Source organism: Lolium perenne, chromosome 4 (genome assembly GCF_019359855.2).
Source record: "Lolium perenne isolate Kyuss_39 chromosome 4, Kyuss_2.0, whole genome shotgun sequence".
Classification (NCBI taxonomy): Eukaryota; Viridiplantae; Streptophyta; class Magnoliopsida; order Poales; family Poaceae; genus Lolium; species Lolium perenne.
The window spans coordinates 252,440,167-252,512,255 of record NC_067247.2 but is presented as its reverse complement, the minus strand read 5'-3'; the positions used below and the strand labels follow the sequence as shown (position 1 = coordinate 252,512,255).

Genomic DNA, 72,089 nt, shown 5'->3' with positions numbered 1-72,089 from the left:
CGATTTTTCAAGCTATACATCGTCAACCGAATCAGGAGAAGAAGAAACTTCATCGACACGCTACGTCAGCACCAGAGCAAGAGAGAAACTCGCCAAGATCTTCAGCGACATGTCGTTTGAGTCATCTGCGGACTCATATATAAGCGATGGCTCAAGCAATGTCGACAGTTACGACTTCATCGACAAATCTATCACAGTGGGCAAGGTCTTCATCAATCTCAACGATGATGTCACCAAACCCAACATAGATCTGAATACAAAATATCATCAGATTTATGCCATTGAAGATCAAGAGGAAACATCTGAGGCTTTCGACGATCTGGGAAATCCATACGTCGATCCCTCCAATCTGCGACAAGGCCTGGGCAATAAATACGTTGGGCCACAGCCGCGAGATAGAGTTCAACTTTCGCAAGCAGCGTGGGATAGAGCCGCGAGAGCTATGAACGGTTCAGAACCAATGGCCACCACAGCCACACCAGAGGAATTGCAAGCATATCAATATAGGCTCGCACGAGCTGCAAGAGAATTGGAAAAACAGACAGCTGAGTTAAACAGAAGAAAAGAGGCAGCTTCTGCATCTAGCAGGAGAAGGGCAGATCTAAGTCGACAATCTAGAACTTCAGGTGATAGCCACAGGGAGGCGCGGAACAGAGCAAGATCAAGGTTGCAACATATACCCGAAGCAGAAAGAGAGCACTTGGTCCAAAACCTCGACATGTCCTTTATGTCGATAGATACAAGAGGAAACATCATCCCTAAGACACCAGAGGCTGGGTATATGGCGACACATGCTTTTATCCTTGCATCTAAACCACCTCCCGGGTGATCCAAGGGAAACACTATACAATATGGCGGTAGCGAGGTTGGAGCTATGGGGACAGCGTTTGTATCAACGCCTCCCGAAGGAGCGGCAAGGCAAAATAGTCCACGACCTGCGGCAACAACGGCAGCTTTGAAGGACCAAGTGGAGCAAGAGACACGGCAGCACAAGCAAGGGTCGATAGAGCGCGGCAAAGCAGAAGGGAACATCGGCAATCCCCGGAGCTTAACGACGAAGACATGTGCGGTTTGCCATGTTTCACGAGGAGAGTCCGAAAAACTCGAGTCCCTTCAGGATTCAAGTTACCCGACAACTTCAAGAAATTTGACGGCCTTCAAGATCCAGAGGATTGGCTAGTTGATTATCTCGAGACAGTGAAGCTCACAGGAGGAACCAGGGCAACAGCTATGCAAAGCATCCAGGTGCATTTGAGTGGAGCCGCACGATCTTGGATAAAGAAACTTACTCCAGGATCTATCGACAGCTGGGAAAGCTTCGAGGACGTGTTCGTCAAGAACTTCAGATCCACATGCAAAAAACCTGCGTCGTTAGAGGAGTTGAGAGCATGTCGACAAAAGCCAGATGAGCCAATGAGAAAATATATCCAAAGGTGGAACATCATCAAAAACTCGGCAGAAAATATATCTGACGAGAGAGCAATAGATGCGTTTGTCGCAGGAATCAGGCGTGGAGATTTTGTCGAGGACTCAGGAAGGACCAATCCAAAGACAGTATCCGCGTTAATGGAAATAGCAAACAGATGGGCAGATGGAGAAGATGCTGTCCACAACAAACGACACAGGTCGCCAGAGGAGGACCGTGGTCGAAATTATCAACCGAGGCGACGATTTCCTCGGCAGTACCCGAACTACGACGCTCCAGGACAAATTTCGGCAGGTTTTCGGGCGAACACAGGAGGGAGCAACAGAGATGATTATCAGAGAAGCAATGAGCAGCGAAGCGATAACAGGGACGATTCTCATAACAACAGGCAAAATAGCGGACCTAGGTTCCCGAGGCCTTTCGTTTCCCCCGAAGAAATGATGAATGGGCCGTGTCAGATGCACTTTTTCCTCGACAGCAACGGAAAAAGACAGTCAGGGCACCTCTGAAAGAGCGCATGCAATTTCCAGGCAATGCTAAGGTATGCAGAGAACGCTAACGCTCGGGCAGCACAGAGAAATCCTCGAGAACCCAGGAGCGAGATTCACCTGCCACCACCTCCCGTGATTACAGAAGACAATCGACATCAGCTCAGAATAGCGGCAGCACCTCCACCACCACCTTATGTTGATCCCAACTCTAACGGAGCAGTGTCGATGATTCAGAAGGGAAGGCCATCCAACAGAGCTCAGAAAGTAATCTCACGACAGGTGTTTATGGCAGAAAAAATGCCTCCACCAACTGTCGAGTATCTTAATTGGGCAGGGTAAGATATTGGCTTCACCATAGCAGATCACCCGCAGCAAGTTCCTCGACCAGGGCAGTCAGCACTTATTTTACCAGCAGTTATTGCGGGATTCGATGTTTCTCGAGTATTCATAGATGGCGGCAGCAGCTTAAACCTTATGTATGCAGATACATTAAGGAAGATGAACATATCCCTAGCAAACTTGGAAGCTTCCAACAGACACAAGGTTCCATGGTATCACACCAGAGAAACCAAGTTATCCATTGGGAAAGATCAATCTCGACGTTCAGTTTGGAACCAGAGAGAATTATAGAATCGAGAGGCTGGAATTTGAAGTCGTGGATTTTTCGTCGCAATACCACGCTCTGTTGGGACGACCAGCATATGCTAGATTTATGGCGGTGCCACATTATACATACTTATTGTGGAGGTTACCTGGACCAAAAGGACCAATCACAGTCAAAGGAAGCTTCGCCTTAGCCGATAAGTGCGATAAGGATTTTCACCGGATATCAGAAACTTTCGGGATGCAAGCCGAGTACCTGGAGTCAAGGAGTATGACTGACTACGATGTGCTGCCAGACGTTGGAAGACCAAACAAAGAATCAACTTTCAACACCGAGAAAAATTCTAAGGAGGTGCAGATTCACCCGACAGACCCGAAAAAGACGACGTCCATCGCAAACGACATGGACCTCGCATAGGAAAGCGCGCTCGTCGAGTTCCTCCGTGAGAACTGGAAAATCTTCGCATGGTGTCCAGCTGACATGCCAGGAGTACCCAGGAAACTTGCCGAGCACCACCTAAACTTGGATCCATTAGCGAGACCAATCAAACAACCTCTACGGCGTTTTTCGGAACCAAACCGCAAAGCTATGCTATCAGAAGTAAATCGACTTAAGGAAGCTGGTTTTATCAAAGAGATATCTACAGAAGCCACATGGGTAGCTAACCCAGTGATGGTGCCGAAGAAACACACGACAGTCCTTCGCATGTGCGTCGACTTTACGTGTCTCAATAAACATTGTCCTAAGGATCACTTTCCCCTCCCAAGGATCGATCAAATCATCGACTCCACGGCAGGATATGAACGTCTTTCCTTCTTGGATGCATACTCTGGTTATAATCAGATCAGACTAAAAGAAGACGATGAGGCCAAAACAACGTTCATAACACCTTACGGCGTGTTCTGCTACAGAACAATGCCTTTCGGTTTAAAAAACGCGGGAGCAACATATCAGAGGATGATGCAGAAGTGTTTGGCGACACAGATTGGGAAAAACGTGCAAGTATACATCGACGATGTCGTCATAACGTCAAAAAAGGGGGCAACACTGATCGAGGATCTCAAGGAAACCTTCGACAACCTCAACAAATTCTGCCTCAAGCTGAACCCGACGAAGTGTTCCTTCGGCGTCCCAGCAGGAGAACTTCTGGGGTTTCTAGTCTCAGCAAGAGGGATTGAAGCAAATCCCGACAAAATACAAGCTATCATAACAATGAGGAAGCCAACAAAGTTGAAAGAAATACAGCAGTTAACTGGGCGAGTCGCAGCTTTGAGCAGATTCGTAGCCAGGCTGGGAGAAAAAGCGCTACCATTTTACGCTCTGATAAAGCAAGGAGATAAATTCCAGTGGAACGAAGAGGCCGACAGAGCTTTCGAGGATTTGAAACGCACAATTTCGACACCACCAATTCTGGTGGCGCCGAAGGAAAAGGAACCTCTCCTGCTGTATATTGCAGCCACGCCCCAAGTGGTGAGCACGGTGCTAGTTGTCGAAAGAGAAGAAGAAGGAAAACTCCATGGAGTGCAAAGGCCAATATACTTCATCAGCGAAGTTCTGTCACCTTCCAAACAGCGGTACCCACAGTACCAAAAACTAGCATATGGAGTAATTGCAACGGCAAGGAAGTTGCGCCACTATTTTTCGGCACACCCGATAATAGTAGTCAATGAAGCACCTCTATCAAATATACTGAACAATCCATAAGCTACAGGGCATGTCTCCCTTTGGGGAATAGAACTTTCCCCTCAGGACATCACGTATGAAAAAAGAAAGGCAATCAAGTCGCAAGTTCTGCCAGATTTCATTGCAGAGTGGATGGAGCTACAAAACACGGGACCTCCAGATTTGTCGAGAACTTGGACCATGAACTTCGATGGGTCCAAAAGGGTAGAAGGAGCTGGCGCAGGAGTAGTACTTATATCCCCTGAAGGCGACAAGTTGAAATACATCCTTCGGATGACGTTCCCTAACGCATCTAACAATGAAGCGGAATATGAAGCCCTCATACACGGGATGAAGATGGCGAAAGCTTGCGGTGCAACTCGACTAAAAATCTTTGGCGACTCACAATTGGTGGCTCAGCAAGTTATGAACCAATGTGACGCAGTCAATGATAGCATGATGGCATACGAGGAGGTGTACAATGAGCTCGAGAAGCTGTTTGATGGATGCGAAGTAAACCACATCAGGCGACTGAGCAATGATGAAGCCGACGTTCTCGCAAACATCGGGTCGCAGTGCCTCCCAATCCCGCCAGGAGTATTTTGGGAAGAAATAGCGGAGAGATCCACGAAGCCAAAAAAAGGTGCAGAAAAAAGCAAAAGAAGAGAAAATTTCGGCACCCCTCAAAGAAACCACGGAGGATGAAGAGGACCAAGAGCTTGTGATGATGGTACAAATTCCTTGGATGCAAGCATATATATCATACATCCTCAGGAAAGAAATACCCGATGATCCAGTTGAGGCAAGGCGAGTTATTCGACGATCTAAAGCTTTTACAGTGGTCAAAGGGGAATTATACAAGCGAAGTATATCAGGCGTCCTGCAAAGGTGTGTCACACCCGAAGAAGGAAGAATAATTCTGAAGGATGTACACGAAGGAATATGTGGCCACCATGCAAGTAGTCGAGCTATTGCAGCCAAGGTTTTTCGAGCAGGATTCTATTGGCTAACAGCAATCGAGGATGCCAAGGAAATAGTAAGAACTTGCGACGCGTGTCAAAGGTTCGCCGCAAAACCTCACTCTCCGGCGAACTAACACCAATACCATTGTCGTGGCCTTTTGCCCAATGGGGACTTGATATGGTGGGAAAATTGCATAAAGCTTCGCCAGGAGGATATGAGTACTTGCTGGTTGCTGTCGACAAATTCACCAAGTGGATAGAAGCAAAGCCGTTAAATTCACCAGATGCAGCATCAGCAATAAAATTCGTGAAGGACATCGTCTTTCGATTTGGAGTACCTCATAGCATCGTTACAGACAATGGCAGCAACTTTACGTCAAAGGAGTTCAAGGCGTACTATGCAGAGGTAGGCATCAAACTGCACTTCGCGTCAGTCGCACATCCTCAAACCAATGGTCAAGTCGAGAAAGCCAATGGCATCATCTGCAATGGCATAAAGAAACGCCTATTAGGACCACTTTGGAAAAAGCTCGACATACCTGGCCGGAAGAACTACCAAGTGTGTTATGGAGCATCCGAACAACACCAAATACGACGACACGGAGACCCCGTTTTCCTTGTCCATGGAGCGAGGCGGTACTACCAATAGAAATAGAGCACGACTCCCCTAGAGTCACGAGTATAATGAAGAAGCTGCCGGAAAGCATTGGAAGGCAGCGTCGACGCACTCGACGAGGCTAGAGACGAAGTATTATCAAGGGTAACCAAATATCTGCAGGACCTGAAAAATTACCACAGTCGACGTTTGAGACCAAGATCTTTTCAAGTCGGAGACTTAGTTTTGCGACTCAATCAAGAGCGCACTGAAAAACTCGAGTCACCATGGTTGGGACCTTACGTTGTCACAGAAGTCATCGACGGAGGCGCATACAGGATCAAGGACAAGAAGACGGGAGTTCCCGAGAAAAACCCCTGGAACGTAGCACAGCTCGGGCGGTTCTACGCCTAGAGTCGAAATATAGTCCTCTTCTGTAAAAATACAATGTACTGAAACGCCCGCGAGTTTTCAGACGCACTCTTTTCCTTTTCGGGGCACCGAGTGGGGCCGGAAAGGTTTTTAATGAGGCGGGCTCGCGGTGCTGCAATATAATAAAGATAGTGGAGATATATTTCTTATTCTTTGACACGCTCGGGGGCTCAATGCCTTCAAGTTTTCAAAATACATACAATATAGACATATTAGACTTACCAAAATATTTCGCCTTGGTACACTAAATACCTCGCCAAATATTGGAAGTTAATAAAATCATAAACATAGTGTATGCGCAAAAGAAACTTATTGCCTTGGTCTAAAAACCTCACAACAAAAATATAGAATTGTGATACCACGACACTCGGGGGCTTCTAACCCACCAATGAAAAACAGAGATATCTTATTATGAAAGGAGGGAAAACCTCCGAGATAGAAAAACAGTATAGACTCCAGCCAAAAGCTCGGGGATTCAGTGATCAAAAATACAGCTTGACAATATAGATTGTGTTTACAAATACACAAAAATATATCAATGATAGAAATACAGCAAAGAAGAGGAAAAAGTTTTCAAGGAAAACCTAGCACATGATCTATGGTTATCCGCTCAGTAGAAGGACGAGTACTATGTTCAGCATAGCTTCCCTTCACGAAGAATTCAGAATCCATCCGAAGAAGCTCATCCATCATATCTTGACAACGAAGTCACCAAATCATCAATCTTGCCCACATTTCTTTTCTTCTTTGCCATCTTCGCCAGACAAGTAGGAACAATTTGATCTATGGGAAATTTTGGATGACAAATTTTTATCATCATCATGGCAAATCTTGCGCCCGAAAGTTGAGCTCGCACAAAGCCATGGATTCGAGGAGCATCTCGAAATTTCTCCATTAAAGCTGGAAGGGTTTCTGGCATTTTGTTCCGAGGGAACATGGTCCCATAAACTAAAAATAAAGTCTTCGTACAAAAGTCAAGGAAATCGCGGACCTGAGCCGCGCGATCTTGAAATCTGACGATTTGGCGGGTGCGCTCAGGAGTAACCCAAAAATTAGACCCGTGTTGCGCAGCCAGTCTCAGCAAAACAGTAGTTCGAGCTTCAACACGTTGGTCTTCGGCAGCAACATCCAGAAACGAGCACGACACATCAAACAAAACATCAAGCAACGAAGGGTGGAGAATAATATCAACATGGTTACGGCGGGAAACATACTGTCATGTCCAAAGCGGCATCGATCATTAGCTGAAGCATATAATTTTCGCGAGAAGAAGCTTCATGGCTTCAGCAAATGGCATCCTTCGCAGCGATGGCTTCCTTTGCCTGCTGAAGAGCAATTTCCTCTCTCTCGGATGCTTGTCGAGATTTTTCCATCATCGCAAGAGTTTGTTTCTTCATGGATTGAAGTTGTTGTCGAAGTTCTTGCAAATCTTCCGACAAATGTTTGCTTGAAGAACCTTCGAGAGGGTTATCATTGATTAGCATTTTCTTCGAGAAGGAAGAAGCAGGTGAAGCATCGGCAGAGCAAGGATTGGTCGAATAGTTGTCAAATATTAACTGGAAAAGAAAGCGCCAGGATCAATGATAATGCCAGAGGGAATTTCATTAATTTCTAGACAAATTTACATAGGCATTACAAAGAAGTTTCTCCAAAAGGACTACCGGGATAATTGTCGCCACGACTAATTTGGCGACGAGGGCAAAAAGAGACAGAAAAAGCAAAAAACAAAGAGGCATGCAACTAGACCTCCGGCCTTGATGAGCTAGGAGTTGAAGCTGGCTTGATCCCGAGATAGGCCAAGATTTTCTTCGTGTTGGGCCTGGCTGCCTTAATCAACGACCTCCATCTCGACTGCTCTATCTGATCGGTGTCGCCAACCTTCATCCAATCAACAGTTTGTTGTTGTCGGCGACAGGAACAACGATACTCTCGATAGCAATCTTCATGTTTTCCTGGCGCATCTTTAGTCCAAGGTCCTCTGATGAATTGAAGCTCTGGGCAAGGGCAAGGAAAGTCTTGGGCTCCTCTTTCTTCGGGAAGAAGTAGGGGAACAGCGACGACAGTCCCGCATCAGCATTCGCCACGCCTTCACGAATTTCGGATCCATGAAGCTCCAGATAAGAAAGTGCGTCAAGGAGAGGATCATTGTCGGGATTCTCCAGCTCAAACTCTTGGTTTGTTTGGCCTGCCACAGGAAATAAACGTTGATCAAAAAACAAGAAACAGCAAGTCCACTAAAAAATAGAAGGGATCGATAATATTACCTTGAATGCGTCGACTTTGCGATTTCAGGCGCTTGAGAATCCCCTGCTCACGAGCAGCCTGTGCGGCTTTGTGCTCGTTTAAAGCAGTTTCAGCATCTTCAAATTTCTTCTGCAGTTCCTCGACACTAGCAGCTTTTGCTTTGGCTTCATCAGCCTCTGCTTTGGCTTTGCTAGCAACAAGTTCGACTTTCTTGCGGGCCGCTTCACTTTGCTCCAATTTTTGAGCAAGTGCGTCGGCACGTTTGTTGGCCTCTGCAAGTTTCTCTGTCGAAAAAAAAGAAAGGTCAAAAATTGCGACAAACAACAGGAGCTAGAAGTCAGAAAGAACGACAAGTATAAAAGTTGTTACCTTCAGTTCTGCTGGCATACTCACGGTACCCAATGAATTGGGATCCGATGCGGATAAGCTCTTTGATCATGGGCTGTCAAAGAAGAACAAAGAAAGAGAAACATCGGTATGAAAAAAGAGTGAAGGCGTCAAAAAGCAAAATAGAGGAAATATAGATATCGGCAAGAAAATTAAAAAAAAAAACTTACATCATCCAAGAGCAGAGTAGAAGAGCTACCCAATTGAGGGGCAGGCTCAGTGATCGTTTCAATCCTTGTCCTTTTTGGTGAAGGAGCAAGGGGGCTTGATGGCGGAGTAGTGGTGACGACGTTTCGTTGAGGAGGCGAGGATTCTTCTTCTTCAACTAACGTGTCCGAGGCAAGTAAAGTATGTGACGTGCTCGTCCGAGGAGCCACGTCAACAGTTGGTATTTCTTCCTCGTCATCGCTGTGATTAAAAATCGACAGCATAAAAAGCAAGACAAGATAAACATTTTGAGTACAGAAATAAGGAGAAGTAAAAATGACTTACGAGCTGACGAGGGATCCAAGATAAGGATCATAAGCTGCCTTCTGACGTGAAGGATCAAATTCTTCGGCTTTGGAAGTGCCGGAATCTTCGACATCATTCCTCTTCCTTTTGTTTTTTGGAGAAACAGCGGGAGGAGGAGATTGTGCCGACGCAGTGCCTTCGGAAGAACCCGCAGATTTTCGAGAATCTACGGGTTCATTCACAAAAGATGGGGCTTCTTGATTGTCATCAGTAACAATCGCCCTTTCTTCGACTTCTCCACCTTTAGGGAGAGGAGGAAGCGAGACAAGATCTGGATGATCCTGTGCACAAAAAAATATAGGGAGAGACGTCAGAAAAGGAGTTACAAAACAGTTAGTAAAGCAACAACAAGACAATAGGCAAAGAATACCTGGGGGAGTGGATTGGCGGCACTGAAAGGTTTTACACGACAAGAAGCAGGGACAGGATCTTTTTTATTGAGAGATGAGATTTTTCGGACAAGCTTTTCCAAGTCTTTGACCTCCAAATCCACCGACAGCCGATCTACATCTTTGCTGCCAGCATATCTCCATAGAGGATATTTGCGAGCCTGAAGCGGCTGCACTCTAGTCCTAAGAAAATATGCAGTAATTTGGATACCCGATAACTCCTTGCCGCGAGTATTTTGCAACTCGTGGATACGAGTCATCAGGGCTTCTGTCGACACCCGTTCTTCTTCGGTGGCCTCCGCGTCCCAGGAGCGGCGGCGGAAAATTTTCTCGGCACCATCAAAAGGCGGGATGTTGTCCTCTGCACATCCATGGTTCTCCTCCTGAATGTACAACCACTTCTTGCGCCATCCTTGAACTGAGTCAGGAAGCTTAACGTCGAAGTAGTTGACAGTGGGTCGAACAGAAATCACAACGCCGCCTATATTATAGGCGACATTGGGCGAGCCATTACGGCGGCAGAAGAAAATGCGCTTCCAAAGCGCCCAGTTAGGCTGGACGCCAAGGAAGGCCTCGCACAGAGTGATGAAAATGGAAATATGGAGGATTGAATTTGGCGTAAGGTGGTGGAGTTGCAAACCATAGACAAAAAGAAGTCCACGGAGAAAAGGATGAATGGGGGCGGAAAGACCGCGGATGAGGTGGTCGACAAAACTTACCCGGTACCCCATTGGAGGGGTTGGGTAGCTTTCCTCACTGGGGAAGCGCAATGCCTGGGATTTCTTGCTGATCCCCAGCTTCTTCAGCATGTTGACGTCCTGAGCGGAGATCTTCGATCTTTCCCACTCCGCCGTCCCAAGATCCACGGCGGCCATGGAGGACTCCGGCGTGCTGTGCCTGGTCAATCGGCGAGGTGGCATCAACAATGGCGCAGGATTTGCAGTTTGGAGGTGAGGAGCTCAGGAGGTTGTGGATTGCAAGGGGAAATCTGCAGATGAGAGAAGAAAGACGGCGCGGGCGGAAGTGTCCAAGGAGGAAGAAGATGAATTTATATAGGGGTGCGGTGAAACGACGAACCGTTGGATAAGGAAAATGTGTGACAGATGATAGCCACGTGGCATCAAGGGTAAATAAGTAATTCAACGTCGCGGAAGTTACGGTGTGCGTGCCAGAAAAAGCGGAGGACGTGTGTCCCCCACTTGCACGACGTGTCAAGATAGTGGATTAATTGGGCCCGCATGGCGGCGAGAAAAGGCTTGTCGCAAATTTTTGACAGGCAATCGTGGCTATCGTCAGCAACAACGTCATCTTGATAGAAGGAAAAATTCGACTCAACAGCTTCATAAAAGGCGACACGGGCAAATAATGATTGAGCCTTTGATCAAATACAAGTTTCTGATCAAATGCTCGGGGGCTACTTTGGAAAAAAGAAAAAGATCTAGAAAGACAAAATAGAAATGGCGTGAGCCTATGACCAAATACAAATATTTGTTCATAGCCTCGGGGGCTACTCCCATCGGGAGCGCTGTTCGCGCACCCGAGGAATTATAAAACTTCAGGAGATAAAAAAAAAGAATATAGCGGCATGAGGCTTGGAGCCTACAACCAAGAACAAATCCTTGGCTGTAGCCTCGGGGGCTACTCCCATCGGGAACGCTGTTCGCGTGCCCGATGAAATTATAAAAGAAAGAAAGAAAAAGAAAAAAGAAAGATAGAAGAGCAAAAGAGTATATTTCGAGTTATAATTAACTCTAAATATACTCCCATCGGGAGAACAATATAAGTCATTTTTTGACTCAATAAAATGTGCTATTCCAACAGCCGAAAGAGTACTCGACAATATATTCTCAGAACGCCAAAGTTGCGATCAATTTCTGAATGCCGCAAATTTGCGAAGGTAAGACCCCAGAATCCGTTCTGCTGGGCGTGGCATCGCCGAAGACTGCGCTCTGCTACTTTTATCCGTATCAACAGATACGAAGAAAAATCCTAACGGACGCGTTAGGTACTCGATAAATTTTACTGGGACTTGACAGAATGGTAAGACCTTAAGCGGCGCCTGTCGAAGTTTACACCAGTATCCCGAGGTCATGTCTAGGGACGTGATCTTGAAGTAGGTTTTTGCGGATTGCCACGAGAGCAGTTAACTAGTACCTGATCCGTCAGATGAACTAGCCCCAACTACCATTATCCCTGTACAATATAGAATTTTATGTGAAGAAATATAGAAAAGTTGAAATTGTCGAATAAAAATAAACAGTGGAGATTTTCCCTGACTCTACGATTCAAGCAAAATCTCGGGGGCTACTGACATAGGCATCCCAAATGGGCCTGCCGAAGATAGTACCCGGGGTTTATTGAAGGCCCACTACCCGAAGAATAAGAAGATTCGGAAGCCCAAGATATATTTAAGGAAAGCTAGAGTTGTATTAGGAAGTGTTATTTGTAATCTTGCGGGATGAGTTAGAAACCTTCCCGGACTATGTAACTTGTACTACACGAATCCCTCGGCTCCGCCTCCTATATAAGGGGGAGTCGAGGGACACAGAGATTATCGAATCATTATTGACAAACCCTAGTTTTCATAATCGTCGAGTACTTTTCGGCTGAAACCTTCGAGATCTACTTGCCCTCTACTTCCAACTAAACCCTAGCCTACAATCCATAGGCATTGACAAGTTAATACCTTGTCAGATGAGCTCAGGGAGTTGTGGGGCGCAAGAGGAGTTTTTGCAGAGGAGAGCAGGAGAACGGCGCGAGCGGAGGTGCTCGAGGAAGAAGAAGGAGATCTTATATAGAGGTGCGGCCAAGCGGCGCACCGTTGGATGAAAAAAGTGTGCGGCAGATGATGACCACGTGGAATGGGGGTAAAAAAGTAATTTAATCCTGGAGAAGTTACAGTGCGTGCGCCAGGAAAAGCGGAGGACGTGTGTCCCCCACTTGCACGACGTGTCAAGATAATGGGTAATTTGGGCCTGCAAGGCAGCAGGAGAGGACTTCTCGCAATTTCAGGACTTGCAATCGTGGCTATCGTCAGCAGTAACGTCACTTAGCAGGAGAAAAATTCGACTCAATAGCTTCATAAAAAAGGCGACAGGGAAAAATATTGGAGAGCCTTTGATCAAATACAAGTTTTTGATCAAATGCCCGGGGGCTACTTTGGAAAAATGAAGAAAATTGAGAAAGACAAAATAGAAATGGCGAGAGCCTATGATCAAATATAAGTATTTGCTCATAGCCTCGGGGGCTACTCCCATCGGGAGCGACTGTCGCAAGCTTGCGAGAGATTTTGACAAAATATGTGACAGGAGAAAATATAGCGACATAAGGCGTGGAGCCTACACCCAAGCACAAGTCCTTGGTTGTAGCCTCGGGGGCTACTCCCATCGGGAACGCTGTTCGCGTGCCCGATGAAATTATAAAAAAAAAAGAAAAGAAGAGAGAAGAAAGAGAGATGGAGAAAAAGAAGAAGAAAAAGTGAGCATATTTCGAGTTATATACATAACTCTACATATACTCCCATCGGGAAAGCAATATAAGTCATCCGTTGACTCAATAAAATGTGTCATTCCAACAGCCGAATAAGCACTCGACAATATATTCTCAGAACGCCAAAGTTGCGATCAATTTCTGAATGCCGCAAATTTGCGAAGGTAAGACCCCAGATCCGTTCTGTGTGGCGTGGCGCCGTCTCTGACGTCGGTTTGCTACTTTTATCCGTATCAACAGATACGAAGAAAAATCCTAACGGACGCGTTAGGTACCCGATAAATATGACTGGGACTCGACAGAATGGTAAGACCTTAAGCGGCACCTGTCGAAGTTTACACCAGTATCCCGAGATCATGTCCAGGGACGTGGTCTTAAAGTAGGTTTTTGCGGATTGCCACTAGAGCAGTTAACTAGTACCTGATCCGTCAGATGAACTAGCCCCAATTACCATTATCCCTGTACAATATAGAAATTCATAAGAAAAAATATAGAGAAGTTTTAAGTTGTCGAGTAAAAATAAACAGTGGAGATTTTCCCTGACTCTACGATTCAAGCAAAATCTCGGGGGCTACTGACATAGGCATCCCCAATGGGCCTGCCAAAGATAGTACCCTGGGTTTACTGAAGGCCCACGACCCGAAGAATATGAAGATTCGGAAGCCCAAGTTGATATTAAGGAAAGTTAGAATTGTAATAGAGATGATGTTTGTAATATTGCGGGATGAGTTGTAAACCTTCCCGGACTCTGTAACTTGTACAATACGAATCCCTCGGCTCCACCTCCTATATAAGGGGGAGTCGAGGGACAAAGAAAGCATCGAATCATTGTCTCTCAAACCCTAGTTTTCATAATCGTCGAGTACTTTTCGGCTGAAACCTTCGAGATCTACTTGCCCTCTACTTCCAACTAAACCCTAGTCTACAACCCGTAGGCATTGACAAGTTAATCCCTTGTCAGGAGGCGAAGACGAGGGTTTCATGATACAAATGTTACAGAGTTTGGGAGACAATCTGAGTCCGTCCCGTAATAGTTACAAGTCAATATTCCTAATACAATTCTATCTTTCCAAACTCTCTCCTAACTGGGCTTCCGAGCTTTATAATCTTTGGGTCGTGGGCCTTCAGTAAAACCTCGGGTATCATCTTCGGCAGGCCCATTGGAGATGCCTATGTCACCAGTCGATTGATAACGCTCAGGACTGGGAAAAAGTTGTGGACCCGCGTCTACGCCGGGAGGCCGGGATGCCGTTCTTCTCCGGCGCGCTTCGAAGTTCGTCGAGATCTTTGTCGACGTGGGCGCGTACAGGTACAGGGCAAGCTGTTCGAGAAGGCCAAAACCAAGGAATCGTACATCTACATCGTCTTCATCCATGAGAAAATTGAAGGATGTAGTACTATATGGGGGAAATTGGAATAATAGCTTCAGTATAGAGAAAGATTTTATCCCGAAACCAGCAGTCATTCATCGTTGTTGACAATTTGTACTGGGGCGAGCTAGAAGGAGAACGAGCTGAGAGGTTGGGGAAGTTTCTGCATCTGCGGCTTGTGTGTTAGCAAGCAAATCCCCTCATTGGTAATCGATCGCTCGAGCGATCAGTTTTGGTCGGCGCGGAGCGCTCGCACTGCAGCGCGAGTCAATTCCCTTTCCTTGCTCTTGCTATTTTTTCTTTTTCTGATTAATGGCATAGGTGCGGGCGCATGCAAGCTGTGCCACCTACTAATCACGCGCATGCAGCCCATGCCCAGCTAATCACGCGCATGCAGACTCACTTTCATAGTTGGCTCACGATCATCTGCCCTGGCCCACACGCATGCATGTGCGTAGTTGACCGAAGGGCATGCAAGTGTTGCACAACAGTTTCTGTTTAGTTTTATCAATTCCCTTTTCTCATTTCCCTTTTGACAATTCTCTTTTAGCAATTTACTTTTGGTTGTTATTTATTATGCGAATTCATGTTTTTTAGTAACTTTTATAATTCCCTTTTTCGGGCTAGTGGTTTATAGAGGGGAAATAATGGGTGGGAGATTCACTTGCAACTCAAATGAACTACCACTTGCTAGTCAAATTAAGTACCATTTTAAGTTGTAAACTAAAAAGAGTTGCTAAAATATTCTAAATGAACTTAAATTTTTAGAGTTTATAGTTATTTATATTTACCATTGATAAATAATAGGTTACCGGGTTGATAGCTTCTAAACTAAAAAAGAGTCGCTAAATATTCTAAATGAAATACTTTTTAGCGTTGGTAGTTATTTATTATTACCGTTGATAAATAACGGGGCGCCGGGTTGATAGCTTTTGTAAACTAAAAAAATGGTTGCTAAAATATTCTAAGTGAAATTAACATTTTTTGGGTTGATAGTTATTTATAAGTACCGTTGATAAATAATGGGGCACCGGGTTGATAGCTTGTAAACAAAAAAAAAGTGTCGCTAAAACATTCTAAATGAAATACTTTTTTGGGTTGGTAGTTATTTATTTTTACTGTTGATAAATAATATGGTACCGGGTTGATAGCTTGTAAACTAAAAAAAGTCTCTAAAGCTTTTTAGGGTTGATAGTTATTTATATTTACCGTTGATACTGGACACCGGGTTGATAGTTATTTATTTTTACTGTTGATAAATAACGGGGCACCAGCTTGATAACTTGTAAACAAAAAAGAGTCGCTAAAATATTCTAAATTAAATTAACTTTTTTAGGGTTGATAGTTATTTATATTTACCATCGATAAATTACAGGTCACCGGGTTGATAGCTTGTAGTATAAAAAAGATTCGCTAAAATATTGTAAATAAAATTAGAATATTTAACCATTGATAAATAAGTTTTTAAGGGTCGGTAGTTATTTATATTTACCGTTGATAAATAACGGGACACCGGGTTGATAGCTTGTAAACTAGAAAAGATTCGCTAAAATATTTCGAAATGAATTTAGCATTTTTGGGTTGGTAAGTTTTTAAATTTACGATTGATAAATGACGTATTTTAGGGTTGATAAGTTTTAGCCCGAAAAAAAGTTGTCGAAACATATTAACATGGGTGCTAGTTTTGAAGATCTCGTTGAGACGAGTTCATTAGTGAAAACGTATCTTAAATTGAAGTTGTCATTTGGAAGAAAAACATTTTAAATTTTAGAATTAAGAAAGATTCTCGCTGACATCATTCTTTTTTGTCTCGTAGGGAATGCATGCAACATTTTCCATAAATAACAAATTTCGTTAAACAATTTTTAGGAAAAAAATATCGGCTAATAATATGTGAGCTAAAAAATTCGTCAAAATATTTCAAATAAAATTAACTTTAGGGGTTGATAATTTTATGCATTTACCGTTGATCACTGAAATACAGAGGGGTTGATTATTCAAATAGAGAGGGTTGATAACTTTTAGCAAAAAAAAGTTGTCGAGAATGCTAGTTTTGAAAGATCTCGTCGAGACGGATTCGATTCTGAAAACAAATCTTAAATCAAAGTTGCTGTTTGAGAGATAAAACATTTTAAAATTTCGAATTTGAAAAGTTTTAATGCGGACGTGAGTCAGAGAAAGGGGAAGAAAGAGGTTTGCTAACGTACGGATCATCCAGTTTTTGTTGTTTTGCCAAAAAGAGAAAGCGAACTCGCGCATGGTTAAACCAAAAAAAGCTGTCGGAAAGTGACCGCTGGGCAACCTTTGAGCAAACGACCGTCAGCTAGGGTAGCCCGTTAGCAGGTGCTATTCGGTGTATACATAGGTACGGATCTATCTAAGAAATAGAGAAATAAGCTTTAGGCTAAGGTGGGAGATAACATGTGTGAGGTATCACGTTTTCTTTTAGTTGGGCCCATGCATGTCTTAGTTAGCAAAACAACAAATTAATACAGTACAACATAGGTATGCTCTCTGTAAACAGCCAGCGAGACACACCAAGAGAACAGACATAAGCACCAACAACCGTAGCTTCCGCCCCACAAAGGAATAAGTAGAGGAGTGTTTATTTGTTCTGAATTGTTCGATCTTAGAAGAAAATGAATATTTGGTTGGTCATATATTTTCTGTTTATTTGTGGTGAATTAGTATGATGAATAAACTATGAGTTAATTTTTGCGTTAAACTGGAAGGGAATTCAACCTGCCAATGTTCTTTGATGGTAAAATAAAATTCGACTATGGTCCGCTGACATCAGAGTTGTTCTACGAACTTTCTATCCGCGCTGATTGGCCTCACATTGGGGCACTTTTTCACCTCGCCATGCACGGCAGACTAATGGTACGTTGGGTGAGGATGGACAGTCGGAGCTTCACCGACCGTGGAATCTTCTTGGGGCTCCTAAGCAGCTTCACCCTGGAATCTCCCAGATTCCGTGGTGGGTTTAGACGACATGAGCGACGGGTGGGTCGAGGTCAGATGTATACGAGCTACCATTCCCCGGTGTGTTCAGATACAACCTCATTGACGAAAATGCCAAGTTCATGGAGCGTCTCCCTTTGGAATAGAATGCCAAAGTGGTAGGTTGGAAAGGCGATGAGATGAAAAGTACGAGACATGGAAACCCTAGCTTCCCAACGCTACCGAAAACCGACCCTAGATCTTCTTCGCCGGTTGCGAGTGTGCCTATCATTTCATGTGCACTATAAGCCGCTAGCACGACGTAGACTGTATTGCATGGATGTTTGAAAGCCCTAGCTTTATGAGAGCTCATTGATGCCTCACGTGAGCACCGGTTGCGTCAAAGGTTGTCGACCGCACGTGCTTCGTCTCCGATGTCTCACCTAAGCAACATAAGTGGGGCACCAAAGAAGCACCAGGCAGCGACGATGTAGGAGAAACAAGGCACTAGGAGACGTGCCGTAGCAACGCACGGGTTTTTTCCTAGTTTTTCAAAACGTCTGTTTCAGCCTCTCAGCTTTGGCCTGTACTTCTTATTTGGTTAAAATCTGGCACCTATTTTCTCTTTTAAAAAAAGCTCCGGCCTTTTACATAGACCGATGCATATTGAGGTCATGCAGATGCACGCAACCAATTTTATTGAAAGGTTGTCTTCCTACGGAAGATAGTTACTTAGAAATTCTCAAGATCCCCAGGCTCCTCGTTGTCGTCGAATAGCACCAGCTACTTGTCTTCTCCACCGACCATTTTTTAACCGCTCCATCATATCAGAGACCCCTCCTTTTAACCGGCTTATAGCACTCGTCTACTTCCAACCATACATACTTTTTATACAGAAGTAAAGGTTTCACATCAGAAAGATATAAGTACACCCAATCTTTTCAGCGATCCAATACCAATATCATTTGGAGGTATCCAAGGATGCACATAATCAAAATTTTAATACAAACTAAAATTTAAGGTGCGGAACAACCAATATCAAGATCAAACAATGCAGCGACAACACACAAGCTTGTTGACGAAAGACAACATGACATCCACCATCCGGAGAGAGGTTCAGGAGAACCATCAAGTAAAATACATGGCTCGTAACCAAACTCGCTAGCCTCCATCATCGTACTTAAGAATATGCATTCTATGGTAACTGAATACTACTGGATGTGGCATCGATGGTCACCACGTGTCGACACTCTACCGCGACTGATAGTGGGGCCAGATACGCACCAATACATAGAATATAAGGCGCGTAAACATGTGGTGACCGTCGATGTGACACTGTATTCAGGTATCGTAAAATGTGTATCCTTTAATATGATGATGGAGGCGGGCAAAGCTGCCGATACACGCCATGTATTTTATTACATTCATTCTAGTTTATAGGGCTTGTGCATATTTCTAGATCGTAAATTCCATAATATAAAGTACTCCCCATTTTCTCAAAGGAACTTTCTGTGTTTGTTGCCGTTTGCACACCTACACAAGGGAGACTCGTCGCCTCGTCGGTGCAATCTTAGCCGTCTGCCTCCATCTGGATAGTCCAAATTTACTCAACTCGTACAATACACCCCAATTTGTCTGTCCCCGTCTCCCACACTCACACTGCCAAATCCCAAAACCCTAGCCCAACCCCTGCCTCCTCCTCCGCCGCCGCCATGGCAGGAGAAGCAGCAGCAGCCCGCGGCCGCAAGGCCCGCAACTTCGCGACCTTCCGCCTCTTCCCCCGCGACGGTGCCGCCGGCCCCGACGACCGCGTCTTCGTCCGCGTCGACAACAACGCCTACACCATCCCCGGCTTCGGCGACGACCAGGACCCTTCCCTCTCCCCCACCGCTGCCGCCGACCAATTCCCTTCCTCCACCTCTGGCCCACTCCCCGACCACGTCCGCCAGCAGATCCTCGAGCTCGGCCTCCCCGACGACGGCTACAACTACCTTCTCCATCTCCGCGAGCTCCGCCCCGCCGCCGCCGCCGCCGCCTCCTCCTTCGTCCCCAGCCACACCACCCGCCCCGAGCCACTCCCCCTCGACGTGAAGGTCGGCTCTTTCTCTCTCCAAGTCCCACTCATGCCTCCCATTCGAGCGTCTAATCTTAGTTTTCTCCTGTGCAGGCGTATGATGCAAGCAAGGTGCGAGTTGCTTCCGGCAAGGCCCAGGAAGAGCTGGACGAGGGGAGGACCATGTGTAAGGTGGCCGCAAAGACTGCACCCGTGAGGCGTGTTGGGAAGGCCATCGACCCTGACGTTGCAAGGTTGCTCGATGAGAGCGATGATGAGGGTCTGGAGGAGGATTTTGTCATCATGGCCAACCAAGCCGAAGGGGATGAGGTGGACGATGAAGAGGAGGAAGAGGGTGGTGGTGTGTTCAGTGATGTGGAAGATGATGAGGGGTTCGACGATGAAGAGAGTGAGCCCAGGCAGAGGGTGCCAAGGCTGCTGGATGAACAGTTTGATTTGGTGAGTTTTTTCCACTAAATTTCTTTAGTTCGCTATATGCAATGCAGTGAAAATATTGTTGCCTTGTTATTACAAGTTTATGATTGATGGTTTGTTTTTTACAAGAAGACTGCTAAGTTTAAGTGATACTAAATTGTAATCACACATTGACAAATATGCAGCTTTAGTACCTCCCTGTTATACGGTCTACTCATGTCTTTCCGTCGTGTGAGCTTTTCTGTTGTATTTAACCATTCAGTAGATGTGAAGCTTTCTCTGTATAGAAGATACAGTGTCAAAAGTTAAACCCTAATTCAAGTGAACATATTACAGTGCAATGTCTTCTATTACTTGTCTCATCAGCCCCTGATTTTCTCAAATGTAGGTTAGAGATCTTGTCCTATGTTTCAACCTGCTACCTTTTCTGTGATGCAAAATCTGTACATCAAATTTTGACTCTTTGTAAATCAATTTACAGCTTGCTTTGGAAGAATATGGAGATAGTGATGATGATGATGGAGGTGTTAGAGATGGGGAGCATGAATTGCCAAACGAGGTTATAGATGAGTTGAAATTGTTCCACAATCAAAATGTATGCAACGATGAAGGATACAGAACGCCAGGAGATTTTGTTCGTAGAAAGCTTGACACAACCACCGCAGAGGAGGTGGATGAATCTGCTAATGTGATCCAGAAGTGTGCCGAGTATGCTGAAAAGTATTTAAATGACCCCGCACAAGATGAAGAGGTCGTGCTTGTTTCAGAAAGCAGTGATGAGTCTGAGGTTTGGGACTGTGAGTCCATTGTTTCCACCTACTCTAACTTGGACAATCACCCTGGAAAAATTCAAGCTCCAAGAAAACCTAGAAATCTGCTTCCCAAAGTTTTCCCTGGGGAAACAGCCACAACGAAAGATATCATCAAGCTTCATGGAAAAGAGAAACTTCCAGTTGATTACCTACCACAGAGGAAAAGAAAGAGTGAAAAGGAGAAGAAACCAAAACCTGCAGAAGCAGAACCAGAAGCTCCAGATACTGAATATTTCAAGAAGGTTGTTCAGAAGGAAACAAAGGATGAAAAGAAAGCAAGAAAGGTAAAACAAGCATTCTGGTTTTAGATTAATAGTTTGAATCTTACAATCATGTACTCCTACTTCATTTAATTAACTGACATGAGTGGCACAAGATGTTGGTATCGTTCACTTAATGTGTCACCAGGCTTCAAAATTTTGCCAACCATATTGCCAACGCAACACTAAAACCCTTGATGTTATGGCCATTTGTGGAGTTCTCTGTAAAGTTACACTTTCCATGTATAACATGTATAGACATTTGATAAATTGATGTTAGTTTTTATGAAAAAACAATGCCATTGTTGTACTTCAAAATGTGAGCTTTTACTTGTTACAGTCTCTAAAATTGAACTTTGAACAATATTTCTTCACATCATACTTTTTCTTGTTCATAGCTATACCAAATCATGGTCATAAAAAATACTTTCAAATAAGCATCCGATGTGATATGACATCACAAAACCTATGATGAATGGCATAATTGTTTGTCAAACTACCAAATCCCAATATTGAACCTAGTAGGGACTATCATTTTCTTGGTGGTTATTGCGAGCTTCATACTGGTCTATAATATGTCTCAATGGATGGTGATTCAATCATTGGTTGTTAAGGCCTAAGGGATCTGTACAATCATGTAGCAGCATATATAGATCATCTATCTCTGCAAACCTGATTCAGATTACATTTGTTTACTACTTTTAACATCCTTACCATATGGGCCTTATTTTGCTAGTCTGCTGTAAAAGAAGAGAAAAGAGAAGCCCGGAAAGCAAAGAAAGAGCTCAAAGAACTGTATAAGTTTGAGACACAAAAGGCTCAGAAAGTTGCTGCTGTTACAGGGCCATCTTCCATACGGCTAAAGTAAGTGGCCCTGCCGATTCTATGCTGTATTGTGTGAACTGAATAGGCTACGGGTACTGATGCAATGCATGATTGTCTAGAAAAACGAATTTTTGGTGTCATGTCTGTATGTATAGAGTTCAACCTCGTGTCTGTCCAATTAAATGTATGTACACACATATTTTATCCAATGAATTTACTAACGTATATATGGATACCAGATACCTTTACAGTGTCAATTGTTGAATTTTTCGGACAAAACGGATAATGAGTCTAAAATACTTGCCAGATATCTTCCCAATCAAAATTAGTTGACACCCTGTAGATCATTGTATCATCCCTTAAACTTTCAAGTTCAACTATAAAGCCTGAAGATAAACAAAATGCAGGGTGTCCTGACAATATTACCATCTTTTTTCATTATTATCTATTCTTCAAGAAATAGTCCTTTTTTTTTTCTCTTTGTAGCTCAACATAAGTTGAAATATAACTTCAAGATCTGCATGTGACTATTTGAACCAAGAACAACATTCACAATCTTCTACTCTGTCCGCCCCGCAAAGGATGACTTAGATTTGTCTAAATTCAGATATATCTGTACACTAAATAGTGTATAAATACATCCGAATTCAGACAAATTTGCGACATCCTTTACGTGACAGAGGGAGTAGTATATTTCTGTTACTTGGCCATGGTTTGCATGCTTTCCCCACCATTTTGTTGATCAAATGTTATGTGCATACTAAAATGACTTGTCCTTTTGCAGGTAATTGTGCTGTCGGATATGTAATATGTTTCCTACTATACTAGGATGTCTGGACTGTTGAAGTATTAAAGATATATTTCGGGGTAAGATGCCCGCCCCTTGATGATACCTGTCATGTTTGTGGTTTTTGTCAGTGATCAGAAACAGTGAATGGGTTTACTGCTAGATATCTTTAGTTTTGTGTTACCTTCATGAGAAATATTATGACAGGGGCATTGCAAGAACACCACACTAAGTTAGTCAAATGCAAGGATAGTTTTGTAATCTTATGCAGAACTTTCTATGATCCAAAGTTCCTTAAAGAAATCCCATTTTTCCGTCAGAGATTCCAAAGTTTTTTTTTCAAGAACCGGCAACAACTGTTACCCTTTTTTCCATTAAGATTGAGCAAAGGAGGCTTACAAATTTGTTACATGAGGCTCAGACGCCCACTCACACACATCAACTATTACTCCTCCCTCCTACCTGCCTCGCTATCTTCCAGTTTTCTAGCTCAGCTTTTGTGGCCTGTATCAGCTGTGTAATGCTAGAGCTCTTCCTATCAAATGTCCTTGCATTCCTCTCAAGCAACAGCTGCTCATGCCTGCAATTGCTATAATGGTCACCTCCTTGCTTCTGTTCTATGGCTGGTTTGAACCAATGGAGCACAACCAATCTCGTACAGTGCCTTGTTGGAACAATATCTGTAGCTCCACGTTCTCGACATAAGTTGAACCAGTATTACCTGTGAAAAGGCACTGGACAAGGAGATGAACCAGTATTGCCTTGCGAAAAGGCACTGGACAAGGAGATGATCAATGTCTTGCTCCTGATCGCAGAAGGTGCAGTAGGCCAGGGTTTCCATCCCTCTTCTCAGCAATCTATCTGCTGCCCAGGAGTGATTTGTCAGCGCCAACCAACAGAAAATTTCCTCCTTCAAAGGAGCCCAATTATTCCACAGCGCCCTGGCATAATCTGCCTCCTCATTACCCAGAAAGAAGGCTTTGTATGCAGATGCTGATGAATACTTGCCATTTTCTGTCAAACGCTAGGACAATTTATCTTGTTCATAGTTAAGAGTGGGCTGGTTCTGAATGATGATCCACGGGGTTATGAATTCAGCAATTGCCCGCAGATCCGAGGTTCCTCGAATGTCAGCAATCCAAGAATTGTTTTGTATTGCAGCTGCCACTGTCTTAAGTTTGGCTCCCCTTGCAGGAACAAACTTTAACAGAGCTGGAGCAATTTGACTAGGACTTCTTCCTTCTAACAACCTATCTGCCAAACCACTACCAACTTGACAGCTGAACATACTCTCTGCTTCCTCCGATATGTGCATCTCCACCCCGTGCCAAGACCGAGCAGGTCCTTCTCTCTGCAGCCACCTACAACAAATTCTGAGAGATTCCGAAGATGTATCCTGTAGAGATGAGCAAAAGATGAAGGGAAACGTTGAGTGTTGCCGCCCCTGGGGCAAGGGAGCCAACGGTGCGGAAGGTGGGGGAAGGAGAGCTTGCGTGGAGGTTTCAGGCGAGCGGTTGCTCTATCACGCGATGGCTTTTCTTTTGCCGCGCGCTGGAGCGACCACAAAATATTTCGCGTATAGGATAGTGCAATTTCTAGCGCGTGTGATTTTTTTTACATTGCATCCTATTTTACATCGGTTGTTGGAGCGCAAAAAAACGAGACAAAAGTGCTAAATCAGCCTTTTTTTAGAGGGCCGGTCTGTTTTACAGCGGCTGTTGAAGATGCTCTTAGCGTTTTCCAAAGCTGAATACCTTTCTGGTTGCTGCTATGGCTATTCCTATTTGTACATTTGATACCGTGGAGGTGAAATTTAGGAGAATTAATCGTTTCATTGTTCTCCACCTTCACTGTACCATTTCGTCCTGTTTTAACGCTTCATTTTGAAAGATGAGTTGGAGGCAGAAAGTTCTGGATTATGATATGGTGAAGAACCAAATGGGGATTGAAACTTCAAGTTGGAAGAAAAGCTTTACGAATTCAACTTTTGATTCCCTATATCCCTATATTTGTTTATTATTAGATATATAATAATAGAGGAGCAGATCCTCCAGTCTCACATCTGAAGATAAACATAGCCTAATTGAGCACGAAGGGTATGTTTGGCTTGTGAGTTCTGACATTGCGGACCTTTTTTTTTACTTTCCAAGCACTGTCTAGCCAACAAATTGGCTAGAAGTTGCTTGACCCTGGTAGGTTAAAATTTCGACGAGGATTGCAAAGAGAATGTGGGGGGGAGTGGAGAAGTTCTCATAGCTAACCAAAATACAGTTGACAATGGCGAAGGCAGCAGCTCCATTGGAAGGCTGTTCCTCACCCAAGATGACACAACAGTCCTCTCTGACAACAGCTACCTCACGGAGGCGTTGACGAAGCAGAATGTGTCTGAGTTTGGGGCGGTGCGCCTGCTCTTTTTTTTTTTTTTTTTTTTTTTTTTTTTTTTTGCGGGGGAAAAGGATTATATTACTCAACAGTAGTATTACAATCCCTCAGAATGAGGTCAATGATCTCATCCGGCCCAGAGGCAAACCAAACGCCTGAACTATCACTCACTCTACCATACTTAGCTAAAGCATCACTAGCTATATTTTGTGAACGCGAAACTTTTACAAAATCAACTCTACGCTCTAAACAAAGGTTCCTCACTTCAGCAACTAAGTGTCCCAGACTTGAGCCATCCCTCTCCTTACTCTGAGCCATCCGGATCAGCATGGTGTTGTCTGTTTCGACGATAACCAGGTCCTGGCTCCACTGAAGGGCAAGGCCAAGGCCTTGCATGCAAGCGCCTATCTCCGCCTCCAACGCCGAGCTGCAATGGTAAAGTGACCTGCACGCTGAGAAAATGATTCCCCCTTCCGCGTCACGCAAGATCATACCCGCTCCAGCAGAACCATCACGCTCCAGGAACGATCCATCAACGTTAAGCTTCACTACGCCAGGCCTTGGCTTCTCCCATGCAGGCTCCAGGGCACTCAGGTTAAGCCTAGCTCCCGTTGCGCCTCCTGCATGTGCTGCTGGCGGCCAAACTGGTTGCTTACCTTTGAGTATATCCTTTGTTGGAAGCGACCGAATGTTCTCCAGGGATACTAGGTAGCTGCACAGGAATCTTCTGGACCCTTCGATGGATGGCAAGGGTTTATCATGAGTTACCTCATTCCTTGCATACCAGACTCTCCAAGCAATCATCAGGACCCTTGCACAAACTGCCATCAGAGACATTAAGATCATCTCTTCTAACCAATTGCTGCACCCTGGCATCGCTTGACATTGGCCCTGGACTGGCTAAACACGCCCCATAGCCTCCCAAAGAGCATGAGCATGGGGGCATTGGAACAGCGCATGATTCACATCCTCCCTCTCATGATTACAGATCCTGCATCGCCCAGAGACTTTCATACCCCTGCGGATCTTATTATCCTCCGTAGCCAATCCATTGGACACTGCTTTCCAGGCAAATATCCGTACCTTCTCTGGCACCCCGCACTTCCACAACATCTTCCAGACAGGTTTATCCCCCTGTGGTGCGCCACTAGAAGTCCCACCCTCGTGGCCTTGCTGTTGGATTGCGAGCCCCAGACGGTAAGCACTCCGCACCGTAAACGCTCCATTTTGTTCAGGCTGCCACGCTAGGAAGTCCGCATCAAGCCTTGGTGAAGTCCGGATCATTAGAATCGCATCAGCATCAATGGAACAGAAATTCCTTCTAACCACTGCCTCCTTCCAACGTCCATACTCATCAAGGAGTTCCGCCACCTTCCTAATCCGTGAATTGCGTCTAGTACTAAAGGGTTTAAGGAAAATGTTCCTGGGGATCCAATTATCTCGCCACGCACGGATAGAGCGACCATTCCCCACTCTCCATATGATCCCTTTCTTTAGCAGTTCTACACCATATGAGATGGCTGTCCAGGTCGATGAGGGATTACCATTAAAGACCGTGTCAATCAGATTTCCCTGCGGATAATATTTCGCTCTCAGCACACGAGCGCAAAGGCTATCCGGTGACTGTAGAAGTCTCCAGGCTTGGCGGGCCAGTAAAGCCTGATTGAAAATCCGCATATCACGAAAGCCAATACCTCCCTGATCTTTGGACCTCGTCAGCTTACTCCAACTGATCCAATGTGTTTTCCGCACGCCCTTGGAGCTACCCCACCAGAAATCCCGCTCTAGCTTCGTGAGATCATCGCAGACAGATAGAGGCAGTTTAAACACCCCCATTATATATGTCGCCAAGGACTGAGCAACCGCCTTAATCATAATCTCCTTCCCACCCTGCGATAGATCATTCCACTGTATAATGCGCTTTGCCAATTGTTCCTGTAGCATCTGGAACTTCCCTCTCGTCATTCTGCCCTCCGGAGTAGGAAGACCCAGGTATTTATCCTCAAAACCATCCTTCTGTATACTCAAGATCTCAGACACCCTTTGTTGAATCTCCATGGGGCACCTCTTACTAAATTGGATAGAACATTTAGACTCGTTGATCAGCTGTCCCGTGCTCACAGCATAATTGTCAATAACTTTCTTCACCCGAGCCGCCTCAACAGCATCAGCTTTAAAAAATAGGAGTGTATCGTCTGCAAAAAGAAGGTGTGATATCCCCGGAGCACTCCTACAGACTTTCAGAGGAGTAATACCGACAGCTTCCACCTCTGCACGCAACAGCTCCGACAAACCATCAGCCACAAACAGGAATAGAAACGGAGACAAAAGGTCACCTTGTCTGAGTCCTCTAGTAGGAGTGAAAGCTTCCAATAGGGCTCCGTTCAGTTTCACAGAGTATCTCACAGTGGTTACACACAACATTATCCATCGAACCCACTGGTGAGCAAAGCCCATCTTATGCAACACATCCTCCAAAAAAACCCAGTCCACCCGGTCATAGGCCTTCGACAAGTCAAGCTTATAAGCACAGAAAGAATTGTTCAAGAATTGTTCGCCTTGGCTCCATGCTCCATGTAATGTAGACACTCAAACGCCAGCAATGCATTATCTGTAATCAACCTGCCCGGAATAAAGGCACTTTGGTTCTCCGAGATAATCTCACCTAACAGAGGGCGCAATCTATTCACCAAGCACTTGGAAATGATTTTATAAAGTACATTGCACAGACTAATGGGACGATAATCCTTCAAACTCCTAGGATCATCCACTTTCGGTATGAGAACAATGGCGGTGTCATTAACTCCTTCTGGCATATAGCCAGTCTCAAAAAATTTCAGCACCGCCTGCTCTATTGTTGCGTAGCAATAGAAGCCTGCTGATGCTGCCATCAACAATTGGTGGAGCCATCGGGTTCCAGCATAGAAAGCAGGGACCACACATGCTATGGCAGAGTCGCATTCCACCGGCCCAAGCCCGAAACGTGTACTACGCCATGCTCGTGAGGCATTGCATTCTGGATGCCCAAGCTTGAGCCACCGCCACCTCTAAGAGGCCTCCTCTTCCTCCGCTTCTCCAAGAAACAACTGCCGTCGCCGCCTCCGGAGAAGGTCAAGGAGTTGCCGGAGCTAAGGAAATATTATCAACGGGTGTAGGTAGCGCCTCGTGAACCCAATGATCCGGCCGAGTTCCCTGGCCTAAACCTGGCGCTCCACGAGCCATTCGATATCCTTCTAGTTGCGATGAGGGGCTATGGTGAGACCTGGTCGATGTCACCACGTGTGAGAACGGCCGCGTCGTCGACCTCCTCGGCAATGACAACGACTACTTCGACTTCGGTAACTTGTCCGATTAGATTAGGATTTAATTTTAGATTTTCAGTTTTCATTCAAATTTGTAAGATAGACCTAAACTTTGAATGAAATCACTAGTCTTCATTTGAACTTTTACTGGTCTTTGTTTGAACCTTTTTTACTTTGACTCAAAACCACTAAAAGTTTATTGGGCACGTCGGTGTGGACAGTCCCTTCCAATGCGATGGCATTGTGTGCCGCCGTCCATAATAGCACCCTATAGATGCGACGCGCACGAATGGAACCTGGGTGCGCGCGCACCTAGTTTCCCAAAAACTGAAAAAAAATCGCTATTTAAATGTTTCAAAAAAATGTGAAGTAAAATTTTGCATGTACATATTATGTTGATACTTAGTCGTGTGCGTTTTCACAAAAAAAATACCATTATATGTGGTCTATACGAAAATGATAAAATGTCCAAATGAGACTAGTGAATAGGAATTTGTACTATTCACATAAATAGGAATTTGCATTTTTTCATTTTTTGTGTAGATCACATACAATGGTATTTTTGTGAAAGCGCACACGAGTAAGTATCAACATAATATGTACATGCAAAATTTTACTTCCAAGTTTTTTGAAACTTTTAAATAGCATTTTTTTTTGAATTTTTCATAACTCACCCAGGTTCCGTTCGGTATTTTCGCCTATAGATGTTGCTGACATCCATGAAAACGAGGCGCGTCATGTGGAGATAATAACTATAAAATAACTGAACAAACAAAACGTATTTTCGTCAGAAGTCAGCCTTTGATGTCGGCGGACGGCGGAAGATACAGTTCTACTTACTATTTTAATGTGTAGCGTATGTGCCCTTTCAAAACGATGGGAGAAAGAGCCCTTGACGTGCCGCCAAAGCTCACCTCTTGCTGCAGAATGCTTTCCCTGTACATGAGCGTACGAGCCGACCGGGAAACGTTCACCATGTGCCACTTCTTGCATCCGAGGTTGTACGCGTCGATCCGGCTGCTCCCGTGCCCGACGATTCGGTGGTTGTGGTGGAGGAAGATCTCCTCGGCCTCCCGAACGCCCTCTACCACCTCCACATCGGTGTCCATGCAGAACTGCCGTGACAAGTCGGAGCTATCCGGCAGGACCAGGCTGATCCGTTCCTTGAGCCGCCAGCTGCTGAGCCTGAGCGGCCCGGCTTCGTAGTCGTCTTGCACCCACAACTCCATGCTGCTCGTCGACGGCTCGACGATGAAGGTGCAGAGCTTGCCGCAGGACAGCACACCCAGCCGAGCCCTTGTTAAGACGTCGTCCGCTTGCCCCTCTCGGCGTCCGGGCGGCGCCTCCATTAGCCGGAACTTCTCCCGTGTGGTGTCGAACGTGAGCAGCCGCAGCTCTGATTCAGAGCGCCGCAGCACCAGCCAGTGCAAGTTGCCGTGTAACCTGACGCTGCGGGCGTGGTGTCTGGGCATGGACATCTTCGTCTCTTCCTTGAGGAGGGGAATCTCGCGCCACACAGCGTCTCCGACCCTTAAGATCCGGAAGGTCGTCGCCAGGTGATGACCTACAATTTCGCCTGAGGCGTGGACGAGGTGGAATCGCCTCGTTGAGTGGTGCGAGTAGGCGCCGATGATCTCGCCGGCGTCGGATGGCGGAGAGACGGTGGCGCAGGCCAATGTGACCGGGTTCCAGAGCACATACTGGTCGGCCCGGAGAAACGTGTACCTCGCCGCGTCGTTGAAACGGACCTCTATGCACACCACCCCGTCCCAGGAACCGCGGACCGAAGACAAGTTGGACCTGAGGACGAGAGACCGGCTCGACGGCGGGTTTATATCCCGGCGGTGCCAGCGGCCACGGAACAACTCCAAGACGACGGTGGTCCTTGTGAAAACCGTTGGTCCCAGGGACCCATACCCCCTGTCGAAGTAGTAATCGTAGCACTGATCCATTGTCACCTTGACGACGGCAGCCCGGCGTTCACCGTGGGCGATGTCGAAGCTCCGGTGGGAGATAGCGGAGCGCCAGGCTCTGCACACTTCGCGGCAGCGCGCGATGGAGCGGGCCGGCAGACGGATGAGGATCGCCACCAGCACGTCGTCGGGAAGATAGGCGAGGGCGTCCATGGTACCATGGGCGAGAGATTCCTAGGCGAGGGCGTCCATGGTACCATGGGCGAGAGATCACGCGCTGCTTGATTGAATTTTCGTTATGTACGTCTCGGCATCGAGTCGAGTCCTAATCGGCGTGATCTCTATTCTCTGATGACTTGTTCTGCATTTTTTTTTTTGCAAATTGACTTGTTCTGCATTGATACGGCGTCAATGTAAAGGGTTACTAAAATACCACACATCAAAATTCGTTACGTCACCGCATCTTGCACCACTGATATCCTTTACGCGGCTGAAATAACCCGTCATATGACAATTACCTAGCCTTCCATACGTGAAGGTAGGTATGCGATGGATCTCTCCAATACGTACACGGTTAAAGTTCACCTATACGATGGGCCTCCAGTACACACTGTTAGCAATATCGTTGCGAATGAGATAGAATAATAGCGCTTCCCCAATATCTTTTCCGATCCCGAACGGATACATTTTAGTTGTAGATAGCATCAAGTAATATGAATCTGAGGGAATACTTCATCACAAACGACGATTTCCTAATTCGTGTGTGCGTAGGTGGGTGACATCACAAACGCTAATATTTCTTTAATTGTGGGTGTATGTTCAAATCAGCCCAAACACTTAATTTAGCTCAATCGTGTGGGAAAGCCATATCAGCATTCAAATCAAATACCCTGGATTTAAATCCCTGCAGCATTATAATAAGCAAACACACATCTACTTACTCAAAACATCATAACATAGTATGCATTCCTCCACAAGTTGATCAGTTTTCGCATGAATAACATCACAAGTAGATAGTATGTAGAGTTCAGCAGACAACCAAATATTTGGAGCAGATAACATATATGAAGCCATCAAACAAGACTTATATTTAATTTATGTAGCCCTTGCACGCGGACTTCTTACCTCCAGGGAAGACATATTTATTGAAGGAAAAAGCAAGTCTGCCCCTTATTTTCGCTAAGTTATTCGGGGGAATAGGTTGAGGCTCCATGTTTATCATTGCTTTTCCACGACACTATTGGGTTCGACTTCTTCTAGAATCCCATAAGCCCAAACATGTGTGTTAGTGTGTACAAATACAATAGCCATAGGATACTTCATCTGAGCGTTGAGGGTACTGAAATAAAGCTACAACATTTAGTTGTTTAGCACATGCAATCAGGTTTATATGTAGTCGAGCACATTGAATCTGTCTATTATGATCATATACAATATTTGGCTGTTAACTATAGAATATAAAATATTTAAAATACTTTAAATTGGTACTGGGTATTTTATCTATATACTATAATTGTTTGCAAGTGACCCCCCTTGACTCCTTGTTCAACGTATTCATTAAATGCACTAAGCAAAATGAGATGAACATGTCTAATAAATTCTCAAACAGAAAATGATCAGGAATTTTACAACTGATTTTTCATTACCTTTTCAATATTGCTTGAATAAGATTAAGAATGCATGAATTTACTCTTCCTCTTCCTCTTCCTCTTCCTCTTCCTCCTCTTCTTCTTCCTCCTCCTCCTCCTCCTCCTCCTCCTCCTCCTCCTCCTCTTCTTTTTGTTGGTACTCTTGCTCGTACTATCCTCCTTTTTATAGGGAGAATGAAGGTAGAAAGCTTTGCTCAATTTCTGCAAGATGACACTCATATAAGAACCGATGAACAATCAAAGCTTTGCTCAATTACTGCAAGATGACACTCATATAAGAACCGATGAACAATGTGTATTTGAAGAAAATGTATAGGTAGACGTATATAGTTAACTTACATGATGTCGTACGCAAGAAGAAACAATTCCGCGCAAGGTTGCTCTTTCATCGCCCTTATAACACTAGATCGATGAAACACACTAGCCAACTTCTACTCTTGGCAGTAGTTAACAAGTACCTATGAAAAAAGTAGTGAAGTAATCGGTTATATATAGAGAAGTTTGAGTGAGTTTGTGTACTTACAATATCTAGCATCTCATTACATTGGTATCCAACACTTTAGTTGAGGAGAAACTAAATGCCCTCCATGTCTATGAGGTTATCACGTTGACCATAAAAAATGCTCGTAAAGGTAGGACACGAGAAGCGTCGCATTTTTTTTCATAATCTCCATGCACCTCGAGACTTTTAGATTCCTTCCGGAGCTCGTCATCTAGAAGCAACGGTGTTCCACGTGCATACTAGCATGCTAATAGCTTTTCTTTGGAAAATAATTGTGCAAATTGCGCGCGAGTTGTACTAGCTTTGTGTCGTTTCCTATTCGACGGTACCCCGGAGGAGGGATCCTCACGCAGAGGGGAAGAAGTAGGGGCCATAGGGCGGGGAGCAATTGGGACAGTGGTACGCGGTTTACCCAGCTTCAGAACACGTTGCTCGGAGGCGGGGCCTACTACTGCTTGTCTGGAATTATCTGGGCGCTTTCACGCTGTTACAATGAGTTGTGGTTGTGCCTCTAGGGCTCCCGGAATCCGGCTTATAAAGGCGCCAAGATCTAGGGTTTCTATGGAGAGTCCTAGCCAGAATACAAGATGCCTAACTATGGAATATACATTGTCATGCACGTCAAGAATTTACCTAGATATAGCTTCTCATCATGGATCTGGACACTTCATGGGCCTCCATGGATCCGACTCCTGGCTTAGATCGGTAAGGATCCAGCTCCTGTTCCTGGGTGGACTTTTCCATCTTCTATCAATAGCAACTGGGCCGCCCGGTAGACCATAAGCCACCACCACCATCTATGGGCCACCTGAGCTTGCCGGATCTAGACCATATCGTTGGCATACCCATGAAGTATACCCACAACACTTTGCGTGACTTAATTGGTTCATATCCCCCCCCCCCCCCCCCCCCCCCCGCAAAATGCCACTTCTACAGTTTCTTGTGGTGGGCTTGTTCATGGACATGGCTTGGGGCTTCAATTGTTTCTCCTTCATCGCACTCAACCTTTTCTTGCCTATGTTATCCTTCACCAGAGCGGTGGGTTTGGGTGCGCACACATGTTTCAGATGGACGCGGTTGTTGCCTCGAGCTTCTGGCTCACATCCTCTACACATTATCCGTTTGCCACATTTCGCTCAAAGGGTTGAGGCCCAATCGGCATCAGTAGTAGCACGCAACTCTAAAGAAGACGATGACGGAAAAATATGGCAGTCCTTTGTGACCGCAAGGGATTAGTGCTTTGTACATGAAATCCATAGAGAACTAGTTGATACCCTGCGCGTTGCTGTGGACATTAGGGATGATTTTTAGCATGAACAATTATGAAAATAGTTATCTTATGCATATATATATACTGTCATGTTGTTATCGGTTACCGGTTCACTTACATTTTTGGAGAACAGTAAGTAGGAACAAAAAGAAACTAACCCAGTTATGGACCGGTGCTACTAAGTTCTGCAAGAAAATCAATACCAACATTCGTCTCGCAAGAAACATCCACATCGAACCTTGTATCTTGGTACAATGTATAACATGGCGAACACATAAGAGCTCATCACAATTGTTACCTAATAATGGTGTTGAGGGTTTGGTCCTCTTGTGTTCAAGCGTTGCGTGTTGCCTCGACATAGTAGTACAATTTTAGATATAAATCGAGACGGATACTCAAGCAAGAAGAAATATCATATATTGCAGTTAAAATACCAACACAATGTTGAATACACAAAAACAAAAATCTTATTGGAGCTTATAAAGAAGAAACGTTTTAGGGAGATATCTTGCATTTACAGCTTTATTGAAAATATTCATTTAAGAAGAGTTTCCTGGATATATTGGTTCTTCTTAGGCTGCTCATAGTGGAGAGTAACTTAGTCTAGTAACATATGTCATGTTACTAGTCTAAGTTACTATCTCCATAGTGGGTAGTAACTTAGATGTGGTTTCATGCAATGTGTCATTAACTATGTTGTAGACTCATATTACTTTGGGATGTGTGATGTTATGGTAACATAGCTAGTTACTACCTCACTCTCTTTCTTCTTTTATTGTCATGCCATGTCATCAAAATGCCTTGAGGCGTGTGATGTTACCACCTATGTTACCCTGGAATGCCCATACCACCAGTGAGGCTCAAGATGAAGCCACGCCTATTTACAGTAATCCATTAACTATTTGCATATGAGTTCACGTGAAGCTTTGGGCATTGAAAGAGGCAGCACACCCGGCATTTAACAGAAACCTTATTTTCTAAATCACACACATTATGATGACTTTTTAACAGAGAGGGACGAACATCACAAATATACCTAAGGCGATGGCTGATGGGCTCTGCAACAATGGTTCTAACAAATTTTGGCTGCAGGTTCTCTACTCTAGCCACACCGTACAATGCTGCAAATCAAATCTTGTTTACAGTTAAAAACAATTATAGCGCACTGTTCAAAGGAGAGCAAACTCATATGGAGAGATGAATCTAATTTTGGGAGGTTGTCGAGGGTGCTCCTCGGCAATGCCCTCCGATAGGGGCTTAGAGTTGATGGAATCCTGCAAGCTGACACGAGACATCGGTTCACAGACAAGCGGGGAGAGCGATTTACCCAGGTTCGGGGCCCTCGATGAGGTAAAACCCTTACGTCATGCCTGTCTGTTCTTGATTATAATGATAATGAGTTACAATGGGGTGCCGAATATTTCGGCTGAGATCTCGTCGAGATAGCTAAGTGCTAGGGTAACCTAGGTCTAGGCTTCTGTTGGCTAAGATCGCTAAGATTGATTGTGTGTCCCTCGATAGCCCCTCTCCTGGCCTTTATATAGGAGGCCAGGTCTCGAGAGGCCTAATCGAGTACGACTAGGTTTACAGTAGATCTATCTCTAGACTTTCCTTGTTCGGCTCCTTCCGTCTCTTGTACTTCAAGGAACCTTCCGTTGCACCGTCCTAGTGGCCCATCTTGCCATCGAGTACCTTCGTGGGCCTCCAGCTGGATCGTATAGGGTAGAGCAACATTGGTTACCCGAAGGGTAATGCCCACGTCAGTAGCCCCCGAGTGTCTAGCCGAACATAGTTCGGGTAGAGACTAAAGCATGTCTTCTTCCGACGTTCTTCTCCTTGATCATTCTTGTTTTCCTTCTGTCTGCACCTTCTTCTTCTATCGGGTGCGCGTCAGCGCTCCCGATGGGAGTAGCCCCCGAGTCTAGGTACGGGTGCTTGCAATCCGTGCGTAGACTAAAATTGTATCACTCGAACATTTTTCTCTATCGAAGTCTTCATAGGTCTTCCGATATATTTTCTTCATGCAAGGGATAATGAGTAACGTGCCCAGCTTTTGTTGGTTAACTGCCGATAGCAAAACAACGTTACCCTACACAGAATCAAGTCCCCGGACATGATCCTGGAGTGCGAAAAAAGTTCTATCAGGTGCGCGTCCAGCGCTCCCGATGAGAGTAGCTCCCGAGTCTGGGCACGGGCGCTTGCGTCCGGGTGCAGACTCGAGTCGAGTTTTTCCTTCGAGCCCTCATTCTATCGGGTGCGCGTCCAGCGCTCCCGATGGAAGTAGCCCCCGAGTCTAAGTGCAGATGCTTTGCAATCTGTAAATAGACTTAAATTGAGCATCCGATAGCTTTTTATTCCTTCGTATGCAATCATTCCACATGACGTCATTGATGACGTTTTACTGACACCTCGATTCTGACTAATAAGACGCGACCCGCCAGCCCTTTCTTCGAGCAATTCCTGCTCCTCTTACACAGTTACCGTGGCACCTTCTCGATTTCTGCAACTATTAACTGAAGAAAAAGGTCCACTAGCAGTACGGGGCCTTTCTTAAATTTCCAAAGGATAAAAATCCCTATCTTCTCCTTCATTCGTCATAACATCCCTTCATCGTTCTTCCTCTTCTCCCTTTCGCAACTGCTGTGCCACCACCACCGCTTTCCAGTTTTTTCCCAGATCTCGCGATGGTGAAGAAGAAGAACCCTAGCGCCGCCGCCAGTTCCACGAGCGGTGGTGCCATCGCCAAATCTTCCTCGATTCCTCCGAAGGAGGGTGCCCCAAGCGCTCCTCCCCTAGCTCCGGCGCCGCCGGCGCCACCAAGCTCAGTAGCTAGGCCTGGAGATTGGAAAGCATCAACCGTCACCAAGCGTGACGAGAAGAGATCCCGAAGCCTGGGATTGATCTCCTCCGATGAGGGGAATGTGATCTTTCCAGGTGCGATTTCTCGGCCTAATCCCCCTGCTGGCTTTACCGTGATGTTCTTGTCGTTCTTATACCAGGGTCTTTCGCTTCCCGCTCATGAATTCCTCCTCCATCTCTTGCGGACTTACGAGATCCAATTATGGCAACTTACTCCCAACTCCATCCTCCACGTTGCTGTGTTTATCACCCTTTGCGAGGAGTTTCTGGGCATTGAGCCTCATTTTGGGTTGTGGAAAAAGATCTTCTATGTGAAGAGATACAGCAGTAGTAATGGATCCTTTGTCACCGGAGGAGTGGGATTTGTAGCTCGTTCGGATGTCAACTACTTCAATTTCCCAGTGAGAGAATCCGTGCAAGGGTGGAGATTGAAGTGGTTTTACGTCAAGGATTCCTTGTCACCCGAATCCCAGCTTCCTTGCTTTGTCGACGTCCTTGAAGCCAAGCCGAAGAATTCCTGGAAGAATATTCTCTCTCCCGACGAAAAAGTAGCAGCCGATGAATTATTTGCCAAATTTCTTCGGATCAAGGAAGCTGATGGCCAAACCATGGTCGGCACAGAGGTGACGGCAGTGTTCCTGAAACGTCGAGTCCAACCAGTCATGGCCAGAGTTCGCCCGATGTGGTTGTATTCAGGTCCAAAGGATGAGACTAGGATTAATACGGCCGAACTGTCGGAAAAGGAACTGCTCGATGAAGTCCGTCGCCTTACTTCCTTTTGTCAAGAGGACTCGATCCCATTGACATCTTCTTACACTCCTTTTGATGCCGAACATCCACCGCCAGAGGTAACTTCTCCTTTCAAATTCCCATTGACATCTTCTTAGTCAACATAAGTACTATTGTTCTTATTTATTTTTTCTTCGATAGACCGCCATAGCCTTTGGGAATTTGCACGACTTGCCGAACGACATTTCTGAGGGGAGGGGCTCCTCAGTACCCACTGATTTTCAAACTGTCGAGCACACAAGCCCAGAAAGCGATTGTGATGATCCGATAGATTCAGAAACTGTTCACACCAATCTTCCCCCTTCAGCCGATGATGCTTGCTACACAGAGGGATCAGTGCGTGATGATGACGCTGATCATGATGCCTTTGTTAATGCAGCTGTGGAGGAGACCAGGGCTTCGCCCGTGAAGAGATCGATCGGCGGCTTTGCTGACGAAGACGGTCTTCTCGATATGTAAATACCTTCTTCTTTTTTACTTTATTCTGTCCTCTTGTTCCCCGCATTCTCTGCATAACTTCTGTCGACCGTTTCCTTTTTGTAGTGACGAAGGTTTCATTGAGCCTCCATCTAAGAAAGCCAGGTCTGATGTTGTTCCGCCGGCCGTTGCAGCTTCCGAAGCTTTGGCTCCTAAGGCAACTCCCGCGGCCCAGGCATCGACTGCTTCTTCCCTTTCCAAGGGGAAAGACATTCCTGCCGCCACCACGATTCCTCCTTCAGTAAGCCCTTCTCGAATACAACACGAATCTCTTAGAATATGCCTTTCCTAATGATTCTTTGTAAAACATCCTTTTTCCCTTAAGGACCTGCGAGGTGTGATATCCTCTTTAGAGGACTTTGCCTCTCAGTTTACCTCTCTGGAGGCGGACAAAGTTCGACTGCAGGAGGAAGTTAAGTCTTCCTCTTCAAAGTTGGACGGCGCCATTAAAAAGGCTGCCATAGCTCGCCAGGAGGTCGACTCCCTACAAGAGGAGCTGAGCAAGCTGAAGGAGAGGCTGAAGGAGGAGGAAGCTCGGGCAGCTGAAAAGGATGAGCTCCTTCGTCAATCTGCTTTGGCTCTACTTGGTAAGCTCTTTCATACATCTCTGTTGATTATTACTTCTCATAGATTCGTTTCTTCATTAATGATCTTTTCCAATTCGATTTCTTGCAGAAGCCGCCAGCATCCCCGCTGCTGCCTTGGACAGAGTCCCGAACAACTCTCCGGCGAATGGTGTGTCGATGGTTCTCGCCTCCCACCAGCTTACCCGGGAGCTTCTTGAAAAGGGAAAGGGTGCCCTGGCGCGGATGCACTCGATGATTTTCCCCAAGATCAAGCAGGAGAAGACTCTGGGGCAGCTGATTGATGCCTTCGCGGTTGACACCAAGGAGGTGTTGCGGTCAAAAACCCACCGACGAGTATCGACGGGCAACACCGTAGAGCCGGGAGGCTCCCAGGATTGCGGTGGACCCTGGTCCCTCGGGCGATGGCCCGCAATGCCTTCTGGCACACGTCCTGGTGCTTACGAGGGCGTGCCACCTGACCTATACCTGGTCAGGAAGGTGATGGATTGCTTCGACTAGTTTCCTGCATGGCAAACACGTAAACATTAAATACGAGCCCCGATCGGCTCTTAAGTTGTTCTGTGGATCGGCTCAAAGAGCCGATTGCCCCATGGTTCATGTTAGATTTATAAGGACATGGGGATCATGCTTTATCAATATCAAGCTAAACTAATCTACGATAGTCTAGGGTTTTCACCGTATAATCGGAACATCCTATGCGTATTTGAGCCTAACAGATACGTAAGATAATGGAAAACCAGCCCTAAAGAGGCCTAAAAACTAACGTGAAGTTGATCCCCGGAACAATCCCTCTAGAGCTTAATAAACCACACCTTACGCACTACCGGATCGTTCAACCCGTTTATAAGGCCTAACCATACAGATATCAAACCAATCCTTGAAGAACAAGGAGTAACTATAATGGATTAGATCTACTAAATAAAGATCAAGCAAGATGCTGCCCTTACACCTAAAATAGGTGTAAGGGCAGCTAGATATCGAGGGGCAACGTAGCTAAATAAGTACATCGTGAAAGCATCGACGTCAGCCCCAAAACACCTAAGATAAGGGTGTTGCTCGCCATCAAAAAGGCTTCAGCACGAACAACACCAATAACGAATAAACTGATACTGCCTAGATCGCAAGATGCGATCTAGGCAGCATGTTGCTTACCCGGGAGAAACCCTCGAAACAAGGGGTGGCGATGCGCCTAGATTGATTTGTTGTGAACGTGATCGTCCTCCTTTCTCAATAACCCTAGATACATATTTATAGTCCGTAGACTTTCTAACTTGGGAATAAACCCAACCGTGTACGAGCTAAACTCTATCTCTTTAATTCTAAACCGACACGTATCCTACTATAATTTACAGATACACGGGCAATCTTGCCCAAACTTCTTGTACAAGGCCGGTTCGGGAATATTTTCCGTGCATATCCTCTAAGCCCATCTCAAGTACGGCCCATCTCCTGATTTGGCTAAAATCTGGTGATAACACATGCCCCCTGGTTTTGGTAATGATAATTTCAAAACCACTCTATTTTTCCTTCGTAGGGTCATGTCGTGGCAGAGCAGAACCGCTTCAGTATCTTTCCATCATGATACCCTGTCTTCTCAACTTCTGCATGATTGACAATTTTGGTATCGCATCCTCGAAAACTGCTCGAGCATTAAATTTCCACTATATCCCCTTTATTTAACCGCGCCGAGCAGTTCGCTTCTTCATCCCCCTGCTCAGTACTAGCCACCGAAAAGCCCTCCTCCACCATGGACTCACCCTCCTCCTCTGCTTCATCGGCTCTCTCCTCCCAATCTTCTTCCTCAAGCGAGCCGATGCCAGAGCACAATCAATGGGAAGAGCAGGAGTGGGACTTCGACTTCGTGCCAGATGGCCCACCCGAGGCCCTCATAGGGTCAGATGGTGATTTACCCCTGACCGATGGGGAGGACGACCTCCGGTTCCTCATCGACGGGGAACTGGAGGCGGAGAGTGAGGATGACCTCCTCTCCTGGGGTAACTTCACCCCCTCTGACGAAGAGGAAGAAGAGGAGGACGAGGAGAACGATGCCCTCTCCCACGAGGAGGAAGAGGAGGACGACACCTCCTCCGACGAGCCGCCGGCGAAGCGCTTCCGCGGCTGGGCCTGGTCAGATGACGACGAAGACGACGATGATGAGGAGGAAGAAGCCCCTATTGAGGGCTACGGTAGTAGCGACGAGGAGCTCGCCAGCAGCAGCACCGGCGGCGGCTACAATGGCGACGACGAGGACAGCGACGGTCCTTAGAGTAGGGACCACTATAATAGGACTAGTAGTAGCAATCTGTCCCCTTTTGTTCCTCCGTTCCTGAGCAATCGGCTCCTCTTTGTAAAAAATCCCCCTTTTTAATCAATGAAGAAGGACTCCATGCTTAATTCTTCCGATTATCAAAATAAATCATTGCTCGAGAAGCCGATGGCAATACATCGGTCTTTGCCCAAAATGCCAGCAAGGCCAGTCCCACAATCAAATGTAAAATTGAATGGCGACCTGAAATAACAGTTGTTCCTCTATAGTCGATGGCTGCGCATCGGCTGTTTTATTCTTAAGTCGATGACCGTGCATCGGCTCTTGCTTTGCACATATATTTCCTTTTATCGGCCGATTTCGTACATCGGCCCCCATATTCCACTGCTCCAGTTGATGAAAAAAGTTTTTTACTGGCCGATTTAAAAATCGGCCCCCGTATCTCACTGCCCATCATCCCACATACTTGGGAAATACTTCTTGAGATGCTGGCCATTGACGGCCACTGGGAACTTCACACCATCCAACTGCTCGAGCATGTATGCATTGCCCTTTAGGACTTGGTCAACCTTGTACGGCCCATGCCAATTTGGAGACCATTTACCATATGCCTTGTCCTTAGTCCCCAACAGCAATACAGCTTCCCACACCAGATCACCAACATGGAACTCCTTTGGCTTCACCTTCTTATTGTATGCACGAGCCACCTTGGCCTTGTTCTCCTTAATTTTCTCAAGTGACCAAAGTCTAAGTTCCGTCAGATCCTCAATGCTATCACTCATCAGGGCTGCATACTCTTCAGTTGTCAAGTCATTCTGAAATGTGACACGTCTCGACCCAGCCGTGATCTCCCAGGGTAACACGGCTTCTTGTCCATAGACCAGATGGTACGGCGAGGTCTTTACCGCCCCATGACATGACATGCGATAAGCCCATAAAGCCTCCGACAAAACCTCGTGCCAACGCCTAGGGTACTCGTCGACCTTCCTCTTGATCAGCTTGATAAGGCTCTTGTTGGACGCTTCAGCTTGCCCATTTGCTTGAGCATAATATGGAGACGATCGGATCAACTTGATTCCCATGTCGTCGCAGAACTCTCTGAACTCTTTAGAAACGAAAACCGAACCTCCATCGGTCGTGATGGTCTGGGGAATCCCAAATCTGTGAATGACATGCTCTTTCACAAAACTGATAACGTCCTTCGACGCCACAGACTTCATAGGGACGGCCTCCACCCATTTAGTGAAATAATCTGTAATGGCCAAGATCCACTCGTGGCCTTTGCTCGATGCAGGATGGATCTTGCCGATCATGTCCATGCCCCATCCTCGAAATGGCCAAGGCTTGATGATGGGGTTCATTGCTGATGCGGGTACCATCTGAATGCTCCCAAACTTCTGACATGCTTGACACCCTTTATAGTAATTGCAACAGTCCTCAAGCATGGTGGGCCAATAAAACCCCGATCGCCTGATCAACCACTTCATCTTATGAGCCGATTGATGAGTTCCACAGGTGCCTTCATGTACCTCGTGCAAGAGCCGATTTGCCTCGGCTGTTCCCAAGCATTTGAGAAGTAACCCTTCCAAGGTCCTGTAGAACATGTCATCCCCAATAAGGACATACTTCATAGCCTTGTACCTTATCCGTTTAGGTGCCCCCCGAGCCGGATCTTTCAAGTAATTGAAGATATCGGCTCTCCAATCATCTAGCTCCATGAAATGTATCTGGACATCGGCGCCTTCTACTGTCTCCTTATAGCCCGACGCCATCTGTGCGAGATCATTCGCCTCCGTATTCTGCGACCTCGGGACCCAGTTGAAGTTTATGTACCTGAACTGTGTCATCAGCTCACGGCAATGCATCCATAGCGGGAAGAGCGACTCGCTCTCACACTTGTACTCATCCGTGAGCTGGGAGATCACCAACTTTGAGTCTCCAAAGAGTTCTACTGCTTCTGCCCCAGCTTCAAATAGCAACTCCATCCCCTTACGTACTGCTTCATACTCAGCAACATTATTAGTGCAAGGGGTAGATAGCCTGATGGAGAAGTTGTAGGTTGCCCCCCGGGGCGACACGAGTAGGATGCCGATGCCGCAACCATCGTCGCAAACCGATCCATCGAAGAACATGGCCCATGCACGTATAGACAGTGCAGCTATATTAGTGTTGATTCGCTCAGCGATCAGATCGGCCAGGGCCTGTCCTTTAACTGCTTTCGCAGGTTGATACCGGAGATCCAACTCCGATAATGCAAACATCCATTTACCGAGTCGGCCTTTCAGAACAGGAGCCGACAGCATTTGCTTGATGACGTCGGACTTGCAAATGATGACGATTTACGCCGTCAAAAAGATGTGACGAAGCTTGGTGCAGGTAAAAAATAGGCAGAGGCACAACTTCTCGATCTCCGGGTACCTCGTCTCTGCATCCAACATCCTTATGCTGAGGTAGAAAGCAACTCTTTCCATGCCATCATAGATTTGCACCACCACTGAGGCGATAGAAGTATCGGCTACTGACAGGTAAATATAAAATGGCCTGTCTTGCTGGGGCGGAACCAACACGGGCGGCTTTGTTAGATACTCTTTAATCTCATCAAACGCTCGCTGTTGCTCTGCCCCCCAGTGAAACTCCTCATCAGGTTTGATTTTTACCAATCCCATGAACGGCTCAATTCGTCCTGACAGATTAGAGATGAACCTTCTAACGAAATTGATTTTGCCGATGAGACTTTGGAGTTCCTTCTTGGTGGTAGGTGGTTTCATTGTTCGCACTGCCTCTTGACTTTTTAGGCCGATCTCAATTCCACGTTCATGAACTAGGAAGCCCAGGAATTGACCGGCTGTCACACCAAAAGCACACTTCTTTGGATTCATTCTAAGTCCAAACTTTCTGGTTCGGTCCAGGATGCGTCGCAAATCCTCCAGGCGCCCTTCCACTGAGACAGACTTGACCACCACGTCATCAATGTAGATCTCTACCAACTTGCCGATCAGATCATGAAAGATGTAATTCATGGCTCGTTGGTACGTTGCACCAGCATTCTTCAGCCCAAACGTCATGACCACATATTCAAACAAGCCTACCGAGCCTGGTACTCTGAATGCAGTCTTGTGTATATCTTCTGGGGCCATAAAAATTTGGTTGTAGCCGGCATTGCCATCCATGAAACTTAAAATTTTATGACCAGCATCTGCATTGATCAATGTCTCTGCTACTGGCATTGGGTATTCATCCTTTGGAGTGGCACTATTGAGATTCCGAAAATCTATGGCGACGCGCCATCGGCCATCCTTTTTCTCCACAGGTATGACATTGGAAATCCACTCAGCATACCTGCATGGCCTGATGAACCCGGCGTTCAACATTTTCTCGATCTCTTTTTTGACTTCTACTAAAATTTCGGCCTTCATCTGTCGTGCTCGCTGCTGGAACGGCCGAAATCCTTTCTTCAGAGGGAGCCGATGCTCAATGATGCTCCTGTCTAACCCAGGCATCTCTGTATAATCCCATGCAAAACAATCTGGGTACTCTTTCAGTAAAGCTATCATCAGGCCCCTCAGATGTGGATCCAACTTTTTGCTGATAAATGTTGGTCGTGGCTTATCCCCAGGACCAATGTCGATCTCTTCTAGCTCATCAGCTGACATAAACCCATATCCTAGCTTTCGTCGCCTGTTAGATCAACGTTGAATACAGGCAAAACGTATGGCGAGAATAATTTTGGCCGATTGCTAGAATCGGCCTCCATGTCGATTGAATTGCTCAATGAAGGTTTACAACTTGTATATGCTCCCTTACAAGAGGAAGCCTCCCTACCACGACTACGTGACATGTTTGAAGTAAGATCTTTGCTTTTTATTTTTTGGGGCCGATCGCAGGGATCGGCCTTGCCACGTATGTCGATGGATGTTGCTCTTGCTACTCTATCAGGCTGGTGGATAAGACCAGCCTCACCCCGTTTTTTGACACCTCGATGCGATCACAGCCGTCCAAACTGATTCCAGAGAGCGGCTCTTGGTCTGCCGAGTCCCAAATGTTCATGCCGGCTATTGAGACGTCGATCGAGTCATCTGCATGTACGACTTCTACGTCGTCTCCATCCCACTATATCAGGCATTGGTGCATTGTAGATGGAATGCAGCAGTTAGCGTGAATCCAATCCCTTCCTAGTAGGGCAGCGTAGGTGCTCTTGCTGTCGACGATGAAGAATGTCGTTGGGATCGTCTTTCGGCCTATGGTTAGATCCACGTTCAGGACACCTTGCGTCCCTGATGCTTGGCCGTCGAAGTCGTTTAGTGTGACGTTGGTCTTGATCAGATCGGCACTGGAGCGTCCCAAATGCCGTAGCATGGAATATGGCATTATATTGACCGCCGCTCCCGTGTCAACCAACATCCTGCCGACGGGTTGCCCATTGATATAACCCTTTAGGTACAGGGCCTTCATGTGTTTGTAGCCCTTCTCTCGTGGCTTTTCAAAGATGACTGGCTGTGGACCGCAGTCAAACTGTACAATCGGCACTTCTTCAATTCCTGGGGCACGAAACTCTGATGGAAGGAAGAACACCATGTTTGTGCCAGCCGATGTACTCACATCGGCTTTTTCTTGCTTGGGCCGCCAAAACTTCTTTGGTGGACGACTCTCTTCGTCCAAAGTCTGCTGAATTTTCATGGCCAGATCGGGCCGCGCTTTCCTCAACGTGTGCAAGTATCGTGCTTCGGCTTGCTCCAAGCTACGTAGCCGCTGAACCCTACGCTTTTGGGAGTGGCTGAGTCCATCGGGGCACCACCTTGGCCGGTGGTACCTATCCTCTTCTTCATCTTCTGACTCCTCAAAGTCTTCATCTTGAGATGACTCAGCTCGTTTGTTCCGTGATGGGAGAGGCCCTAGACGCTTGAAAACTGAAACTTCTCCTGCATCTTTCTTCCGGCGTCTACACTCCGGGCAGTTGTCGATTGTAGGCAATCGGCTCATCCCTGAATCCCAGCAGTGTTTAAAGAAGGGACAGTCCCAGTGCCTATCCATGTCCTCCTGCTCCCTTGACCTCTCCTTAGCGCGGTGCTCGCGTCCTTCGTCGTCTCTGTCACGCCGACGGTACCTTCCTTTGTCTTCATCAGACCGATTGTGTCTCTCGTCGTTTCTGTCGTACTGCCGACGTCGGTCATATTGATATTCATATTTGTTGAGGAGATGCGTGGAGAGTGGTTTTTGGTATCGCACGCTTCTCACTTGTTCCTTGGTGAGGTACCGCTTGTCACCATATTGGGGCCGGTCGCGTGGATCGGCCTCCTCCTTTTCCTTGCTGCGGGAGTGACTGCTTTCCTCTTTATCCTTGCCATGGTGGCGCACAGGCCCTGCCATGTTGACATCGAACGAGAAATCCAGTCGACGCCTCGCGGAGTGGTTAGGTTCCACCATGTTGACTCCAGGGAACGGATGTGTGTCCACTTTCATGGCAAACTGCCCGAAGAGCAATTGGCCTTGTTCTATCGCCATTTGGATCTGCTGACGAAACACCTTGCAGTCATTGGTGGTATGGGTGAACGAGTGATGCCATTTGCAATACGGCCTCCCATTCATTTCCTGTGCTGTAGGGATTTTGTCAACACCCGGATTTTTAAGTCCAGATGCCTATTATGCCATACATCGCAATCCCAGGAATATTGTTGTTGCGAGACATAATAGTTGAATATCATAGAGTCATCATTTATTACAACACATAATCGTCTTACAAGGGTAGATCACATGATCCAATATTACAATAGTAGTTGATCTATTGATCAACGAACATCACAAATAGCGGAAGCGAAGTAGTAGTGGCTATCTAATCCACAGGCCAACGCTTGACGTCAGGAGTAGTCCTAGTTGTCGTAGACGTCCTGCTGTCCATCTTCCTCGTCTTCTTGTTCCCCTTCAAAGTCTGGCCATTTGAATAGCCAGGGACAAAGCCATGAGTACTTTTAAAGTACTCGCAAACTAATACTAGTGTAAGCACTATCAATTTTAGTAAGGGGATACTAAGCTCTAGGTTTATTTGCATAAAGCCAAGTTTATTTCATGAACATTTAGTAAAGATGCTTGAATCACTAGACTAACTCAAGTGGGAAAATTAGTGTCATTCCCACAACTCGGTTGTGATTTAATTCAAATTCACCATTCACCTTTCAAAATTCAAAACACAAGTCATATGTCACATTTTTGAAAATGGTCTGATGACGGAACAGTATGGCCTTTCCAACCGTCCTTAACCGTGGACGCGGCTATTCGAATAGGTTTACACTCTGCAGAGGTTGTACACTTGTGCCACAACTTTTGATTACATCCGTCAGGGGTAACCCTGAATAATCGTAACTCAGTACGCGGAACATCAACCATAACCTTTCACTTATATATGCTAGTATGAGCACCTCTCCCCATGAGCTTGGCCTCCCGGTGAAAACCGCAGTCAACCCGGGAACTGCACAGGGCTTGGGCCGGACATTCACCTCATCTTTAACGTCGTTTCTTTTGTGTTGTGGAGGCAGCTCTTGGCATAACCCCGATGACGCTTGTTTAGAGGGAACCCATACTAAGACACATGAACTTCCAGTTAAGCCCTACCCATAATCAGGTATTGTGGGGGTACTTGTAAATTGGAATGGTATCGCATCCGAACCCAACCATCAGTTTTTGTAAAATTCACCAAGTCATTCACAAGTCATATTCACCTTCAAAATCTTTCAATAGAATGAATCATCATTCCAAGGTTTTCAAAGGCATATCATTTCACCTGTTCCATCTAGAGTAGTCCATTTTATTTCTTTAGCAATAGCAACTAGTCATGAGGGGTGCTATCTAGCTTTGTTTGCTTTAGGCTAAATTTGATGCTCTTGTTCTATTCTAGCCCAAGTGAATCATAAATCAAAAACAAACTTTGAAATACAATAAGCAAAATAATTGCAAGGTAAAAATGGGATAGGTTTATTGAACATAAAAATAAATGGTGATGGTGCCTTGCTCTGGTAGAGCTTTGCACTTGGGACTTGCAAGAGTGTTAGCTTGCAACATTATAACTTGCATTAGTCTAGCTTGCCTTGGTTGGTGTATGGATCAAAATGTTCCTCCTTCTTCTCCGTAGATGTTCTCGTCGTCCCCTTCGTAGCCTTCGGTACTAGCGTCTATAAACGAATACGAGGATACAATCACCACCCAAACATGCATACTAGACTAAACACACCAAAGATTCACACAAGCCTATGATAGCATCACATCTTATTAGCATGGTGATTTACTTTGTTCTATTTTAAAGAAAAAATAATTTCCTCTCATTATAATTATTTATTAGTGTAGCTCTTTGATGCTTTGGAGGAAATAATTTCCTCTCATTGAATCTTATTAGGATTTAATCTTTTCAACTAATAATAAAATATGAGTATAGGTTGACCAAGGTCAACACTCATATTTATTATTTGAGAGTGGAAATTTAAATGAGGTGCTACACCTCATGCATTTTAATACTAGCATGGAGATGATTTAATGTCTCTAAGTAACCAAGCATGAGGCTTATTAGACCAAGGTCAGTACCTCTATTTGAATTACTTAGGATCACAATTTAAATGAGAGAGAAGCTCCCATACTATTTAAATAAGTTTATGTGTATGTGTTAAATGGACTAGAAATGGCTCCATAGTCATTATTTGGATCTAGTCCATGATCATGCAAAATAACTATGATATATTTTTGCATAAACAATTAGATTATGCCAGATGTGATTTATTAGAGTTGGAATCAACTCAAAATCATTTGTAAATTATTTTTAATAATTATTTGAAGTTAGAAAAGGCCCTGCCTTGTTATGTTTATCATTTGAATTTAATTACGAATTTGGACATGAGGCCAGTGGCGTTGTGTAGATAATTTCATTAGCTTTCTGAATATATAAAATTTGTTCAATTTGGTGAAGTAGATTTCAAACTATTCAATTTTTGAACTTGGCAGCAGTATTGGATTTGAACTAAATGGATTAGATCATATTTGAATTATTGGGCCACGCGGGAAAACAGAATGGGCCGAAACGAATTAAACAGAGTAGCACGGCCCAGCAACACAGCCCGTGTGCGCGGGCCGCCTGACGAGGTGGGGGCCACCCGTCAGCGGCTCATAACCCGCGAAACGGTACGCGTTATGTGATCCGTTAGATCAGAACGCGATCGAACGGCCGTGGAGCCTCATCGTCTCCGACGAGATCCCGGCGTGCTGGCGGCGTACCTAGGGGGTCGAAGGGTGCTGTAGGTCGCCGGCGGTCGATGTCGAGGTTCAAGGCGACGTTGGCGAGGGTGAAGAGGCTCCTGGTACAGTGGCGGAGCTTGAGGAGGCGTGGATCACTGGCGATGGTCTGCGAGCTCCGGCGGCTCTGAGCTTCCAATTGGGGCGGCTCCGGCGAGATGAGGTGAAATTGAGGTGTGGGGGAGAGTCAGGGATGGGAGGTGAGCAGATGGTGTGAAGAAGTGGAGCTCAGAGCTCCTCTATTTATAGCTGGGGAGGTGGTGCCGCGGGTGCTGAGAAGGGGCGGTCATGGCGCGGCGCTTCTGGCAATCGAAGGGGCAATGCGAGGACGGCTAAGGGTAGGCGTCGTCAGGGAGATGCTCGAGGTGCAGCTAGCTCCTCCAGGGCGCGATAGGATTGCTCGGGCGCGTGTGGTGATTATTGCAGTACCCGCGGTACTTCTCCGGCGAGGACGACGGTGACGAGGCAGGGGCGTGCTCTGGAGTATGTCTAGATGCTAGAGGATGGTGAGGGGATGTGTGATGCCGCGGTAGCCTTTGCAGAGGAGAGCTAGGGCGATCGAGTGCAAGATGCCCTGGCGTGCTCCAGGGCGCGGTCACCGCGTGCCTGGCACGTCCTGGCACGGTGCGGGGCGTGCTGGTGCTGGCCAATGCCGTGGCTCGGCGAGCTCTGCCGTGCACTGGCATGCTCCTGGTGATGGGTAGGTGCTGGTAGACATGGTAGAGGAGGGAGGGGAGAGCCAGGTCGATTGAGTGCATGTGTGGCCGGCATGGTGCACGGCATGCTTAGTTTAGGTTTTCTCCACGCTTTAATCGACGGGGCAAGGACATGGCTTGATGCAGGGGTTGCAGTAGATGCTCATCATCACCAGATAAAGATGGTTTAGGCCAAAATCCAGTGTGTAATAGCAAGTATTGTAAAGTCCAGATGCTGCCTGCAAGGTGTTCGGAGAAATGGCCACAAGAATATTTTTGTCGAATTTTGGAATTATTTTTGGTGAGTCTTAATCATATAATTAAAGAGGCATAATGGTGGTGTTGGGGTTTAATTTGGTGTAAGTTTGCAAGTTTTCAAAATGAGGGTCATCTTCCTTTTGCTTCAAAGTCCTATCTTGTCAAACCATTTCTGGTCAACCTGGTCAACTTTAGCAGTGATGGTCAACAGAGAAGTTGTTCACCTTGACTTGGTCTTGGATGACATGGCTTTGGTTGACCAAGTTTAGTTTAGGATTTGAGAGATAAAGAGGTGCAAAGTAAGGAAGAAAATAAAAGGGTGACATATGACCATTATCATATGTGTTTGAAATTTAAATTTTCCTTTGATTTGAATCTGGTTTCTTTTATGCATTTGTGTTTGTTTTTGTTATATATGAGTTTTAGAAACCATAGGGCAAGCAATGGTGGCCTCATATGAAGATTTGCAAAATGGGCCAAAGTGTATGTGAGTGAAATATGGAATTTTCTCTCCATTTTATTTCTCTCCAATTGATTTGACTTTTGTTGACTCTAATGTGATTCTTATTAGTTTAGAAACATTTCCAAACCATTGAATCCATTTAAAAAGGTCTTGTTCAAAGATTTGCAAAAATGGCCATAACACATAAAAGATGATGTGTCAAATTTTATTATTTTTTTGTAAATTGTTCACCTTGCTTTACTTGGGCATGGTTTAGGGTTAATTTAGGGTTATATTAGGTTTGGAGAAGGTTTCACATCATTTGGTCAAGGTTTAAAGTCATAGGGCAAAATTTGGTGAAATGGCTATGTGTCACATATGCCTATATGTTGCATTTGAGTTTGAATTTGACTTGGCTTGACCCAAATGGTGTTGTTGAGTGTTGAAATGGTATATAGGAGTGATCCCACCATTCACAACAATTCTTAGGGTCAAGACTCCCAAATTCATAAATTTGCATTTTTCTCTCATATGCCTCTATGGCATTTTTAGTTTCTTTTTATTTTCTTTGGATTCAACTTGGATTTGGTTTGATAAGTACTAGGTAAGGTGTATGATGGTTTTCCAAATCTCTAAACAAGGTAGAAGAGCTTAGGGTAAGGATTTATAAATATAGCCATGGGCACATATGCCTTTTTCTTATTTAATTTCCTTTTATTTTATTTTAACTAGGATGGTGACAAGAGGGGTGAGGTTTAGGGTTTAAGATTATTTCAAACTACTATAACAAGCAATCATGGCAATTGCACAAGAATTAAGCAAGATCACTATGCCTCAAACTTAATTCAATAAAAGTTTTTGTTGGTTCCAAAATTTGGAACTAGTGAAATTCATTTGTTTTGTTTTGAAATTTTTGGGATGTTACAAACCCTTCCCCCTTAAACAAATCTCGTCCCGAGATTTTAAGAAAAGTTAGGTTCCTAAGAGAGATTGAGTAATGGGATTAACACGAAGACCTACTTGGCATGGTCTGTGGTGCTTCCTGAGCTTCAGTGGCATTCAAGCGGTAGTAACGACCGTTGCGGTTGTTTGGGTAGTTTGGGGCAAACTTCCTTCCAGTTGTGGCACAGCGCTGCTGCTGGGCAGTTGCAGCGGTATTGAAGGCAGTCCTAGCAAGCTTCTTGGGGCATTCAGTGGAGTAATGACCCACAGTTCCACATTCATAGCAGGTTACCGTTGGCTTGTCCTTTTGGGCAATGGGTACAGCATTGCTTCCAGTCCTTGGGGCATTGTTGGCGGCTTTCATCGGGCACTTTCTAGAGTAATGACCCGTAACACCACATTCATAGCAAGTCACAGGGGACTTGCCTCTGGGGGCATGGTTGGGTATTGGGATGAGCTGCTCCAGTGATGCTATTCTGACGCGGAGGCGAGCAATGAGGTAGTCCTTCTTGGCGTGCTGATGGCGAAGTGCCTTGCGCTCCATTGCAAGGATGTTGATGGTGTCAGTCATCTTGGCGTGCTCAATGTGCATCTGGTTGGCTTGGGCACGGGGGTTGTTGCGGGTAGGAGGGGCCATCTGAACAATGAGGTAGATCATAAGATAAGAGGGGAATTTCTTTGGTTTGTTTGAGATAAAATTTGAAAAGTTTCATAACTTGAGTAGTGTTGAGGGGGTACAACCAACAACACTTTTTCATTCATACCAAACATCACACATTACAAAGCTAACACACCGTTGGTTTTAAGGACCATTCACCGCTCTACGATACAAGGGGATCCTGATACAAACCCACACCTACACATGTGAACAGGTGCAACTACTCATCCTCATCATCCACATTGATCGGGATGATTCCATCCTCTCTGGCCTCCAGAAACTCATAGTCCTCCTCATCAGTGAACTCATCCTCCTCGAAGTCCTCGTCATCACTCAGGAAGGCTTCTCCTCCCTGAATGTCTTCACCGTCTTCATCCATCCCATTCAGCTGATCTTCTTGAGCCTTGACAGTGGCCTCCAAGGATGCTATCCGGGCGCGAAGGCGCTCAATGGTAGCGTCCTTCTTGGCACGCTGCAGACGGAGTGACTTGCGGTCCTTGGCGAGCAGCTTGATAGCATCGGCATGATGAGCCAATGCCATGTGGGTCTGGTTGGCGTAGGCACGCGAGTTGTCCAGCTCCTTCTGGGTTTGGAACAGCATGAAGTCCAGGTGATCCACATGGTGCCTCAGCTCAGGGTGGAGCGGCAGGCCCATGGGTTCTCCATCGGAGTCACGCCTTGCGAGATGCGCAAAGCGCTCTCCATGGATGGCGGCCTCATTCTGCCCGCACAGACGGGCAAGTGCTTCTGAAGAGCACGTGCCGGTCCGTCAGCCAGTTGCCTTCCCTGAAAGAGAAGAGGATCCTCTCAGAAGTAGGAGGCTCCATCTTGCCTCTCAGATCGGCGGTGATCACCCACTGAAGCTCCCCGCCTTGCTGGTCGTTGACCTCAACTCCGTGGAACTCGGGGTGGGGGCGTCCAAGAAAGTTCGACAGGGCATCAAGGTCCCTCTCGAAGCTCAAGTCTCCGCCATTCCCAAGCTGGTAAAACTTGACGTTGGTTGGCTCCATCTGAAAGGGAATTAGATGAGTAAGTTAGAGAGTGAACGAGTGTGTCAAAATTTTATGTAGGTTTATAAGGAAGAGCATGACTTCTGATTTTCAACAAGATCTCAAAGAGACGAAAGTGGCTAAGTTTTTCAAAAATATTCATTTCATTTGTTTTTGAACTTAGGTTTTTCAGAACGTCCATTCTAACTAGGGTCTCCTAAGGTCAAACAATGGCTCTGATACCAACTTGTCAACACCCGGATTTTTAAGTCCAGATGCCTATTATGCCATACATCACAATCCCAGGAATATTGTTGTTGCGAGACATAATAGTTGAATATCATAGAGTCATCATTTATTACAACACATAATCGTCTTACAAGGGTAGATCACATGATCCAATATTACAATAGTAGTTGATCTATTGATCAACGAACATCACAAATAGCGGAAGCGAAGTAGTAGTGGCTATCTAATCCATAGGCCAACGCTTGACGTCAGGAGTAGTCCTAGTTGTCGTAGACGTCCTGCTGTCCATCTTCCTCGTACTGCTATTCCCCTTCAAAGTCTGGCCATTTGAATAGCCAGGGACAAAGCCATGAGTACTTTTAAAGTACTCGCAAACTAATACTAGTGTAAGCACTATCAATTTTAGTAAGGGGATACTAAGCTCTAGGTTTATTTGCATAAAGCCAAGTTTATTTCATGAACATTTAGTAAAGATGCTTGAATCACTAGACTAACTCAAGTGGGAAAATTAGTGTCATTCCCACAACTCGGTTGTGATTTAATTCAAATTCACCATTCACCTTTCAAAATTCAAAACACAAGTCATATGTCACATTTTTGAAAATGGTCTGATGACGGAACAGTATGGCCTTTCCAACCGTCCTTAACCGTGGACGCGGCTATTCGAATAGGTTTACACTCTGCAGAGGTTGTACACTTGTGCCACAACTTTTGATTACATCCGTCAGGGGTAACCCTGAATAATCGTAACTCAGTACGCGGAACATCAACCATAACCTTTCACTTATATATGCTAGTATGAGCACCTATCCACATGAGATTTGCATCCCGTTGAAAACCGCAGTCAACCCGGGAACTGCACAGGGCTTGGGCCGGACATTCACCTCATCTTTAACGTCGTTTCTTTTGTGTTGTGGAGGCAGCTCTTGGCATAACCCCGATGACGCTTGTTTAGAGGGAACCCATACTAAGACACATGAACTTCCAGTTAAGCCCTACCCATAATCAGGTATTGTGGGGGTACTTGTAAATTGGAATGGTATCGCATCCGAACCCAACCATCAGTTTTTGTAAAATTCACCAAGTCATTCACAAGTCATATTCACCTTCAAAATCTTTCAATAGAATGAATCATCATTCCAAGGTTTTCAAAGGCATATCATTTCACCTGTTCCATCTAGAGTAGTCCATTTTATTTCTTTAGCAATAGCAACTAGTCATGAGGGGTGCTATCTAGCTTTGTTTGCTTTAGGCTAAATTTGATGCTCTTGTTCTATTCTAGCCCAAGTGAATCATAAATCAAAAACAAACTTTGAAATACAATAAGCAAAATAATTGCAAGGTAAAAATGGGATAGGTTTATTGAACATAAAAATAAATGGTGATGGTGCCTTGCTCTGGTAGAGCTTTGCACTTGGGACTTGCAAGAGTGTTAGCTTGCAACATTATAACTTGCATTAGTCTAGCTTGCCTTGGTTGGTGTATGGATCAAAATGTTCCTCCTTCTTCTCCGTAGATGTTCTCGTCGTCCCCTTCGTAGCCTTCGGTACTAGCGTCTATAAACGAATACGAGGATACAATCACCACCCAAACATGCATACTAGACTAAACACACCAAAGATTCACACAAGCCTATGCTAGCATCACATCTTATTAGCATGGTGATTTACTTTGTTCTATTTTAAAGAAAAAATAATTTCCTCTCATTATAATTATTTATTAGTGTAGCTCTTTGATGCTTTGGAGGAAATAATTTCCTCTCATTGAATCTTATTAGGATTTAATCTTTTCAACTAATAATAAAATATGAGTATAGGTTGACCAAGGTCAACACTCATATTTATTATTTGAGAGTGGAAATTTAAATGAGGTGCTACACCTCATGCATTTTAATACTAGCATGGAGATGATTTAATGTCTCTAAGTAACCAAGCATGAGGCTTATTAGACCAAGGTCAGTACCTCTATTTGAATTACTTAGGATCACAATTTAAATGAGAGAGAAGCTCCCATACTATTTAAATAAGTTTATGTGTATGTGTTAAATGGACTAGAAATGGCTCCATAGTCATTATTTGGATCTAGTCCATGATCATGCAAAATAACTATGATATATTTTTGCATAAACAATTAGATTATGCCAGATGTGATTTATTAGAGTTGGAATCAACTCAAAATCATTTGTAAATTATTTTTAATAATTATTTGAAGTTAGAAAAGACCCTACCTTGTTATGTTTATCATTTGAATTTAATTACGAATTTGGACATGAGGCCAGTGGCGTTGTGTAGATAATTTCATTAGCTTTCTGAATATATAAAATTTGTTCAATTTGGTGAAGTAGATTTCAAACTATTCAATTTTTGAACTTGGCAGCAGTATTGGATTTGAACTAAATGGATTAGATCATATTTGAATTATTGGGCCACGCGGGAAAACAGAATGGGCCGAAACAAATTAAACAGAGTAGCACGGCCCAGCAACACAGCCCGTGTGCGCAGGCCGCTGACGAGGTGGGGGCCACCCGTCGGCGGCTCATAACCCGCGAACGGTGCAGCGTTATGTGATCCGTTAGATCAGAACGCGATCGAACGGCCGTGGAGCCTCGTCGTCTCCGATGAGATCCCGGCGTGCTGGCGGCGTACCTAGGGGGTCGAAGGGTGCTGTAGGTCGCCGGCGGTCGATGTCGAGGTTCAAGGCGACATTGGCGAGGGTGAAGAGGCTCCTGGTACAGTGGCGGAGCTTGAGGAGGCGTGGATCACTGGCGATGGTCTGCGAGCTCCGGCGGCTCTGAGCTTCCAATTGGGGCGGCTCCGGCGAGATGAGGTGAAATTGAGGTGTGGGGGAGAGTCAGGGATGGGAGGTGAGCAGATGGTGTGAAGAAGTGGAGCTCAGAGCTCCTCTATTTATAGCTGGGGAGGTGGTGCCGCGGGTGCTGAGAAGGGGCGGTCATGGCACGGCGCTTCTGGCGATCGAAGGGGCAATGCGAGGATGGCTAAGGGTAGGCGTCGTCAGGGAGATGCTCGAGGTGCAGCTAGCTCCTCCAGGGCGCGATAGGATTGCTCGGGCGCGTGTGGTGATTATTGCAGTACCCGCGGTACTTCTCCGGCGAGGACGACGGTGACGAGGCAGGGGCGTGCTCTGGAGTATGTCTAGATGCTAGAGGATGGTGAGGGGATGTGTGATGCCGCGGTAGCCTTTGCAGAGGAGAGCTAGGGCGATCGAGTGCAAGATGCCCTGGCGTGCTCCAGGGCGCGGTCACCGCGTGCCTGGCACGTCCTGGCACGGTGCGGGGCGTGCTGGTGCTGGCCAATGCCGTGGCTCGGCGAGCTCTGCCGTGCACTGGCATGCTCCTGGTGATGGGTAGGTGCTGGTAGATATGGTAGAGGAGGGAGGGGAGAGCCAGGTCGATTGAGTGCATGTGTGGCCGGCATGGTGCACGGCATGCTTAGTTTAGGTTTTCTCCACGCTTTAATCGATGGGGCAAGGACATGGCTTGATGCAGGGGTTGCAGTAGATGCTCATCATCACCAGATAAAGATGGTTTAGGCCAAAATCCAGTGTGTAATAGCAAGTATTGTAAAGTCCAGATGCTGCCTGCAAGGTGTTCGGAGAAATGGCCGCAAGAATATTTTTGTTGAATTTTGGAATTATTTTTGGTGAGTCTTAATCATATAATTAAAGAGGCATAATGGTGGTGTTGGGGTTTAATTTGGTGTAAGTTTGCAAGTTTTCAAAATGAGGGTCATCTTCCTTTTGCTTCAAAGTCCTATCTTGTCAAACCATTTCTGGTCAACCTGGTCAACTTTAGCAGTGATGGTCAACAGAGAAGTTGTTCACCTTGACTTGGTCTTGGATGACATGGCTTTGGTTGACCAAGTTTAGTTTAGGATTTGAGAGATAAAGAGGTGCAAAGTAAGGAAGAAAATAAAAGGGTGACATATGACCATTATCATATGTGTTTGAAATTTAAATTTTCCTTTGATTTGAATCTGGTTTCTTTTATGCATTTGTGTTTGTTTTTGTTATATATGAGTTTTAGAAACCATAGGGCAAGCAATGGTGGCCTCATATGAAGATTTGCAAAATGGGCCAAAGTGTATGTGAGTGAAATATGGAATTTTCTCTCCATTTTATTTCTCTCCAATTGATTTGACTTTTGTTGACTCTAATGTGATTCTTATTAGTTTAGAAACATTTCCAAACCATTGAATCCATTTAAAAAGGTCTTGTTCAAAGATTTGCAAAAATGGCCATAACACATAAAAGATGATGTGTCAAATTTTATTATTTTTTTTGTAAATTGTTCACCTTGCTTTACTTGGGCATGGTTTAGGGTTAATTTAGGGTTATATTAGGTTTGGAGAAGGTTTCACATCATTTGGTCAAGGTTTAAAGTCATAGGGCAAAATTTGGTGAAATGGCTATGTGTCACATATGCCTATATGTTGCATTTGAGTTTGAATTTGACTTGGCTTGACCCAAATGGTGTTGTTGAGTGTTGAAATGGTATATAGGAGTGATCCCACCATTCACAACAATTCTTAGGGTCAAGACTCCCAAATTCATAAATTTGCATTTTTCTCTCATATGCCTCTATGGCATTTTTAGTTTCTTTTTATTTTCTTTGGATTCAACTTGGATTTGGTTTGATAAGTACTAGGTAAGGTGTATGATGGTTTTCCAAATCTCTAAACAAGGTAGAAGAGCTTAGGGTAAGGATTTATAAATATAGCCATGGGCACATATGCCTTTTTCTTATTTAATTTCCTTTTATTTTATTTTAACTAGGATGGTGACAAGAGGGGTGAGGTTTAGGGTTTAAGATTATTTCAAACTACTATAACAAGCAATCATGGCAATTGCACAAGAATTAAGCAAGATCACTATGCCTCAAACTTAATTCAATAAAAGTTTTTGTTGGTTCCAAAATTTGGAACTAGGGAAATTCATTTGTTTTGTTTTGAAATTTTTGGGATGTTACAAACCCTTCCCCCTTAAACAAATCTCGTCCCGAGATTTTAAGAAAAGTTAGGTTCCTAAGAGAGATTGAGTAATGGGATTAACAGGAAGACCTACTTGGCATGGTCTGTGGTGCTTCCTGAGCTTCAGTGGCATTCAAGCGGTAGTAACGACCGTTGCGGTTGTTTGGGTAGTTTGGGGCAAACTTCCTTCCAGTTGTGGCACAGCGCTGCTGCTGGGCACTTGCAGCGGTATTGAAGGCAGTCCTAGCAAGCTTCTTGGGGCATTCATTGGAGTAATGACCCACAGTTCCACATTCATAGCAGGTTACCGTTGGCTTGTCCTTTTGGGCAATGGGTACAGCATTGCTTCCAGTCCTTGGGGCATTGTTGGCGGCTTTCATCGGGCACTTTCTAGAGTAATGACCCGTAACACCACATTCATAGCAAGTCACAGGGGACTTGCCTCTGGGGGCATGGTTGGGTATTGGGATGAGCTGCTCCAGTGATGCTATTCTGACGCGGAGGCGAGCAATGAGGTAGTCCTTCTTGGCGTGCTGATGGCGAAGTGCCTTGCGCTCCATTGCAAGGATGTTGATGGTGTCAGTCATCTTGGCGTGCTCAATGTGCATCTGGTTGGCTTGGGCACGGGGGTTGTTGCGGGTAGGAGGGGCCATCTGAACAATGAGGTAGATCATAAGATAAGAGGGGAATTTCTATGGTTTGTTTGAGATAAAATTTGAAAAGTTTCATAACTTGAGTAGTGTTGAGGGGGTACAACCAACAACACTTTTTCATTCATACCAAACATCACACATTACAAAGCTAACACACCGTTGGTTTTAAGAACCATTCACCGCTCTACGATACAAGGGGATCCTGATACAAACCCACACCTACACATGTGAACAGGTGCAACTACTCATCCTCATCATCCACATTGATCGGGATGATTCCATCCTCTCTGGCCTCCAGAAACTCATAGTCCTCCTCATCAGTGAACTCATCCTCCTCGAAGTCCTCCTCATCACTCAGGAAGGCTTCTCCTCCCTGAATGTCTTCACCGTCTTCATCCATCCCATTCAGCTGATCTTCTTGAGCCTTGACAGTGGCCTCCAAGGATGCTATCCGGGCGCAAAGGCGCTCAATGGTAGCGTCCTTCTTGGCACGCTGCAGACGGAGTGACTTGCGGTCCTTGGCGAGCAGCTTGATAGCATCGGCATGATGAGCCAATGCCATGTGGGTCTGGTTGGCGTAGGCACGCGAGTTGTCCAGCTCCTTCTGGGTTTGGAACAGCATGAAGTCCAGGTGATCCACATGGTGCCTCAGCTCAGGGTGGAGCGGCAGGCCCATGGGTTCTCCATCGGAGTCACGCCTTGCGAGATGCGCAAAGCGCTCTCCATGGATGGCGGCCTCATTCTGCCCGCACAGACGGGCAAGTGCTTCCTGAAGAGCACGTGCCAGTCCGTCCAGCCAGTTGCCTTCCCTGAAAGAGAAGAGGATCCTCTCAGAAGTAGGAGGCTCCATCTTGCCTCTCAGATCGGCAGTGATCACCCACTGAAGCTCCCCGCCTTGCTGGTCGTTGACCTCAACTCCGTGGAACTCGGGGTGGGGGCGTCCAAGAAAGTTCGACAGGGCATCAAGGTCCCTCTCGAAGCTCAAGTCTCCGCCATTCCCAAGCTGGTAAAACTTGACGTTGGTTGGCTCCATCTGAAAGGGAATTAGATGAGTAAGTTAGAGAGTGAACGAGTGTGTCAAAATTTTATGTAGGTTTATAAGGAAGAGCATGACTTCTGATTTTCAACAAGATCTCAAAGAGACGAAAGTGGCTAAGTTTTTCAAAAATATTCATTTCATTTGTTTTTGAACTTAGGTTTTTCAGAACGTCCATTCTAACTAGGGTCTCCTAAGGTCAAACAATGGCTCTGATACCAACTTGTCAACACCCGGATTTTTAAGTCCAGATGCCTATTATGCCATACATCGCAATCCCAGGAATATTGTTGTTGCGAGACATAATAGTTGAATATCATAGAGTCATCATTTATTACAACACATAATCGTCTTACAAGGGTAGATCACATGATCCAATATTACAATAGTAGTTGATCTATTGATCAACGAACATCACAAATAGCGGAAGCGAAGTAGTAGTGGCTATCTAATCCACAGGCCAACGCTTGACGTCAGGAGTAGTCCTAGTTGTCGTAGGCGTCCTGCTGTCCATCTTCCTCGTACTGCTGTTCCCCTTCAAAGTCTGGCCATTTGAATAGCCAGGGACAAAGCCATGAGTACTTTTAAAGTACTCGCAAACTAATACTAGTGTAAGCACTATCAATTTTAGTAAGGGGATACTAAGCTCTAGGTTTATTTGCATAAAGCCAAGTTTATTTCATGAACATTTAGTAAAGATGCTTGAATCACTAGACTAACTCAAGTGGGAACATTAGTGTCATTCCCACAACTCGGTTGTGATTTAATTCAAATTCACCATTCACCTTTCAAAATTCAAAACACAAGTCATATGTCACATTTTTGAAAATGGTCTGATGACGGAACAGTATGGCCTTTCCAACGAGTCCTTGCAGGTAGTGGACGCGGCTATTCGAATAGATTTACACTCTGCAGAGGTTGTACACTTGTGCCACAACTTTTGATTACATCCATCAGGGGTAACCCTGAATAATCGTAACTCAGTACGCGGATCATCAACCATAACCTTTCACTTATATATGCTAGTATGAGCACCTCTCCCCATGAGCTTGGCCTCCCGGTGAAAACCGCAGTCAACCCGGGAACTGCACAGGGCTTGGGCCGGACATTCACCTCATCTTTAACGTCGTTTCTTTTGTGTTGTGGAGGCAGCTCTTGGCATAACCCCGATGACGCTTGTTTAGAGGGAACCCATACTAAGACACATAAACTTCCAGTTAAGCCCTACCCATAATCAGGTATTGTGGGGGTACTTGTAAATTGGAATGGTATCGCATCCGAACCCAACCATCAGTTTTTGTAAAATTCACCAAGTCATTCACAAGTCATATTCACCTTCAAAATCTTTCAATAGAATGAATCATCATTCCAAGGTTTTCAAAGGCATTTCATTTCACCTGTTCCATCTAGAGTAGTCCATTTTATTTCTTTAGCAATAGCAACTAGTCATGAGGGGTGCTATCTAGCTTTGTTTGCTTTAGGCTAAATTTGATGCTCTTGTTCTATTCTAGCCCAAGTGAATCATAAATCAAAAACAAACTTTGAAATACAATAAGCAAAATAATTGCAAGGTAAAAATGGGATAGGTTTATTGAACATAAAAATAAATGGTGATGGTGCCTTGCTCTGGTAGAGCTTTGCACTTGGGACTTGCAAGAGTGTTAGCTTGCAACATTATAACTTGCATTAGTCTAGCTTGCCTTGGTTGGTGTATGGATCAAAATGTTCCTCCTTCTTCTCCGTAGATGTTCTCGTCGTCCCCTTCGTAGCCTTCGGTACTAGCGTCTATAAACGAATACGAGGATACAATCACCACCCAAACATGCATACTAGACTAAACACACCAAAGATTCACACAAGCCTATGCTAGCATCACATCTTATTAGCATGGTGATTTACTTTGTTCTATTTTAAAGAAAAAATAATTTCCTCTCATTATAATTATTTATTAGTGTAGCTCTTTGATGCTTTGGAGGAAATAATTTCCTCTCATTGAATCTTATTAGGATTTAATCTTTTCAACTAATAATAAAATATGAGTATAGGTTGACCAAGGTCAACACTCATATTTATTATTTGAGAGTGGAAATTTAAATGAGGTGCTACACCTCATGCATTTTAATACTAGCATGGAGATGATTTAATGTCTCTAAGTAACCAAGCATGAGGCTTATTAGACCAAGGTCAGTACCTCTATTTGAATTACTTAGGATCACAATTTAAATGAGAGAGAAGCTCCCATACTATTTAAATAAGTTTATGTGTATGTGTTAAATGGACTAGAAATGGCTCCATAGTCATTATTTGGATCTAGTCCATGATCATGCAAAATAACTATGATATATTTTTGCATAAACAATTAGATTATGCCAGATGTGATTTATTAGAGTTGGAATCAACTCAAAATCATTTGTAAATTATTTTTAATAATTATTTGAAGTTAGAAAAGACCCTACCTTGTTATGTTTATCATTTGAATTTAATTACGAATTTGGACATGAGGCCAGTGGCGTTGTGTAGATAATTTCATTAGCTTTCTGAATATATAAAATTTGTTCAATTTGGTGAAGTAGATTTCAAACTATTCAATTTTTGAACTTGGCAGCAGTATTGGATTTGAACTAAATGGATTAGATCATATTTGAATTATTGGGCCACGCGGGAAAACAGAATGGGCCGAAACAAATTAAACAGAGTAGCACGGCCCAGCAACACAGCCCGTGTGCGCAGGCCGCCTGACGAGGTGGGGGCCACCCGTCAGCGGCTCATAACCCGCGAAACGGTACGCGTTATGTGATCCGTTAGATCAGAACGCGATCGAACGGCCGTGGAGCCTCGTCGTCTCCGATGAGATCCCGGCGTGCTGGCGGCGTACCTAGGGGGTCGAAGGGTGCTGTAGGTCGCCGGCGGTCGATGTCGAGGTTCAAGGCGACATTGGCGAGGGTGAAGAGGCTCCTGGTACAGTGGCGGAGCTTGAGGAGGCGTGGATCACTGGCGATGGTCTGCGAGCTCCGGCGGCTCTGAGCTTCCAATTGGGGCGGCTCCGGCGAGATGAGGTGAAATTGAGGTGTGGGGGAGAGTCAGGGATGGGAGGTGAGCAGATGGTGTGAAGAAGTGGAGCTCAGAGCTCCTCTATTTATAGCTGGGGAGGTGGTGCCGCGGGTGCTGAGAAGGGGCGGTCATGGCACGGCGCTTCTGGCGATCGAAGGGGCAATGCGAGGATGGCTAAGGGTAGGCGTCGTCAGGGAGATGCTCGAGGTGCAGCTAGCTCCTCCAGGGCGCGATAGGATTGCTCGGGCGCGTGTGGTGATTATTGCAGTACCCGCGGTACTTCTCCGGCGAGGACGACGGTGACGAGGCAGGGGCGTGCTCTGGAGTATGTCTAGATGCTAGAGGATGGTGAGGGGATGTGTGATGCCGCGGTAGCCTTTGCAGAGGAGAGCTAGGGCGATCGAGTGCAAGATGCCCTGGCGTGCTCCAGGGCGCGGTCACCGCGTGCCTGGCACGTCCTGGCACGGTGCGGGGCGTGCTGGTGCTGGCCAATGCCGTGGCTCGGCGAGCTCTGCTGTGCACTGGCATGCTCCTGGTGATGGGTAGGTGCTGGTAGACATGGTAGAGGAGGGAGGGGAGAGCCAGGTCGATTGAGTGCATGTGTGGCCGGCATGGTGCACGGCATGCTTAGTTTAGGTTTTCTCCACGCTTTAATCGACGGGGCAAGGACATGGCTTGATGCAGGGGTTGCAGTAGATGCTCATCATCACCAGATAAAGATGGTTTAGGCCAAAATCCAGTGTGTAATAGCAAGTATTGTAAAGTCCAGATGCTGCCTGCAAGGTGTTCGGAGAAATGGCCGCAAGAATATTTTTGTCGAATTTTCGAATTATTTTTGGTGAGTCTTAATCATATAATTAAAGAGGCATAATGGTGGTGTTGGGGTTTAATTTGGTGTAAGTTTGCAAGTTTTCAAAATGAGGGTCATCTTCCTTTTGCTTCAAAGTCCTATCTTGTCAAACCATTTCTGGTCAACCTGGTCAACTTTAGCAGTGATGGTCAACAGAGAAGTTGTTCACCTTGAATTGGTCTTGGATGACATGGCTTTGGTTGACCAAGTTTAGTTTAGGATTTGAGAGATAAAGAGGTGCAAAGTAAGGAAGAAAATAAAAGGGTGACATATGACCATTATCATGTATGTTTGAAATTTAAATTTTCCTTTGATTTGAATCTGGTTTATTTTATGCATTTGTGTTTGTTTTTGTTATATATGAGTTTTAGAAACCATAGGGCAAGCAATGGTGGCGTCATATGAAGATTTGCAAAATGGGCCAAAGTGTATGTGAGTGAAATATGGAATTTTCTCTCCATTTTATTTCTCTCCAATTGATTTGACTTTTGTTGACTCTAATGTGATTCTTATTAGTTTAGAAACATTTCCAAACCATTGAATCCATTTAAAAAGGTCTTGTTCAAAGATTTGCAAAAATGGCCATAACAGATAAAAGATGATGTGTCAAATTTTATTATTTTTTTGTAAATTGTTCACCTTGCTTTACTTGGGCATGGTTTAGGGTTAATTTAGGGTTATATTAGGTTTGGAGAAGGTTTCACATCATTTGGTCAAGGTTTAAAGTCATAGGGCAAAATTTGGTGAAATGGCTATGTGTCACATATGCCTATATGTTGCATTTGAGTTTGAATTTGACTTGGCTTGACCCAAATGGTGTTGTTGAGTGTTGAAATGGTATATAGGAGTGATCCCACCATTCACAACAATTCTTAGGGTCAAGATTCCCAAATTCATAAATTTGCATTTTTCTCTCATATGCCTCTATGGCATTTTTAGTTTCTTTTTATTTTCTTTGGATTCAACTTGGATTTGGTTTGATAAGTACTAGGTAAGGTGTATGATGGTTTTCCAAATCTCTAAACAAGGTAGAAGAGCTTAGGGTAAGGATTTATAAATATAGCCATGGGCACATATGCCTTTTTCTTATTTAATTTCCTTTTATTTTATTTTAACTAGGATGGTGACAAGAGGGGTGAGGTTTAGGGTTTAAGATTATTTCAAACTACTATAACAAGCAATCATGGCAATTGCACAAGAATTAAGCAAGATCACTATGCCTCAAACTTAATTCAATAAAAGTTTTTGTTGGTTCCAAAATTTGGAACTAGGGAAATTCATTTGTTTTGTTTTGAAATTTTTGGGATGTTACAGATTTTATGGCCTTCGGGTAACTTCAGCTGTTTTTCCTTAAGCAAAAGATCGAAAATCTGCTCAGCCTTGCTCACATCGAAGTCAAACCCTCTTGCAGGCCCTTGAGGTTTTACCCATTTGCAGGACACGGGGTTTGCCCCCCCGAGCCCATTCAGCTACAGCAACCTCCAGGTCTGGTGCAGGATCTTCAGCTTCTTCCATCTCGACCAGGCCTACCAGACGTTTGAACTTGTCTTGGTACAATTCAGGGTGTCGCTGCTCATACAATGTGAGTTTCTGCACCATGTGCGACAATGAACTGTACTCAGCTTGGGAAGTCAGATCCTTGATCGGCGTTGCGAGGCCCAATGCTGCCAGCTCGATCGCTTCCTTCCCAGACAAACGAACCGAATAACATCGGTTCCTGACAGTCCTGAAACGTTGGATGTATTCAGACACTATTTCTCCCCACTTCTGCCGCACCTACGCTAGATCGGCAATGCCAGCTTCGGTAGCTTCTGAGTGATATTGCACATGAAACTGCTCTTCCAGCTGTTTCCATGTGCGGACTGAGTTTGGTGGCAACGAGGTGTACCACCCAAAGGCTGATCCCGTAAGAGATTGTGCGAAAAACCTCACACGCAACGGGTCTGACACTGAAATCATGCCCAGCTGTGCCAAATATCGGCTTACGTGCTCTATCGAGCTAGATCCTTCTGCTCCATTGAATTTTGAGAATTCAGGGAGCCGATATTTGGGTGGCAGCGGGATCAGATCGTACTCGTCGGGGTACGGCTTGGAATAGCCGATTGCTTTCCTCTTCGGCAAGATGCCGAACTGGTCTCTCAAGATAGTGCTGATCTGCTCCATGGTATTAGCTGTAGGGACCAAGCCTTCATGACTCGTTCCAGTAGCGTATTTAGCCAGCCATGCTTGTTTGTCAGCATCTACTCCAGAAATCCCTGTTGGTGCGATCTGGTTTGTGCGCGCCAAGGCGTTGCAGTCCGGTACGTATGTGCACACGTATCCATTGGGATCTCCTTGGGCGGCTCATATAGGAATTGGCAATCGCTAGGATCGCCTCCAACCTTATAAACAACGTACGCCGGTGAACCCGGCGGCTCTGGCGCCGCAAGAGCGAATGGCAGCGGCGGTCTAATCTGGAGCGGTATTTCTCCCTGGTGAGTTCCCAGGGCAGGTCCGGACGGAGAGTACTGATGCTTCATGATCTCTTGCACCACTCGGACCGCAACGCGCTCGAAAGCGTTCACCAGACTCTCAGAATGGCGGTGTAGAGAATGAGCCACCATGTAATTGATTTCCTGGCGTAGAGCTCTGGTGCGTTCCTCTGAAGAGGTAGAGAGGTCTACTTCATCGAGAGCACCTTCAGGGGAAAACCCTTTCCATCTGATGCCATGTGAACGGGTCTTCATGAAAGAGCCGATGAGATCGGCTTCCAAGATGGCTTTCATCTCATCGTACTTCTTCTTGTGTTCCTCCGTCAGATCTGCGTACGTGACTGGTTCGCCCACCACCTCATCCGCGGCTTTTGACATGGTTGCTGCAGATGTCGACGTAGTGGTTGCTGTAGAGTGTCCCACCGGGCGTGCCATAATGTGTTGCGGTCAAAAACCCACCGGCGAGTATCGACGGGCAACACCGTAGAGCCGGGAGGCTCCCAGGATTGCGGTGGACCCTGGTCCCTCGGGCGACGGCCCGCAATGCCTTCTGGCACACGTCCTGGTGCTTACGAGGGCATGCCACCTGACCTATACCTGGTCAAGAAGGTGATGGATTGCTTCGACTAGTTTCCTGCATGGCAAACACGTAAACATTAAATACGAGCCCCGATCGGCTCTTAAGTTGTTCTGTGGATCGGCTCAAAGAGCCGATTGCCCCATGGTTCATGTTAGATTTATAAGGACATGGGGATCATGCTTTATCAATATCAAGCTAAACTAATCTACGATAGTCTAGGGTTTTCACCGTATAATCGGAACATCCTATGCGTAGTTGAGCCTAACAGATATGTAAGATAATGGAAAACCAGCCCTAAAGAGGCCTAAAAACCAACGTGAAGTTGATCCCCGGAACAATCCCTCTAGAGCTTAATAAACCACACCTTACGCACTACCGGATCGTTCAACCCGTTTATAAGGCCTAACCATACAGATATCAAACCAATCCTTGAAGAACAAGGAGTAACTATAACAGATTAGATCTACTAAATAAAGATCAAGCAAGATGCTGCCCTTACACCTAAAATAGGTGTAAGGGCAGATATACATCGAGGGGCAGCGTAGCTAAATAAGTACATCGTGAAAGCATCGACGTCAGCCCCAAAACACCTAAGATAAGGGTGTTGCTCGCCATCAAAAAGGCTTCAGCACGAACAACACCAATAACGAATAAACTAATACTGCCTAGATCGCAAGATGCGATCTAGGCAGCATGTTGCTTACCCGGGAGAAACCCTCGAAACAAGGGGTGGCGATGCGCCTAGATTGATTTGTTGTGAACGTGATCGTCCTCCTTTCTCAATAACCCTAGATACAAATTTATAGTCCGTAGACTTTCTAACTTGGGAATAAACCCAACCGTGTACGAGCTAAACTCTATCTCTTTAATTCTAAACCGACACGTATCCTACTATAATTTACAGATACACGGGCAATCTTGCCCAAACTTCTTGTACAAGGCCGGTTCGGGAATATTTTCCGTGCATATCCTCTAAGCCCATCTCAAGTACGGCCCATCTCCTGATTTGGCCAAAATCTGGTGATAACAGGAGGTTATCGAGGTATTCAAGCGTACTTCGCGTACCTATGGTGCCCTCCTTGCCTTCCAACTTATGATGGGTTACGGCTTTAAGGCTGACATTGAAGGAATGACTAAGGAGCTGCTGAAAGAGCAAGATGGGTGATTTGTTGACTTAAGCGCCTTTAAAACGTCCACCCTCACTTGTGCTCGTCAGCTCCTTGAACTAGTCTCGTCAGGGAGGACATCTGCTGGACCTAGTTTGTCGAATCAGACCCAGGCCCCTTGACTTTTGTAACAAACTTATCTTCGAGCTGATGCGAAACATTGTTCCCGTTGCAAAACTTTATGTTTGTAATGAACTCCGTGCTGGCAATGTTGCTGGCACACCTTTATCATAATATTTTCACTTGCACTTCTCCCGATGGGAGTTGCGTTGGGTGTTCAATTTGGCCGTATCCGACATCCTTTTTAACGCTGTATGCTGCAGGTTTTCCCGGTGCCCTCATTTGTCGACGACTCTTCGGGTGTTCTTCCCGAAGGTGATCGGATCCAGCGAATGAAGGATCGGATCACCCAGATGGAAAAGGACCTGCGCAGCACTTACACCTTAGCTGCTATTGTCAATAAGAAGAGCGAGATTGCAGTCGACGTGGAGCGGTACGCTCTTACTGAGCTGCATAAAGCTACCGAGAGTTTGAACTGTGAGTTTCTTGATCCCTGCGCCCTTTTGTCAACAGCGCCTCATCTGATCTTTCATTTATTTCTTTACCAGTCATAGCTCTGAACCGTGCGGAAGAGAGCAAACGGATTCACGAGCGTGTGCATGCATTAACCCAGCTATCCTCAGCCGAAGAGATTTTCTGGCGGGAGCACTCGAAGGCTTCGGCCGTCGCGCAATTTCAGGATCGGGTTCAGCAGGTCCACCACTTCTTCGACAAGTGCTACAAGGCTATGAGGGTGGTTTGGAAAACGATGTTCCCTTTGAACGCGGTTCCCCCCACGCTCCTAGCTTTGATGTCTGAGTTTGGTAATGCCAAGAAGATCCGAGACTTGGTGCATGCGGAAGTTTTTGCAGGGGCTAGGTTTACACTTGCCCTTGTACTTGCCCGTTATCCCTCAGCAGGTTTGCTGTCGATTGCCAACGCAACTGGAGACTTGGAGGCACTGTATCCGAAGGTATTGTTGCCCACCAATATAATTATCGACAGACTTGAGGAGGACTCAAAGGCACCTGAGGAAAGAGGAACTCCGCAAGGGTGATTTCAGGGATTAAGGTTTGTTTTCAAAATAGATAATTTGGCTACTTCATCCAAGTGTTTGGACTATGTAATGAGGCCCTTTTGTTCGGTAGATACATGCATATGTACTTTTACCATGTGATGCGTGTAGTTGACACGTCCGTTGGGAACCCCAAGAGGAAGGTGTGATGCGCACAGCGGCAAGTTTCCCTCAGTAAGAAACCAAGGTTTAATCGAACCAGTAGGAGTCAAGAAGCACGTTGAAGGTTGATGGCGGCGGGATGTAGTGCGGCGCAACACCAGAGATTCCGGCGCCAACGTGGAACCTGCACAACACAACCAAAGTACTTTGCCCCAACGAAACAGTGAGGTTGTCAATCTCACCGGCTTGCTGTAACAAAGGATTAACCGTATTGTGTGGAAGATGATTGTTTGCAGAAAACAGTAAAACAAGTATTACAGTAGATTGTATGCGATGTAAAGAATAGGACCGGGGTCCACAGTTCACTAGAGGTGTCTCTCCCATAAGATAAAAGCATGTTGGGTGAACAAATTACAGTCGGGCAATTGACAAATAGAGAGGGCATAACAATGCACATACATGACATGATAAATATAGTGAGATTTAATTGGGCATTACGACAAAGTACATAGACCGCTATCCAGCATGCATCTATGCCTAAAAAGTCCACCTTCAGGTTATCATCCGAACCCCTTCTAGTATTAAGTTGCAAAACAACAGACAATTGCATTAAGTATGGTGCGTAATGTAATCAATAACTACATCCTTAGACATAGCATCAATGTTTTATCCCTAGTAGCAATAGCACATCCACAACCTTAGAACTTTCTGTCACTGTCCCAGATTCAATGGAGGCATGAACCCACTATCGAGCATAAATACTCCCTCTTGGAGTTAAGAGCAAAAACTTGGCCAGAGCCTCTACTAATAACGGAGAGCATGCAAGATCATAAACAACACATAGGTAATAACTTGATAATTAACATAACATAGTATTCTCTATCCATCGGATCCCGACAAACACAACATATAGTATTACAGATAGATGATCTTGATCATGTTAGGCAGCTCACAAGATCCAACAATGAAGCACAATGAGGAGAAGACAACCATCTAGCTACTGCTATGGACCCATAGTCCAGGGGTGAACTACTCACTCATCACTCCGGAGGCGACCATGGCGGTGAAGAGTCCTCCGGGAGATGAATCCCCTCTCCGGCAGGGTGCTGGAGGAGATCTCCAGAATCCCCCGAGATGGGATTGGCGGCGGCGGCGTCTCAGTAAGGTTTTCCGTATCGTGGCTCTCGGTACTGGGGGTTTCGCGACGGAGGCTATTTGTAGGCGGAAGGGCAGGTCAGGGGGCCACACGAGGGGCCCACACTATAGGTCGGCGCGGCCAAGGCCTGGGCCGCGCCGCCCTATGGTTTGTCCACCTCGTGGCCCCACTTTGTCTCCTCTTCGGTCTTCTGGAAGCTTCGTGGCAAAATAGGACCCTGGGTGTTGATTTCGTCCAATTCCGAGAATATTTCTTTACTAGGATTTTTGAAACCAAAAATAGCAGAAAACAGCAACTGGCACTTCGGCATCTTGTTAATAGGTTAGTTCCAGAAAATGCATGAATATGACATAAAGTGTGCATAAAACATGTAGATATCATCAATAATGTGGCATGGAACACAAGAAATTATCGATACGTCGGAGACGTATCAGCATCCCCAAGCTTAGTTCTGCTCGTCCCGAGCAGGTAAAACGATAACAAAGATAATTTCTGGAGTGACATGCCATCATAACCTTGATCATACTATTTGTAAACATATGTAATGAATGCAGCGATCAAAACAATGGTAATGACATGAGTAAACAAGTGAATCATAAAGCAAAGACTTTTCATGAATAGTACTTCAAGACAAGCATCAATAAGTCTTGCATAAGAGTTAACTCATAAAGCAATAATTCAAAGTAAAGGCGTTGAAGCAACACAAAGGAAGATTAAGTTTCAGCGGTTGCTTTCAACTTGTAACATGTATATCTCATGGATAATTGTCAACATAGAGTAATATAATAAGTGCAATATGCAAGTATGTAGGAATCAATGCACAGTTCACACAAGTGTTTGCTTCTTGAGGTGGAGAGAGATAGGTGAACTGACTCAACATAAAAGTAAAAAGAATGGTCCTTCAAAGAGGAAAGCATCGATTGCTATATTTGTGCTAGAGCTTTTATTTTGAAAACATGAAACATATTTGTCAACGGTAGTAATAAAGCATATGAGTTATGTAAATAATATCTTACAAGTTGCAAGCCTCATGCATAGTATACTAATAGTGCCCGCACCTTGTCCTAATTAGCTTGGACTACCGGATCATCGCAATACACATGTTTTAACCAAGTGTCACAATGGGGTACCTCCATGCCGCCTGTACAAAGGTCTAAGGAGAAAGCTCGCATTTTGGATTTCTCGCTTTTGATTATTCTCAACTTAGACATCCATACCGGGACAACATGGACAATAGATAATGGACTCCTCTTTAATGCATAAGCATGTGGCAACAATTATTATTCTCATATGAGATTGAGGATATATGTCCAAAACTGAAACTTCCACCATGAATCATGGCTTTAGTTAGCGGCCCAATGTTCTTCTCTAACAATATGTATGCTCCAACCATTAAGGTGGTAGATCTCTCTTACTTCAGACAAGACGGACATGCATAGCAACTCATGTGATATTCAACAAAGAATAGTTGATGGCGTCCCCAGAAACATGGTTATCGCACAACAAGCAACTTAATAAGAGATAAAGTGCATAAGTACATATTCAATACCACAATAGTTTTTAAGCTATTTGTCCCATGAGCTATATATTGCAAAGGTGAATGATGGAATTTTAAGGTAGCACTCAAGCAATTTACTTTGGAATGGCGGAGAAATACCATGTAGTAGGTAGGTATGGTGGACACAAATGGCATAGTGGTTGGCTCAAGTATTTTGGATGCATGAGAAGTATTCCCTCTCGATACAAGGT

General features: G+C 45.3%; 3 protein-coding genes across 3 annotated transcripts; 1 reads left to right on the top strand and 2 right to left on the bottom strand.

Annotated features, from left to right (window-relative positions):
- The first annotated feature begins 19,147 nt into the window (after positions 1 to 19,147).
- On the top strand, positions 19,148 to 22,995 carry LOC127332257 (uncharacterized). The gene is made up of 5 exons (XM_051358529.2): positions 19,148 to 19,597; positions 19,672 to 20,016; positions 20,474 to 21,088; positions 21,801 to 21,928; positions 22,674 to 22,995. Exons 1-5 carry the CDS (start codon positions 19,217 to 19,219, stop codon positions 22,675 to 22,677), a joined length of 1,473 nt encoding a protein of 490 aa, XP_051214489.1. The 5' UTR covers positions 19,148 to 19,216; the 3' UTR covers positions 22,678 to 22,995.
- Positions 22,996 to 23,700: 705 nt separating this feature from the next.
- LOC127328470 (uncharacterized) lies at positions 23,701 to 25,944 on the bottom strand. The gene is made up of 2 exons (XM_051355064.1): positions 25,843 to 25,944; positions 23,701 to 24,072 (listed from the first exon to the last, which is right to left on the bottom strand). The coding sequence occupies exons 1-2, from the start codon at positions 25,942 to 25,944 to the stop codon at positions 23,701 to 23,703; spliced, it is 474 nt and encodes a 157-aa protein (XP_051211024.1).
- Positions 25,945 to 29,199: 3,255 nt separating this feature from the next.
- On the bottom strand, positions 29,200 to 30,486 carry LOC127328471 (probable F-box protein At3g22720). Its single transcript, XM_051355065.1, has one exon. The coding sequence runs from the start codon at positions 30,484 to 30,486 to the stop codon at positions 29,200 to 29,202; it is 1,287 nt and encodes a 428-aa protein (XP_051211025.1).
- Between the last annotated feature and the right edge of the window lie 41,603 nt (positions 30,487 to 72,089).

Bases quoted from the DNA above. Each gene is read 5' to 3' on its own strand.
- LOC127332257 (XM_051358529.2), top strand. From the start codon at position 19,217: ATGGCAGGAGAAGCAGCAGCAGCCCGCGGCCGCAAGGCCCGCAACTTC. The intron at 19,598-19,671 runs GTCGGCTCTTTC...TCTCCTGTGCAG, and splicing joins CACTCCCCCTCGACGTGAAG to GCGTATGATGCAAGCAAGGT. The intron at 20,017-20,473 runs GTGAGTTTTTTC...ATCAATTTACAG, and splicing joins TGGATGAACAGTTTGATTTG to CTTGCTTTGGAAGAATATGG.
- LOC127328470 (XM_051355064.1), bottom strand. From the start codon at position 25,944: ATGTCAAGCGATGCCAGGGTGCAGCAATTGGTTAGAAGAGATGATCTT. The intron at 24,073-25,842 runs GTATGCAAGGAA...TCATCTCTACAG, and splicing joins ATGATTGCTTGGAGAGTCTG to GATACATCTTCGGAATCTCT.
- LOC127328471 (XM_051355065.1), bottom strand. From the start codon at position 30,486: ATGGACGCCCTCGCCTATCTTCCCGACGACGTGCTGGTGGCGATCCTC.